Source organism: Molossus molossus, unplaced genomic scaffold, assembly GCF_014108415.1.
Source record: "Molossus molossus isolate mMolMol1 unplaced genomic scaffold, mMolMol1.p scaffold_m16_p_12, whole genome shotgun sequence".
Lineage (NCBI taxonomy): Eukaryota > Metazoa > Chordata > Mammalia > Chiroptera > Molossidae > Molossus > Molossus molossus.
In genome coordinates this window covers 70,175,073-70,235,870 of record NW_023425347.1, presented here as the reverse complement: position 1 = coordinate 70,235,870, position 60,798 = coordinate 70,175,073, and the positions used below count along the sequence as shown (strand labels likewise).

General features: G+C 44.7%; 2 protein-coding genes and 1 long non-coding RNA gene across 4 annotated transcripts; 1 reads left to right on the top strand and 2 right to left on the bottom strand.

Annotated features, from left to right (window-relative positions):
* Window positions 1-8,599: 8,599 nt before the first annotated feature.
* MOB3C (MOB kinase activator 3C) lies at window positions 8,600-17,348 on the bottom strand. Its single transcript, XM_036257476.1, has 4 exons — window positions 17,187-17,348; window positions 12,890-13,358; window positions 10,150-10,352; window positions 8,600-9,838 (listed from the first exon to the last, which is right to left on the bottom strand). Exons 2-4 carry the CDS (start codon window positions 13,305-13,307, stop codon window positions 9,809-9,811), a joined length of 651 nt encoding a protein of 216 aa, XP_036113369.1. The 5' UTR covers window positions 13,308-13,358; window positions 17,187-17,348; the 3' UTR covers window positions 8,600-9,808.
* Window positions 17,349-25,670: 8,322 nt separating this feature from the next.
* Window positions 25,671-26,965, top strand: LOC118626093. The gene is made up of 3 exons (XR_004958864.1): window positions 25,671-26,044; window positions 26,445-26,465; window positions 26,886-26,965. It is a non-coding gene; the product is annotated as an uncharacterized LOC118626093 (long non-coding RNA).
* Window positions 26,038-57,426, bottom strand: ATPAF1 (ATP synthase mitochondrial F1 complex assembly factor 1). Of its 2 annotated transcripts, XM_036255399.1 has the most exons (9): window positions 57,083-57,426; window positions 52,813-52,921; window positions 49,224-49,274; window positions 47,468-47,530; window positions 44,493-44,543; window positions 43,078-43,125; window positions 38,393-38,488; window positions 36,496-36,603; window positions 26,038-28,431 (listed from the first exon to the last, which is right to left on the bottom strand). In XM_036255399.1, exons 1-9 carry the CDS (start codon window positions 57,424-57,426, stop codon window positions 28,237-28,239), a joined length of 1,065 nt encoding a protein of 354 aa, XP_036111292.1. In that variant the 3' UTR covers window positions 26,038-28,236. The 2 variants fall into 2 exon arrangements, with proteins under 2 accessions (XP_036111292.1, XP_036111293.1); XM_036255400.1 differs by lacking the exons at window positions 36,496-36,603; window positions 38,393-38,488.
* Window positions 57,427-60,798: the final 3,372 nt, after the last annotated feature.

Here is a 60,798-nt window from a genome sequence, read left to right as displayed (position 1 = left end):
TGCTTAATATAAGTTATCTGAATCATCGTAACAACCCCATAAGATAGGTAATATTTGTATCCCCATTCTACAGATGAAGAAACTGAGACCCAGGAAGGTAAATAACTTGCCCAAGTCACATAGCTAGCAAGTGCTAGAGCCAGGACTAAAACCTAGGCAGTCTGCTCTAGAGTCTATTCACCTAACTACTGTCTCTCTATAAGAAGGATGAGAGGCTAGAATTTAAACCCTAGTCTCTCTGAATCCATGTTCATATTCTTAGCTACTTCCTTATACTGCCCAAGCCAGGAAGAGCAATGCAACACATGACATTAGCAAAAGAAGAGATCTCAGAAGTGAACCAAAATACCCCAGAAAGAAGCTGAGATTGAGGACTCATAGATAATAATGACCAGAATCAGGACTTGAATGCCAGCCCTTGACTCCAAGTGCAGTCCTCTTTCCTCCATTATAGATTCTTGTTGAATTTGAGGGTGAGAAAATGAAGGAACAGTATGTGCCAAATGGGTCCCTCCCTAGACACTTTTGTAATGAACTGTTAATCTAACCTCACATTAGAACCTATGCCTGAACTATAAGGGTGCCAGAAGTCTCTGGAAACTGATTCTAAGATCCTACTAGCTAAGGATGGCAATACACCAATTTATGGTACTAGTAGAGGAGCTGCCATAACGCTCATACATTAAACAAGTCAAGCAGCCCCAGATCAGGCATTTTCCATAGGTCAGTGGCTCACTATTTAACCCTGAACTGAACTATTCCAACAGCCTCCTCATTGATGTCCCCATTCTGGGACTTTCTTTGCTCTAGTCTAGCCTCCATTCTGCAGCCACAGTAAACAGAGCCTTAGTCATGACCTGCGGAGCCTTGCTGCTCAATGGAAGAAAGAACATGGGTCTTTGAATCTAATACTGGTAGGTATGGACCGAGCTCTTCCACTTACTAGCTACCTGACCTTGGGAAAGTCACTTTAGTCTTTCTGAGGTCTGGTTCCTTCTTCTTTAAATTGGGGATGAATATCCCTTATTACAGGATTGTGAGGATTAACTAAATTATAGTATATAAAGCATTTAGCATATTGCAAGCCACAAAGCAGAGCAAACACTCAGTAAATGTTAGTGTTCTTCTCCCCACTCCCTTCTCTATATTTTTTTGTCACAAATCACCATTTCAGCTTATTTTTACTCCTCACCAACTCCATTCTTCTCCCCCAACACACACACACACGTTCATTTACACCTCTAGGCCACTGTTCCAACTGCTCCTTCTCACAGGAATTAACTTTCTCTAAGGCCCAGCATATATTTTCCACCTTTAGGAATCCTTTTCTAGATCCCCTTTGGTCATGTTGGGATTGATTTCTCCTTCTTCCAAACTCCAACTTTGTTTATATTCTTTACTACATTTACCATAGTCAGTCTGATTTCAGTTATTTATGTACTTATCTATCTTCCCAACTACACTGGAGGGAGAAGGCTCTAAGAAGACAATTACTTACAGGAGGACAGGAAATGTGAGGTTTTCCTGTGTATATTTCTCAATACCAGGGTCTTATACATAGTAAAACCTCAATATTTATTGAGTTGAATCTTGCCACCCTTGACTGGGGATCTTTACAGAAAGATCCTGGACTGAGTTTACTCTAAAACTCTACATTTACTGACTGACTTGACAGACATGCAATTTTTAAAGTATACTAATGTTCCTAAACTAAGATCCACCAATACCCACGTCAGCTTGCTTCATTCCTTTACCATTCTTTCAATACACTTTGGACTCCTCTCAAGAATGCTAAGTGATATAAGCCAGTCAGAGAAAGACAAGTACTACATGAACAAAATAAGCTGATGATCAAAATAGATCTAGTGACATGGAAGTAGGGAACAGACTGACAAACCTCAGAGGGAAGGGGGTGGGGTAGGGTGAGAAGAGAGAAACCAATGTACAAGACAATAGTGTGGGGAAGGTAAGAGGGGGGTGAAAGTGGGGAGGAAGGGATCAAATGGGGAAAAGAAGAGGAACATCTGTAGTACTTTCAACAATAAAGATTAAAAAAAAAATCTCTCCAGGATATAGGCAGACATTGCCAGGAGGACGTTGCTCATTCACAGAGGTAGGGTGATGCGGGACAAGCTCTTTGGAGAACTGTTCCCCACAGATGGTTAGGAGATGACTGCATTAAAACCATATTAAAAACCAGAGATGTGAAATCCTAAAGTAGACCTTAATGGTTTCTACTTGCTTCAGTTTCCAAATCTATAAAATAAAGTTTTGAGATGTTACATATAGAGCAGTTAAAACAGTATCTGCCACATAGGAAGCGCTCAGTAAGTGTTAGATATATTAACAATGTAGTAGCCTGGAAAAAACAAAGAGCCAGGACTTTTTACTTCCAGTACTATTTCCACCACTGACTGATTCCTTGTGCAATCTCCAGCGAGCCCTTTCCCCTCTGGGCCTTTCCGTCTCCGTGAAAGTAAAGAGGTAGAACCAGATGGTTCCCATGTTCCTTCTACCTTCTATGAACAACAAAGAGCCTTCTGTTCCATGTGCTGAAGCTGCTGACAAGTAAAAATATGAATGCTGGTTCCCAGATGGGAGGGGCCAAGGACAGGACAATTGATTAGTAAACCACCTGTGCGCTTTCCCCTTTGTGAACTATATCATACTCAATGCAGGTCCCTGAATAGAGCACCACCTCCCTTCCCAACAAAACTCACAGCAAAGGCAAGAGAAGAGCAGCAATGAAGAATCTTTTCTTGTGCAGAATACCTGCACTTTCTTGCCTTTGATGCCTGTAATTAGGACATAATCAATCTACACCAGTGCTCTCCTTAGGCACATCTTCTCTTGAAGGAAAAACACAAAGGCCCACTCTGAACCCGAAAGCTCATAAAACAAAAACAAAAGTGAGTAAATAAAAAAAAAATTCACTGACTCATTCTACCACAAACACTGCAGAGGCCTACTATGTTCCAGGCAGATGAGGAATGAAACAGACATGGTCCCTTGCCACCAATGTACTCAGAGTACATATGAGGTGATATACCCCACGGCTGACAGTGAACTGAGCTACATTTGAGCTGTGGCCCTGCTACAGGAGATGGGAAGGGGACAACTAATCCAGCAGGGGGATCAGAGAAGCTTCTCTGGCAGATCACATGAGACATGGACCTTGAAAGATGAGAAGGAAGAAGGCAAAGGAACATGCAGGGAGTGTTTGCGTAGTTTGTTTTGTCTGGGTCACAGGGTGTAGGTTTGGGAAGGCAAAGAGAAACAGGACAGGAGAGAGGTTTGGGAACAGATTATGGAGGAACTTGCCTATGAGGCTGTGGCGTCCAAACTCTATACAGTAGGCAATAAGCCCACCAAGGTTTCCGAGCAGAGATATAAAATAACACTTTCAGCAAGATCCCATGGGCTTCTATAAAGAGGATGCAAAAGGAATCAAGTTCCTAGATTACTATGACATCACATAAGGAAATCACGTGCACTTCGGAAGCATGCACAGGAATTCATCAGCTCCTGTTCACAGAGCTTCTCTCTGCCGTGGTCATGCAATCTGACTTCAAGAGGTGCTCACTTGCCAGGCCCTCTAACCATCTAAATCTTCCAGAGCACTAGAGTAATAGGCCTCCCAAAGTCAGGAACCCAATTATCCTTCTGGATCACAGTAAGGGAAGAGCTGATGTGGAATAAGTTGGCACCAATCTTCAGCAGGCCCAGCTCCACATAAAAACCCAACCTTGAATCTCCACTTTAAATCACTTCTAGACTAGCCCTCTTTAGAGGGGCTGAAAGCACCTGGCCAATGGCTAAGGAGTAGTGAGACAATATATATGAGTTGCCCAGCATGACACTTGGCACATGGGCAAGTCCCCTTCCCATCTTGCAAGGTCAGTACCACCTGTAAATCCCACTGAGGCTTCAGGACCTAGGTCATCTCAACTCTCCCCCCAGGGCCTCTCTAACGTATCCTCATCCAAATGACCTAGTTAATATAAATCACACCCGTTTCATGACAGGTGCCATACTAGGCACCTGTCATGTGTTGAATGTGTAATCCTATTCAACTTTCACAATGACCCTATTTTGCCCTTTTTATACAGGAGAAACTAAAGCCCTGAGAGGGGAAATGACTTGCCTGAGGACACAGGTAGGAAGTGACAGAGATCTGGGGCCAGGATTGCCTCACCCAGAGCTGGCCCTGCCACTGACCTTCTGAAAGGTAACCTGGAAACTTCCTCCCTAAGGAGAGAGACTGCACCTGACACTATTCATTCTCAAGGGACAGCGACCCGCACACGTCAGGAGCTTTCAAATGAAAACAGCTAACTTTAAAATAAATAAACAAACAAACAAACAAACAAAATAAACAAACAAATAAATAAAATAATGTAGTACAAAGATTAGAAATTCCTCGCATGAAAAACTATTCATGGGGTTGGACTGCCTGAGCCTTGAACGCAGCCATATAGCCTGGCAGGGACTCAGTCTCAAATTGGCCCAGACTGAGCTCCGATCTAGGACACCTGTCACAACCCAAGCCGCGACCGGCGACACATGCTGCGCCTGGAGCTGGGCACAGTCGGAGCCCCGAGGAGACCCCAAAGACGCGTCCCCTTGACTGACACCCGCGGTTGAATCGGGTCGTGACCTCGGACCGTTCCCAAGGCCCTGATTTCTGCGTCCCGGGGCACGGACTCACTCACAGACACGCCCCCTCCCCAAATCCCATTTCACTTGCAGGGATACCTCGCTGTTCTCGTGTTTCCCTCAGCGGACTCGCCACAGCGCCGGTCGCGCTCCCCCACTGCGGATCGCTCCACTGAGAACGCGGAAGAGGCGGTACTAAACCCGAGGGGGCGGGCCCGACCGGAGCGGAGCGCGAGGGGGCGGATCTGCGCCTGCTCCCCGATGTTTACGCCCAGAGAGAGGGTACGGACGAGCTTAGTCAACTACGCAGGCGTGATGGACAGGGGCGGGGAGATTGCTGGGAAGGGGCGGGGCTTAGCTCTCGCTACTATTTTCTAAGTGAAGGTCGGGAAGCCAGGGAGCAAGCTCCAGGAGGGAGGAGGCCAGGAAGCTGCAGGAGTAATTAACATTTACCAAGAGCTTCTGCATGCCAGGAAGGAATTTTTTAAAATGTCTTTTACATATGGGGATATGCGCTAGTCTTTTATAAAATGAAAGCTAATTCTGTAAAATTTCTTACAGATTACTCTTGTAATCTCACAAGAGTTTCTCCTTGAGTAGAGCATTCACCCAGTAGTTAAAAAAAAAAGACTTAAAAGTTCATTACTTGGAGAAAACCATCTGCATACAAATTAATATTTCAACCAGCCCTGGGTCTTCTCCCAAGATGCAAGTGTGATGAGGTAATGAGAGTGCTGACTTGGGTTTGATTCAAGTCCTGACTCTGAATGTGTTTACTTCGTTGTGAAATGGAAGTAAATATCCCTTCTCTGCCTGCCTCAGGACTGTTGTGAGAATCTGGTGAGCAATGCTGGCTAAAGAGCCTCTTGGACTTTCTTCCCATCATCCATCTGAAAAACATTTGTTCCCTGTCCCTTTCTGGGCTCAATCTTCTCATCTGTATGATGGAGAGAGGTCTGGAACATCAGAGAACATTCAGGGCTTTGCTAGATTTCCCAGTATAGGTTAAGGCTGGAGAGGAGTTCTCCCAAGCATCTGTATTCAGTCACTTCCAGAATCCCTCAGTCAACCTGAAGGCCCCTGTGTGTCTTGATCTCTCCCACCTTCACCTTCTGCGCCCGTTCAAACTTCATGCCCTCACATGTCATGCTGGCCTGTTCCCCTCTGTTTCCCGAATGTCTCAATAACAAGCTGCTCCTGAGTCACTCAAGCCTATGTTCCAATCTAGGTTCTCAAAATTGCTATGTCCTCCATATGGCAACCAACTTCAGTTAACACCAGGGAGGAGGGCTCTGGAGAACTCATAACAAGAAGGGCTCAAGGAGGGCTCCCCCAAATCAGGTGCAGCTCCAGCCATGCTTGTGGCTCCCTTCACTACACACTACGTAAATACAGCTCCCAGGAGTGGAAGTGACCACAGGAAACCTCAAAGAAAAGGCTGCAGTGTTCATGAGGGCCAGGGTTGGTGGGGCAGCCTTTACTCAATAGGTGGATGCTCTGCCCCAAGGTGGGGAGAATGGCTTGCCTTCTTATTTCCTGCTCCAAATAGTGTTATGGATCCAGGAAAACAAAGCCTTCAACAGCCTGGCTGCCCAGACTGTTCCTATACCCCTAATACATTGCCTCTCCCAGGGCTCTCTCATGCCAAGTTTTGCCCTATGGATGACGTGGGACTCTGTTCTCTCTTCTGTCTCCTCCTTCCTCTCCTACCTCTGTCTAGTCTTCTCTAAGCATCCTTCTCTGAATTTCTCAAAGCAGCTTTGTAGCTTCTTGTAAGGAGCAGGCTGTGGCCACCCAGTTCTGAAATTAATCTACCCTCACTGCCATGGTGTATTTCAAAACTATGATCCCAGAACCTGAACTTTCTAAGAGTCTGAGCTATTCAGTAATTGAAAAGGTAGTGAGTGACCTGTCACAGGAAGAGTGCAAGTAGAGTATGTTTTAGAATGCTGAATGGGGTCCTCCTCTGGCAAGCCAGAAGAAGAGGCAACAGAGTGGAGGGCCTTACAGATCCTAGAGCAGTGGAAGGGGGAATACTTGGTGCCAAGAAGGGAGTTGGCAGCTAGTATATGTCAAGCATTTAGAACTGTACCTGACACATAATATTAGTTATTATTTCATTATTGTGAATGATTCACAGACTGGGAATAATGAAGCAGCTTAGAATCAATTATTCCCTCGCTCCCACTCCTGCTCATGAAATAGATGGGTTAAATTGAGGTCTGGAGGGGCCCACCATAGTCAGGGGCTGGGCTGGGACTAGAACCTAGGCCTCCACCTCCCAGGAGAGCCGCTGCACAAAGCCAGGCTGTTGCCCTTTCAGGTAGAGGGGAGAGCTCTAGGTGGGCCTTTGCTGACTCTTAGGAACCAAGCTGTGACCTGGCCAGTGTTAGAGCACCAGCCCATGCACCAAAGGGTCACAGGCTTAATTCCCAGTCACATGGTGCATACCAGGGTTGCAGATTTGATCCCTGGCTCTGGTCAGGTTCATGTGGGAGGCAACCAATCGATGTATCTCTCTCACTTCGATGTTTCTCTCTCTCTCTCCCTCCTTCCCTTCCAGTCTCTAAAAATCAGTGGAAAAAATATCCTCAGGTGAGGATTAAGAACAACAACAAAAAGAACCAAGTTTTTCAACTCATCTGGGCACTTGAGATAAGAAGCAGTGTAATGAAAGCAAGACCTGAGCTAAGAGGCTCAAGTGTTTCCTGGTGAATAAGCTCAGGAGTCAGCCCCGTATCCAGCTACATACAACAAACAGCATTTTCTTGAGAAGGGCTTCCTCTGCTATGATTAGGATTAGGACTGTGTTTCTTTCCTGTCCCTTAACCCATTAGCTCCAATAACCCACCCAGATTAAGGGGGTGAGAACAGCCAGTGCCAGGTAACCTGAGCTGAAATAAGGAAAGAATCTACCGAGAAGAGACTGAGCTCCCCAAAGGCAAGGGCCAGTCCTCCCCTCTCCTAGGGTCCTAGCCTTCCCCAGGAATTCTAGGTTCAGAATGCCCAGAGCCCTGGGAAAATGTTGGCGTCTCCACCCTGGAGAGCTGGGCCAAACATGACCATACCAGCCAGCACTCCATATGGCCTGGGACAAAAAGCCCTTCCTGCCCCATTCTGGCCCAGTTTCTCCCACAGCTTTCCCAGGAGCCATGTGGCACCCAGACCACAGCTTCCCACCAGCACTGCTTTAGTTTGCTTCCTTTATTTACCAAAAATAACAATAAAGTCTTCCCTCTGTTTCACAAAAATAGATTTCCCCCCGTCCCTCCCCACCCCACCCACCTATCTCCCCCTCCTCTGCAATCAGCACTGGCCACAGACTAGAATCCATCTTCTGATCCACAGTCCTCCCTGGGGGAATCTTTGACCCCACCCCACCCACTCCAGAGCCTTTGGCAAAGCTGCTGGGGCCAGTGGTATCCCTTGGAACTTCTCAGGAAGCAGCAGTCCCAGGGCCAGCTGGCCAGCTTCAGGAGCCCCATCTGCTTCCCCAGAGATCAGGCAGCTGCTGGGCCACCAAGAGGGGTATGATTTTGGAGGCTTGGCTCAGCAGATAGCCCTAGCAGACTGGAGGGAAAGTGGGGCACTCTGGCATCAGGCTAGAAATCCTTGCTCAAAGCAGGAACAGTTGTGTCCTGGAGAGGGACTGTCAAACCCTCTTTCCACATGCTTCTCATCTTCCTGTGTTACATTCCACAGGCCCTAGGGTGGGAGTCAGGGCCTTGGCTTTTACTCCACCTCCACAAAGCCTTGCTGTGAGGCCTAGACAGTTTCTCCCTCCCTTTCTCCTGGCTTCAGTTTCCTCTCATGTACATGGAGGATTCTGTGAGACTAGGTGATCCTCGGGTCTTTTCTGGCTCTCCATCCTGGCCTTCCAGCATGGAGGCTCTGGGAAGGGAGGGCCCTGTCCCTGCTTCAATCCCCCACCCCCCCACCCCCAATGGGTCTAGGCACAAGGCTGGGCATGGGGTGCTGAGTAATGGAGGAGTGAATGAACATCCCAGTTTCTCTTTGAATAGCTATGCTCTGAGAGTCAACCAGTTGGAATGTTTCAGGATGGTTGGGAAGGAGGCAAGTACTTATGGGTGCTCTCCAAGCCTAGAAGAGTCCATTCACTAGCCACGTGGTCCTCAATGTCCGGGGATGGGAGACAAAGTTTCCCAATTCAAGTTCCTCTAGATTCTTGGGTTGGACAATTATCCTGTGCTGGGCTTCAGATCCTGGGAACCAAGTCTATAGATTCTAGGAGCTAGATTGGAGTACGTAATTCCCAATTTAAGCCCCAGAGGACCATTTGGACATGAGGGATTACCCTCAACCCCCAGGAGGCTGTCTATAATCAGGCCTTTCTGGAGACAGAGGACTGAGGGAAATTATAGCTGATACGCATCTCTGGCTGAACAATCAGAACCTGTCTGTGATGGGCCAGGGATTTAGGTACCCAGGGCAAATCTCCCCTTCCTACCTCCCCACAGCTCTCCAGAATTCATGCTGATGGAAGAAGGTAATCTAGACGGTTCAAACATAGAACTACATCCATCTACAACCACATTTTGTACACTTACACACATCGTCGGACACATCAAGTAGGGACAGTGAACCGTCATCACTCCTACAGTGGTCATGGTCTGATGGCCCCAATCTCTCTGCCCCTCCCTCCCTTACCTCTTTGTTCCTTCCATCCATTCGTTTGCATAACATTTATGAGGTCCTACTATGTGCCAGGGCGGGTCTAAAGTGGCTAGCTCTCACAGACACACCCACGGTCAAACTCTCTTATACACACAGTGCTCACTCACACAGAGGCTGCTCCCTCTCTTGTATCTTTCTTGCCAGCACCTCAGCCACATCCACATTGCCCAGATAGGCTTGGGAACCACCATGGAAGGGTCTCCCAGACTTCATGTTGGAGGTTTAGCTTTTCCTTTCCTTCCGTTTGCCCACATTTAAATCGCCCCCTTCTCCATTCACAAGCAGTCAGGGGACATGTGGGCAGACTCCTGAGAACCAAGAAGTCCAGGGGCTTTGGGTGTGTGGAGGGGTCCCAGGGCCTTCAGGTTCATCTGCCACCAGACTCCTGAGGGTCCCTTCCCCTAGCCGCTCTATGTTCAGACGATCATCTGACCAGCAACAATGTCCAGGACTGGGCTCAGTGACAGATCCGCTCTGTCATCTCCCTCTGCAGAGACACAAAGTTGGGGTGGGGGGGGAGTCAGTCAGAGCTCAACCTTCACAAACCATAGGGCCTGGCTGCTCTTCTGCCTGAACCCAGCCACTTCCCTCCCCCCACCCCAACTCCAGGCTGCAGATCTGGGTTTGTAAACTGACCCCTAAACAAATTCTCTATTGAAGTACAGAGTCATGTTAAATGAATTGCCATCCCCTAATTTATCCTCTTGGGTATTGGATTTTCTTAAAGCAGGTAGCCTTTGGATCTGAAAACTAAGAGGCTAGCCCTAGTGGGGGAGGGGAAGGGAGCCTTGGCCTCACCAGTGGCTCCAGCTCCCGCTGGTCCACCAGGCTGAACTCCCGGATGAAGTAGTAGAAGTGCTTGTAGCAGGTGTTGACGTGCGCCTCGGCCCCCATGCTGAGGATGCTGTCGAAGTGGTGGATGTAGACATGGACAAAGACGCGAAAGAGGCGGGTCAAGATCTTGGTGCAGACCTGCTGGAAGTTCTTGGGAAAGGGAACTCCTAGGGGACAGGGACGGGCAGAAGTGGGGGAGGGGTCAGAATCCTGGTATGAAACCCCTCCCCTACCTAGCCCTGGCCTCCCACATACAGGCAGCCTTTGCCCTAGCACACTTCCCTGTAGGAGACACACAGAGATCATGATTTGCTTTCTCTCATCTTTCCCTTTTTAATGAAGCACAAATCTGACTTTGCCTCTGTTTTGCTGAAATACAGATCATCTTCCACATTTTCCCATGACTCTGAGTAAGACTCTACCACCTGGTGGGGGTCACTGACCAACCCTTCTTATCGTATGATCAAAGTAATGCCGGAACTCTCCCCAGAAATATATGCATCTGTAGGTGCTCTTCCATGACACACTTGGATACAATTCCAAGGGGAGTTCAGCAACATCTGAGGTCCAGTTTTACTTTTAAAAATATGTTTGCATTGATTTTTTTAGAAAGGGGAAGGAAGAGAGAAATAGAAACATTGGCATGAGAAACATCAATCGGCTGCCTTCTGCACACCCTCTGCTGGGGATCAAGCTGGCAACTTGGGCATGTACCCTGACTGGGAATCGAACCAGGACCTCTCAGTCCATTGGATGATGCTCAATCCATTGAGCCACACGGGCTGGACTGGGGTCCAGTTGTATTTATTTATTTATTTATTTATTCCTCACCCGAGGACATTTTTCCTTCAGATAGAGTGGGAGGGAGAGAGAGGAAGAGAGAGAGAGAGAGTAACACCCGCATGACCCAACCAGGGACAGGGACAAAATGCAACCAAGGTACATGCCCTCAGCGGGAACCGAACCCGGGTCTCTCTGGACCGCAGGCCGATGCTCTAACCGCTGAGCCAAACTGGCCAGGGCTGTGGTCCAGTTTTAAAAACATGACTGCTCAAGGTCTTTCAGTATTCTGACCTCCCTCTCCAGCCCCACCCAACTCCTTCCTCTTTGCAACAATCACAACGCAGTCCCCAGATCCCTAATCCTGAGAATTACTAAGGCTTTAAGAGCTAGTTCAGATATCTCTCAGTCCTTCAAATATTCAATAACACTTACACTTCCATCTGTGAGCCAGGCCCTGTGCTGGGCCCTTTGCACATTTCGCCTGGTATGATAATGGGTATGGTTGACATTCCAGAAGTGATCAAATAAAGGTACATAAAGATGGAGCCACTTGCCTGAGGCCACATAACTATTAATTAGTACAGACTGGAGGCAGGATTCAAACCCTCTCTGCACTGCACTAAAGCACCCCTCTGGGACAAATACCACAGACTCTGCACGTGAACAGCTCAAAGGACCTGTGAAAAGACACAGTTTTGCATAGTTCCCCCCATGCTCAGGGTGGAGATCTTGGGCCATGCCTTCTTTTCTGCCATTCCAGAGTTAAGGCACAGACATCTGGGGTCTCACCGGCCTGGGGATTAAGGCTAGGAGGGAATACCAGCCCAGACACAGTCCTACATTGGCCCACTCTGCTCCATAGATTCCTTCTTCTCCACTGGGCTCAGGAAGGATTGAGCACTGGATCCCCATGAGCCCTTCCAGGACCAGCCTAGGTCCTGCTCATCTTGACTTGTCCTGCTCATCTAGACTTGGGGCCCAAAAGACCTAAGCTGCAGTTCTGAATCCCTCCTCATTCAGTGTGCACTGTCCCTCTCTTGGCCTCAGTTTCCTCCTGTGTGAAATGAAGATACCCATTGTTGGGCATGATAGTGCAGGAAATGACAGGTCACCAGCTGGGGAGGGGCCTCGGGCATTGAATTGTGACTCAGTGCTCAGCTTCCCTCAGCTTTCAGACTTCTCCCCTCTGGGCTTGACCACCCTGCCCCACCCATCTCTCATTCCCAATGCCTTAAGAGGGATGAATATGAGGCCAGGTGGGGGTGGGGCTGCTGTGATGAACACAGTGTCATGCCAACACCCCTTCTTGATGCCCTTGGGTGGGGAAGCAGGGCCAGGGTGACATCACTCATCTCCCCTAACCACCCTCATCCGCCCAGGCTGCCCCGCTGAGATAAGAAAAGGCTCCATGGTTTGGGCCTGACAAGGAAAAATTCTGCCCTCAGAGCCCCCTGAGGTAGAAATACCATCAGGCACACACAATCCTACACCCCCCTTCCCTTTTAGGGCCAGGAGTCAGAGGGAACTCCCAGGAGGCTGCAGGTCAGATCAGCACAAGCAGAGTGACCTGCTAGGAGCACCTTGAGGCACTTCTTCTGGAAGGTTCTGAGAACCACGGTGGTCTTGCCAGGGTTATCCCTGGTGGGACACTCAAGCTTTAGACAAGAAGAGCCCCCAATTGGGAGTCAGGCAGTCTGCGCTCCAGATGTCTGATCTTGACAAGCAGACATTGAACCTCTCTGAGCCTGTTTCCTCTTCTACAAAATGGGGGTGAAGATTACACACACACACACACACACACACACACACACACTCCCTCCACAGAATTGCTGTATCAAACTAAACGCCTCATCTGTGAAATGGGCTCCGTGGTTTCCTCCCTCTCTGGCCAGGCCCGACCTGCCTGCCAGGTGGCACTCACCAACGCGAGTGGGAAAGACATCCTCATCGTTGATGAGGCCCTCGATCCAGTCCATGAGCAAGGCCATGTAGCGCGGCGCCGAGAGCTTGGCCGGCCGCCGGTACTGGCGTTCGTCCTGCCAGCGGTACTCGTAGCGGGGACCTCCGGCCATCACCGGGCAGCTGGTCTCGCTGCAGCGCTCAGCCATGGTGCCATAGATGAGGTTGATGCGGTTGAAGAAGTCCACCACGTGCACCGCGATCCAGTCGTCGATATTCTCGCCCGGCGGCAGCCTCACCACACTGCGCAGGTCCAGGCCCGACTTGAGCGATGCCTGTGCCTTCTTATACAGCTCAAAGCGCTGTGTGCCCGGCTCAAAGCGCTTCCGCGGCCGGAACGTCTTGTCCTTGGCGAACACCTGCTTCAGGCACAGTGCCATGGCGAGGCGAGGCTGAGGGATAGGTGTTTGGGAGAAGGACCTGCGAATGCCCTGCCAGAGCCATGGGCATGGAAGAACATGGTAGTCAGGTCCTTACCAAACGTGCTTTGACATCCCGACACATCATTCCCTCTCACCTCTCAGCTTTTGGCCCACCTCAGCAGCCTTTGCCCAGATTCTAAGAATTTTTTTTCTTTATTGATTTTAGTGAGAGAGGAAGGGAGAGGGAGAGAGAGATAGAAACAATGAGGATGAGAGAGAATATCAATCAGCCGCCTCCCGCATGCCCCCCACTGGGGATCTGGCCCACAACCTGGGCATGTGCCCTGACCGGAACTCCTGGTACATGAGTTAACACTCAACCACTGAGCCACACCGGCGGAGCTGCCCAGATTCTAAATCCTCCTCATCCCCTCTGTCCAGTGCCACTGCCCTATTTCCAGGCAGCCCTATCTCCCCCTGCCAAGTGTCACAGCCCTAGCATCCTATATTATTTCCTTTCACATTCATCTATATTATTTCCTTTCACATTCATTGCATCTCACAGAGGTCTGGGCCTCGGTTCCAAACAGGTGCTCCTCAGACTTGCTGTTAACCAATAGAAAGGTGGCAGAGCCTTCCTGCAGGCCCTCCAGAAGGCAGGAGCCGGGACACGATGACCTCTGCAGGGCCCACAGGCCACCTGGTGCAGCGTGGGAGAGCCTGGTTGCATTGTGCTGGGGGTAGGGGGTAGGGGGAAGGCCCCGCCTTCAGCTTCCTCTGGGATATCTTGTAGTCCATCCGGCCACCGGGGATTCCCAGGGAGCAGGAGGGACTTTTTTTTTTAACCAAAAATGTCCTTTCCTTTTATTACCCTGAAAGAGGAAAGGCCCTCATATGGCCAGCTGGGCGGCCTGTGAGTGTGGTTACAGGCACTGGAGGAGAGGGGGAGGCAGCAGGTCTAGAGGATCACCACTTCCTCCAACAGTGGCTTGAGATCCTTCCCCCCAAGCCAGCCTCCGCCAGCTGGAAACCCCAACAGGCCCCTCTTCCCACACCTGATACTCAGTAGATATTCTTTTTTTAAAAACATGTTATTTAAAAAAATTTTATTTTTCTTTATTGATTTTAGATAGAACATCAATGGAAACATCAATGAGAGAGAATATCAACTGGTTGCCTCCTGCATGCCCCCCCCCCCCACCACTGGGGATTTGGCCCATAAAATGGGCATGTGCTCTGACTGGGAATTGAACCAGCGAACTCCTGGTGCATGGGTTGACACTCAACCACTGAGCCACACCGGCTGGGCAATATTCTTAGAGCACCCACTATGTGCCTGGAACTGGGAGGTAGGAATGTAGTGGAATCCACCCAGCTGGGCCCATCTAGAATTCAGATGAATTTGCTTTGCCTTTTAGAACTGAAGAGTCCCAGACTCAGAACACACTTTGGGAACAGCAATCAGAGCCCCAAGCTTGGAGGCAGAAGTTCTGGGTTCTAGTCCTAATAGCAGGCATGGACTTGGCCCATGCAACTTCCTGGTTCACTCCAACACAGGCCAGGTTTCTGTGACTCTCAGGGTAGACTCTCATCTGTCCTGTGAGTATGTGAGCTCTTGGGAAATGCAAACCCAGGTACCTATTGAGATTAATTTAGCCACAAACTGAGCACTACCCTGACCCTAGACTGAGAACTAAGGCTGATTGTAGGCCAAGCACTGAGCTCTGGCTCCAGGTTGAACTCTGACTTGGCCTTGACACTGGTCAGTGGGGGTACTAACTCTAGCCCTAGACTGAGGCTTGAATATAGCCGCAAACAAAACCTAGCCTTGACCTCAAAGCTGACATTGGAGCATTTTCCTTTCTCATATCTCTAGTAATACTAGGACAAAATTGGGGAAGAAGGATGAGAATAAGGTAACAATTGGGTGTAACCAAAGGCACAGTAAATATGGTTTGGGGTGGTATCATGTCAGGCAATAAGTCAAACTAGTGGAGACGTTTGGAATGGGGGTTCTTTGTTGTACTCACAATAGGCAGGCAAGGAGGGGGACAGTCAAGTAAAATGAGAGGAACCTGGAGAGGAGGGGTAGGACTCCCACCAGGATCTTGTCTTGAAAAAAAGCTCCAAGATGTGGCAGGTCATCTCATCCGTCCCCTGCTCCTCACTTCTTTGGGTGAGAAGTCCCCAGTGTGGGACCTGAGCTTCCCGACCTAAGAGGAGGTGACTTCCATGCTTCACCTGCTGCTTGCATTCTAAACTCTGCTTGGGGCAGGTGCTTCCAAAACCTCTCACAATGCAATTAGGTAGGGTTCCTGGGCTCTTCACCTTCGCCCAGCCAGCCCCCTTTACTGACAGTTACCAACAGACCCTCACCCTGGCATTCAGCACATTACCCTACCTTTCCTACCCCTCCCACTTCCCCATACCAACCACCCTGGGCTTTTTGCTGACCCTCCCCCACCACCAGTCTTCTTATACTGGTGCTTTTGCCTGACTACACATGGTCAGGTTAATGTTATCTCCTCCCACAATCCCCTCTACTAAATCTAGTTCTCTTTCTCCTTAAGTAGAGGCTGCTCTTTGGCCATTGCCACCCCCTTCCCCCCCAGCCTAGGTCAGGGCCTGATACATAGTCAATGTTTACAATCAAGACTCTTAGGGTTAAAATAGCCCTGAAAAATCAACTGGCCCAACCCACTTCTTGTACAGATGGGGAGTCTGAGGCCCAGAAAAGGGATTTGAGGAGCCTGTGTTCACATAGCAAATTACAGGCAGAGGATTTCCAATGGCAGAACTGGAGACTGGGATAAGGTGGGGCTCAGACCAAGATAAGAATAAAAGACCATTTTCCTGCACTGGCTGCACTAGTTGGTCTCTGAAAAAGGAGGGGAATGGAGGGAGAGGGGAAGCATCGTCCCACCAATTAGACCAACCTAATTCCTGTCCCAACATGCTGAGCTTTTCCCACTGCCTCCACAGCAACTTGGTAGTCCTGACCAGTGAGCTAGAGTCTTACCTTCCTGCTGTAGAATTTCAAGGCCTGGGTCTTTCCCCAGGAACAGGTAAGCTTGCCGGTGGGAGGATGGTTAGGTGCCCTTCTATCCATGCCACTTGTTTCTCTTCACTTCCCACTCCCGTGCCCTTCCTGAGTTTATATCCCTCATAGAACCTCTGTTCCCTCCCTGAACCAAGGCCATTGCTCTTCTTAGCCAGTTTCCTAACTCTGGATGTCTTTTTACTCCCAAAGTGGTCAGTGACGGCTCACATCGTAGGTGGGCATCTGGGCTTCCCAAATGAAGACCACAGCGTGGCCCTTCCTGTTCCTGACACTTAGCCCGTGCCAGGGCCACATCTGCAATTCCTCAGGCTGGCCCCAGTTTGAACCTAGAATCCAGCCTAGAGCTGTGCCAATTCCTCAGGCTGGCCCCAGTTTGAACCTAGAATCCAGCCTAGAGCTGTGCGATGTGTGCGTGTGGGGGGCGGGGGGCACCCTGTAGGGTAGAGATCCAAGAGAAAAACAGAGGTGGGGATTCTGTGCTCTGCACTGAGACTGCTCCGTCCCCTCAACTCTCAGCCACCCAAGCCCACCCTTTGGTCGTCAGTCTGCCCTCACCCCTCTCCAACCCAGCGCCAGGACAGACGGGTCATAGGACCCGGAGGTGCAGGCCTGACATTTCCGCTCCCGAAGACACGCCCCCCTCTAACACTGGCACCCCCAAACCCTGACTTTCGACTTTCGCTGCTAGGACCCCAGACCGGACCCCAGACCGAGGACTGTGGCCAGCTTGCCTTCGGGCAAAGGTCGCTCCGGACGGTGCCACGCCGGAGAGCCGAAGAAATGAAAGTGGAAGCGAGCTGGGTCGCGTTCCCGCAGGAACACACAAGCTCACTCACCGGGTCCGCCTCGGCGGGTTGGTGCGAGTCCTTCTCTGGCCGCGGTCACATCCCTAAGGCTCTGGGTCTTCTCCTTTGGCCGGTCCTCCCGCTGTGCTGGTTCTCTCGCCTGTCCACCGGCCTGCCCAGCCGGCCGCGGTCGCACTATCGCCCCCGAGGCGACGCCAGCTCCGCCCTGGCCCTCCCGGCCCCGCCGCGCTGCGGCCCAGGGGCGGGGAATGGGCGGGGAGTGGGGACCCTCCCCTGCCACCCTCTAATGCTCAGACACACTCACTGTCGCCCTTCCGGGAAGTCCATATCGTGCTCCCAAGTTCCCACTGGGCAAACTCAGAGTCTGCTTGGACTTCTACCAAGGAGGCAACCTCAGTTTTCTTCCCTGTAAAATGGGGACAAGTCCAGTTTCTGGCTGGCACAGACACAAAAGCGCTACTAGATAATGGTTTTCTTGCTCTCCCAGAATCATGTGTGCCTGAACTCAGTAAGGGATCAGTTCTGCCCTTTACACTTCCAGACCCTTGGCTCTTGGCATAGTGCCTAGTACACAGCAGGCACTTAATACTCAGTTGCTGAATGAATGAATAAATGCATTGGGACTCATGAGTGTGTCCCTCACCCCAGCACTGAAAGGACTGGCCCTGAAGAGTGTTCAGATCACAGACTTTCACACGTACACACACACACACACACACACACACACACACACACCCCTGCTACAGGGCTGGGGTCCTTGCTCAGACTGAGCTGTTTCTCCTCACTCTTTACCTGAAGTCGTCCCATATCCCACTGCCAGATGTTTGTTCCAACCAAATTCAAACCCTTCAAGACCTGATCTGTTCTCCCTACTTTTCTTTTTCTTTTTTTTTAATCCTCACTTGAGGACATTTTTGCATTTATCTTCAGATAGAGTGGGAAGGAGAGAGGGAGGAAGAGAGAAAGAAACATCGATGTGAGAGAGACACATTGAGTGGTTGCCACCCACACAACCCCAACCGGGGCCAGGGACAAACTGCAACCAAGGTACGTGCCCTTAGCAGGAACAGAACCCAGAACTCTCTGGTCTGCGGGCCGACGCTCTAACCGCTGAGCCAAATCGGCCAGGGCTGTTCTCCCTACTTTTCTCTCCTCCCTACTTTTCTATCTGGGTTCCTCCCCTGAAGGCTGACAGATATTCCACACCAGCACCCAATCACTCTGTGGGCCCCAGGCCCAGGGACCAGGTAGCTGTCGGGATGGGAGGGAGGGTTGGAGACCTTCTAGAGTGGGAGGGCCAAGCAGATGAGTGGGCTGCAGAAGTCACCCTGGTGGGGTGACGAGGTGAGTAGGCAGGAGTAGGTGAGAGCTGGTGGCTGGAGGAAGGCATTTACTGTAGCACAGATGCTTACTGGGCTCCCCTGTATCTGGATCTTCTGCTTGTTCGATGGCACAAGAACACTCTGGACCCTGAAGAATCCCAACTCATAGAACTGAAGATTTTTTTTGTTGAGCACGTATTTTTGCCCAGGTTTAAAGTTAATTTGCTGTACCTCCTGCTGGGATTCCTGCTGTATGGATCCTTAACTCTACCTCAACCCCCTCTAAATATTTGCATGTTTAGTATACAGAAGAGATGCAAATCTAGTCCTTCATTTGTTTGATACCCTAATCAATCCCATTTATTAAACATGACTGTGCACTGAGAGCAGAGCACCAGGTGATGAAGCTGCCCCCGTCCCTGACCTCAGCTGACAACATGTCAGCAAGGAGGACAGCACACAGAGATAGCACAAGGTCAGAGCTCAGTCATCCAGAAGTGAGAACATGGTGACAGACAGATGAGGAGCACTTTGTGAGACTAGGTTAACTGCAGGAAACACATGGAACACCCAACTTGGGGACTTTGAGGAAAGTTTAAAGAAGGCACTATTTAGAGGTGTAGTCATGGTATAGAGAAACCACACAGATAGTATATCACCAAAGGACTAGCAAGAGCAGCCCTTCAATGTTCACTCTAGGCTGAAGCTGTCAACCCCTTGCTGAAGGGGTGCTGGGAAGGAGTGGCCAAAGTGGGAGCTACAAAGGGGAGAGCTACTGACTGGAGCTGTGGCCTAAGCTTGAGGGGCATACCCAACTCATAGCAATCATTCTGCAAAGGACTGGGGGTCTAAAGCTGACTCCCTCACCTCCCTTCCTCTGATTTATGGCCAGGTTTCCTCATTGGCCAACTCCTACTCTTGAAGCCAAGGACAGGCAACCTGTTGATTCAGCCCACAGAAGTCAGCCTCCTCAAGCCTAAAGCTGGGTAGAGGAGGATGGAGAGTGTGTCTGGTGGAGCAATGGAAGGTACTTGACACATGGGCTCAGGGACTTTGACTTACAGAGCTGTGTTTTCCTTATCATTCAGTTCTAAATATTCCATAATTTCCTTGTCATTTCCTCTTTAACTCATGGATGATTTAGAAGTGTGTTTTTTAGTTTCTCAGCCTATGGGAGGTTTATGTTTCTTGTGTTAACTTCTAATTATATTGCATTGTGGTTGGAGAGCATGGTCTGTAAGATTCTTTGGAATGTGATGTGACTCCTTCTGTGGCTTTGCACATGGTCATTTGCTGTACCTCCAGCTGGGTTTTATAGGATGGGCAGGGGTTTTCCTGGTGAAGAGTGAAAAGTACAGAATCTTACATTGTGAGAAATATCTAATCCATCTAGAAGGAACTTCAGAAGTTGCCAGCTCACCCACAGAGTCCCAGTGTCTGTACAATACTAGCTGACAGGTTAAAGGGTTGGGAGAAAACAGATTTCTTAAATCCCTGCACCCCTTCCTGTGGCTCTCAGTCTGGGCTAGAGAGACTGTGTTCTTACAGGAGGCTCTGCTGGGGCTGAGAAGAGCCAGACCTTTGAGAGTAAGCTCCTGACTTTACCACGTATTAGCTGTGTAACTTTGGGGTGCTCCTGTCCTCCCTGATGGCATGCTGTAACCCTATAGCACTACAGTCTACTCAGGATGGGCTTGTTCCCTGCCACTGTGTCAAATAAGGCCCTGTCTCTGAAGCTTGGTGGGAGCCACTGAGAACCTAGTTAAGGACGTACCCTTCTCCACTGCGCAGTCCAAGAACATGACTCCTCGATGGGAGCTCTAGTGGCAGGGGGTGGTATACAGATCTGGGCTCCTGCCCTGCTGGGTGTCTCTAGGAAAGTTTCTGCCTCTCTGTGGACCTCAACTTTCCCCATCTGCTCCACCAAAGCATCTTCCAGTCGTACCATTTCCAGTGCCTCATCAGGACCAGCTTTCTGCTCTTGCCCCTACGGGCCTGTACCCAGGGACTCCACTGATACAGAGTAGCCTCTCCCTGGGGACTTCCCAGCCCCTCATATGCCAGGAAAGTTTCCCTCTCAGAATGAGCTACAGTACCCCCAGATCACCCCACCAGGCTTCTGAAAACTCTTGAAGCTGGATGGAAACTCTTGAAGCTGGATGGGGCCCACCTTCTCCTCAATCTCCCAAGAAAAAATTCTATTTTAGCTTCTGCCTTTTCCTGCCCAGAAGGCAGTATCTTTCATCCTGGCACATTTAGGAAAAAGCAAAGAATAGCCTCATTGCAATAAGAGGAATTGAGGTTAGACTTCCTTTTGTTTGAAAGACAATATTGAAAGAATGTATATTACAATTCTGTGTGACCTTGGACAGGCATTTGTCCTCTCTGAGTCTATTTCCCCCTCTGTAAAATGGAAACACAACAATACGTGCCCCACAGAAGAGCTATGAGGATCAGCAGGACTGTGGTCAGTCTTTTTGAGGGTGCTGCCTTCAAGCACCCAGCAGGCTTTTGAGTAGAAGAGGGATGGTACTGTTCCTGTGGTCATGGAAGACAGGGGGCAGAGACCAGCACAACATGAGGGTACACTTAACACATCAGGGCTGTCCAACCGTGTAGCCTGGACGGCTGTACTCATTTCTTGGGGTGGGAGTGGGGAGAATGTGCAATCAAAGGTGGCACAGCCCACTGTAACATGGGCTTCAGAAGGTTTCAGTCCCTCTGAAGAGTAGGAGGGCCCTCTTGACACCAAGAACCTCAGACTTGAGTGTTCTGTGCTCCAAGGTCCCCCTTCCCTTCCGGCTCCCTGACTACCCCTTGAGTTGAGGGCATAGCCCTCACCTCTCCAGGTTTCAGGACTTCCATCTTGGGAAGGAAGCCTCTGGAGGCTGAGGTGAAAGCCTGGTGTGCATAAGGGCCTTAGGATAATCTCAGAGCACGCCCTCCAACCTGACCTGACTCCAGTGCCTCGGGCAGGCCTTGCCCTCTACTAGATGCGTGCCCTCCAACCACTTAGGTTAGTTCTCTGCTCAGGGCTGTTCCGGGAGTGAAGGTGATAGTTGGTGGGTGTGGGGAATAAGGTCAGTGGGGGCAGTTTTACCAGGGTCCCAGGCTCAACCTTCCATAGAACCCACCATGAAGCCTACACAGGAAGTTCTGTTCAACCCTACCTGTTCTGCCGTTGTGATACCTCACTTTCAGCCTCTGGGGCTGCCACCCTGGAGCATGACCCCAGTTCAAACCCTCCTCAAACTACCCCAGAGGCCATGGCACTTTCTTCCTCTACAGCATCCTTTCTCCCAGTGTTTTCAGTAACATCTGCCTTAGAGTCAGTGGGCATGGGGTTCCTTACAGAGGACCATCTGATTCTGACCAAGCCTGGAGATCTATCAGTTACAGGAAGGACTAGGAAGAGAGGAACAAGTGAATGACACTATGGGAATGAAATCTGCAAAATCCAGAATGACAAAAATTCTATAGGACAGATTCTTAACACATAAACATCAAGAAAACAAAAGAGAGGAGGGAAAACTGTAAGTTAAAAGTGACTTAATACGGAATACTACTCAGCAATAGCAGCAAACCAGCTATTAAGACTTGCAGCAGCCCTGGCTGGTTTGGCTCAGCGGTTAGAGCGTCGGCCTGCGGTCCGGAGGGACCCGGTTTTGGTTCCTGCTAAGGGCATGTACCTTGGTTGCAGTTTGTCCCCAGCCCTGGTTGGGTCGTGTGGGTGGCAGCCACTCGATGTATCCTTTTCACATCAATGTTTCTCTCTCTCTCTCTCTCTCTTTCTCTCTCTCTCTCTCCCTCCCACTCTATCTGAACAAAAAATGGAAAAATGTCCTCGGGTGAGGATTAAAAAAAAAAGATTTGCAGCAACTTGGATGAATTTCAAAGGCATTGTGCTGAGTGAAAAATTCAATTTTAAAGGTTACTACTATATGATTTCACCATATACATCCTCAAAATGACAAAATTATGATGATGGATAGCAGATCAGTAGTTGCCAGGAGATAGGGCTGAGGAGGAGGGTTCAACTATAAAGGTGTACATAGCACAAGGGACTTTCTTTCGGTGACAGTAGCCACAAACCTATATATGTAATAAAGTTTCATAGGACTAAAAACAAAAGGGAAAAATGAGCCTAAAATTATTTTAAAATAAAAGTTAAAAAAAATAACTTAGACATATCTAGTTGCAAGATGTGAATCTTGTTTGGATCCTGATTTGAACAAATCAACTGAAAAAAATAAGTTATGGGATAATTGGGGAAATTTGAATATGACTGAACATTTGATAATATTAAGGAATTATTGTTAATTAATTTAGAAAAAAATTTAAGGTATTTATCCTTTAGAAATATAAGCAGAGGTATGTATGAAGGAAACAATGTGATGTCTGAGATTTGGAGGGAAAGTGGGTGGGGAACCAAATGAAATCAGATTGTCATGTGTTGAAAATTCTTTGTGTTGGGTGATAAGAACTTGGTGTTCATTATACTATTAGTTTTACTTTAGTGTATGTTTGAAAAGTTCGACAGTAAGACGTTTCAAAGAGGAAACACAAAAGGCAGGGCCTCTCTTATTGAGATTTTATTTCAGTTTCTTTGGGTTGGGCACAGGAAGCTGCTGGTTAAGCAAGGTCCCCAGTGATATTTATAAACAAGACTAAGGTTTAGGAATCTTTACTGTAGACTGAATATTTGTGTCCCTCTAAATTCATATGTTGAAACCTAATCCCCTATGCAATGGTATTTGGAGGTGGGGCCTCTGGGAGGTGATGGGGTTAGTGCTCTTATAAGAGAGACCTCAGAGAGCTCCCTTCCTTTTCTATCAATGTGAGGACAGCGATAGAAGACAGCCCTCTATGGACCAGGAAGCAGGTTCTCACCAGACACTAAACCTGTAGGTACCATTGGACTTCCCAGCCTCCAGAACTGTGAAAAATTAATTTTTGTGGTTTATGTCACCCTGTCTATGGTATTCTGTTATAGCAACCCAAATAGACTAATGCAACTTCTTCCTGTTCCCAATATTACTTATGGGGTGAGGTAAAAATGGGGGACCCCCCCAGAGGGCCAGCATAATGTCTACTAATAGTAGTAGTAAATTAATATAGTTTTTAACATCTTAGAGAGACAGCATGGTGGGATGGAAACGGCACATCTATTTTTGTTTTATTAATTGATGAAAGTATTTACTGAGGACTCATTAGATGTTAGGCACTATATTTGGGCTAGATGCAGACCTGGGCTTGCTTTTTGGGTGATGACAACAGTCTCGATCTTTTGAGGAACTTTTCACAGGCCAGGATGCCCCACTTTATAGCTCCTCCGACTGAGGTTGCAGATGATCATCAAAGAGCAACAGGTCAGAGAGGGGTAGCTTTTTAAAAAATGTTTTTATTGATTTTTTTAGAGAGAGGGAGAGATAGAAACATCGATGGGAGAAACATCAATTGGCTGCCTCCTGCATGCCCCCTACTGGGGATTGAGCCTGCAACTCAGGCATGTGTCCTGACCAGGCATAGAACTGGGACCTCTCAGTCCATGGGATGATGCTCAATCCATGAGCCACACTGGCTGGGTAGAGGTGGCTTTTAAAGGGGAAGGGTCATAGCCCTGGTTGATTTGGTTCAGCAGTTAAAGCAACAGCCTGTGGATCGAAGGGTCATGGGTTTGATTCCCGGCAAGGACATGTACTTGGGTTGCAGGTTCATTCCCCAGCCCTGGTCGGGGTCACACAGGAGGCAACCAATGGATGTTTCTCTCTCCCTCCCTCCCTCCCTTCTACTATCTCTAAAAATCAATGGGAAAATATCCTTGGTGAGGATCAACAAAAAATAAAAATAAATAGCCCTGGCCAGTTTTGCTCAGAGGTTAGAGCGTCAGCCTGCGGACTAGAGTCCTGGGTTCGGTTCCCGCTAAGGGCACGTACCTCGGTTGCAGTTTGTCCCCAGCCCCAGTTGGGGTCGTGTGGGTGGCAACCACTTGATGTGTCTCTCTCACATCGATGTTTCTCTCTCTCTTCCCCCTCTCTCCTTCTGCTCTATCTGAAAATAAAAATAAAAAAACCAAAAAATAAATCAAGGGGAAGGGTCTTTGGCTGTAAGTCTAATCTCCTCAAGCATTTCACACCAGGTACTATGGTCTGGCAAAATTCACATCCCCCACAGTACCCAGTAGTGTTCTTTAACCCTCCTTGCTCCTTCTCTGAAATGGCACTGGTCAGGTATCTCATATTGTAATTATTCATGTCCGTGTCTCTCCCTTGCTCCTCAAGGGCAAGGGCTAAACTTTTAAACCTGGGCCCAGCAACAAGCATGCTGAACCTGGCCCTGCCTCAAGGCCTCAGCACATGCTGTTCTCCTTACCTGGTGCTTTTCTTCAAGTATCAGTTGTCACCTTTGCAGAGACGGTGCTCTTGACCATTAGGCTATTGCCTCCATTCCACATTCTATATTATTTTATTTTCGTAGCACTACCAGTATTTGAAATAATTTGTTATTCATTTGTCTTCTTCACAAGCATATAAACTCATGACAAGGGCCTTGTCTGTCCTGCTCATTGCCTTATTCCTTAGCTTCCTACACCTGTGCTTGACATATACTAGGTGCCCACTACATATTAATGAACGCTGAATCAGTGCTAAATCAAAGGAATGGGGAAGTGGTCATTTATACCTCTTCTCCAAGGCTGAACAAAGGTCAGTATTATGGAGACTGCAAACAAACAAACAAACAAAACAAACAAACCATGTGGCAACTGCTTCCAAACTGGTTAGAGAAGAAGGAAATAGCAGTGTAAACCTCCTGAGAACAAGACAAGGCAAACTATGACCAGGTGCTAGATATGAGGCAAAGAATCAGAGGCCAGAGAGACACAGGTGATGGCTGGAACAGAGCTTGAGAGCAGGAATGATCCTTCCCATCTTCCTGCATCAGCACCTAACGTGGCAGTGGCAGAGTAGGTATTGAATTGCACTGGGCAGAGAGCCAGCAGATTGGTGACTTACAGAGATTTTGTTATAATTTGGTAGCTTGGATTACAAATATTCCTATTCAATAAATTCTCAATCTAAGTGTGTTAAGAGATTCTCTTAAATTCAGAGTATTTAAATATAGGCGCGCACACACACAAGATGATGTTTTGGCTAAAATACGTGTCATTTATTTATTCAACAAACAACGGAGTGTCTTCTATGTTCCAGGCCATGTCCTTGGCACTGGGAATGGAGAAAAACCCTGTCCCTCAAGGAGCTCACAGTCTAGTGGGGGCAAAAGACACATAAATATATAAATATAATGCAGAATATGCAAAAGGGACCACTATGGGAGGCAAAGGACAGAGGCCTCCAATTCTATGGTTAATGTCCACAGGAAAGGAAGACCTGGCATTTTTTGTGAGGAACACATAAGGCAATGGTTTTCAAAGTGTGGCTGGTGAATCACCTGCAGCTGAATCATCTGAAGCACATCTTAAAATGCAGATTCCCAGCATTTCCTGCAAAGATTGATGCAGTAGGCTGAAGTTTGGGACTTGGGAATCTGCATTCTGAAGTGTTCAAGGTAATTCTACTTCAACTTAAAGTTCGAGAACCTGTGAGATAAGGTTTGCTTGTTCAACTGGAATGAAGAATGATATGCACATCTTAATTTGTGTTGGTCTTTAATGATAGGCGGGGAAGTAGACAAGAGGGAGGGAGTTGACATTTACTAAGCTCTACTGTATTCTAATTAATTAATGCTCACAATAATCCTATGAGGTAGATATTATTATTATTCTAATTTTACAGATGAATAAACAGAATTAGAGAGTTTAAATCATTTGTTCAATATTATAGACTAATGAATTGCAATACTGACATCTGAATCCAGATTCATTCGACTTTAAAGACTATCCACTTTCTATAACACCATGTTGCATCAGCAGATGAATTTACTGACTTATGTTACAATTTTCTTTTAGTTCTTTGCCAGATCTTGCTAGGTAAATATAAAGAACAGCCAGATGGTGCTTTGGTCATGTCCAGTGTAACTGTCCATGGATACATCCTTTCTTGGCAAGTGGGGGTTTAGGGCAAAGCTGGGAGGAACAATAAAATGAGCAGCCAGTCCCCCCCTATCATTTTCTCACCCTCTGGTGGAGGTGTTATGAAAATGTTCTATGGCTAGGAACTGAGTCCATCTGAATAGAAAAGCAAACATAGATACTTATAATAGCAACACCACCTGATGCTAAAGATTCCTGGGACTCAAAACATCAAAACTCAAGTTTCTTAAAAAATTAACTGTCAGGACCAGAGGTAGGTCCAGAATTTGCATTAGGAAACAGCTCTGTCTCCAGAGAAATTGTGAAAGGGTAGCAGCTTTTCCAGGTTAAACAAACACTACCTGTCTCTATACACAGACTCAGAGGTACAACAAAAAAGACACAGCTCAGAAAATAATGGAAGTCCAACCCCATTTAAAGAACTTGGGGACAGGCCCAACCTGTAATGAAGAAAAACATACACAGACTCTGTAAGTACTGGTTCCATTCCCATTCACCCTATTCAGTCTCGTACAACCAGATCTCGGGCAGCAGCAAAGTAGAGCGTGTCAGAGCAGGAAAAGGAAAGGCATAGCAGAGGCAGTTAACAATAATGGTGGGGGGGCTGGGACTGCAGGTTCAAAAGGCTGGTGTGTAACCACCACCCTCCTCTATCACTGAGCTTGGAGCCACCACAGTGACACTACAAACTACATGGGAGTGTCCAGCGCTGGAGATATCCTTTCTCATTTTTGGTGTTTCAACAACTACTGAGTTCAAAGGTAAGTTGTGATCAAATCAGCTCATATCACTGACACAATAGCACACAGCTTAGATTTCACTGTTGAGCGTAACAAAGATTGTAAGCCAGACTTTATTCTATTGCTATATTTTCTCCACTTCCAATCTGGGAACATTTGCTTCCACCCACTTTTTCATATAATACTAGCATGGCTTAGAGTTGTTTAAAAAAAACACCCAACATCACAAAAACATGCAAATCTGGACTGAGCCTTCCTTACAAAAAAGTTGATTTATTTACACTACACTCCAAATACACAGCTTTTAAAAGGCAGAGTTAGAGGAGCAGGTGCCACAAACCATGGTTTAAAAATATGCAGGCACTGTACCTGTGTATTTAAGTATGCCTGGAATCTACTGATGCTTCAAACCAGCTACACTAAAGGCAACTCTGGGGGCGTCTAGATGAAGTCTTACTCCTGATGGCAATGGCTGGTTGTTCCAGAGTCTAAACAGGATATTTGGGTTTTGCTTTTGGCCAACTAACTGGCACCTGAAAAGAGGACATAAAGCCCACATATAACGATAGCAGGTCTTCAAGCTTATCCTGTCACAAGTTTATAAAGATGAGGAACTACAGGCATTTGGAAAATATCCACAATGCAAAAGCCCTTGTAACAAAATGTTACACTATGTAAAATTAAGTCAACCATTCTGTGGATCCTTGGCTATCTCTGACTATGACCTCAAACACTTAAAAAGGGAACCTCAAGTATGCTGAGATAATTATCAGAATGTTTGGCTACCTTTGTTCCTGAATATTAAGTAATAGGGTTCACCTCCATGATTACTTCTTGCATAAGCATACAGGGCAACTCCTCAGAGACTGCACATTATAGATGCTGAGCTCCTGGGAGTTCAAGGGAATGGGTGAGCTCCAGACTATCCAGAGCTGAGCAGACTCTGTAAGGAGCCAACTCTTACGGCTCTAAGTCTTATCCTGGTTCTGGGCACATTTCAATTCTGCTCCAAGTCCACTTTGCTCCAATTCAGCGATGACAGACATATATTTGAACTCATTTGGTCTGAAGTTAAAGGTCTCCACTAATCCATAGGTCTCCTTCCGTTCAGTGGCATAGAAGAGCTGGACTTGGTTGGCAATGCACTGCGCCTCAGCAACGTTCTGTAAGGTAAAAAGGACTGTGAGGTCTCTCCTGGCACAGGAACACAAAGCTCTGTGTTTGAGTCCTATGGCAAGTGGACCCTCACCCAGGATCACTGCTTCAGGAAGCTTCCCCAACTTCCTGATCTTCCAAGTCTCAGTTAGGTGGCCCCTCTCTGTGTACCCAGATTACCCCATGCTTACTTCTATCACAGTATCTTTTATTAAAAAAATGTTTTTATTTTTTTCTTAGAGAAAGAAGAAGGGAGAGAAAGAGAGAGAGAAACAGCGATGTGAAAGAGAAACATCAATTGGCTGCCTCCTGCATGCCCCCTACCAGGGATAGAGCCCACAACCCAGGCATGTGCCGACTGGGAATTGAACCGGCCACAGGATGACACTCAACCAATTGAACTACATCAGTCAAGGCGATCATAGTATTTATCATACAATATTGTATTTGTCCTTTTCTTTTTTCCTTGTCTATCTTCCCTAGTATGAATTCCTCAAAGTATATGTGCTTGTTTTATAACCCTGCACAGAGTGACAGCTGGTGAATGTTTGACTAAATTATTGCATATGCTCATAATTTCCCTCTTCATTCAGTTCCTTTATAATTGCTGAGCGTCAACCCATGCACCAAGAGGTCACCGGTCAGAGCACATGCCCAGGTTGTGGGCCCAATCCCCAGTGGGGGGCATCAATGTTCTCTCTCATCGATGTTTCTACCTCTCTCTCCCTCTCCCTTCCTCTCTAAAATCAATAAAGAAAAAAATTTAATATAAAAAGAAAATAAATAAAAATAAGGGGGGGGGAGAACAATAGTTACTCAGTTCCAAGCGTTTGTTTGTGAGTACTAAGTTCTTTTTTTTAATCCTCACTTGAGGATATTTTTTTCTATTTATTTTCAGACAGAGTGGGAGGGGGAGAGGGAGAGAAAGAGAGAGAGAGAGAGAGAAACATTGACGTGACATTAGAGGGACACACTGACTGGTTGCCTCCTGCACGATCCTGACCAGGGCCAGGGATGAACTGCAACTGAGGTATGTGCCTTTGGCCGAAATCGAACCCGCGACTCATTGGTGCGCAGGCCGACGCTCTACCACTGAGCCAAACCGGCCAGGAGAAGTACTAAGTTCTTGACTAACCAGACACACTCAAATAAAACCCGTTCTTGATACAACGTTGGTCAGAAAACTAGTGCCAAAGCCGCTGTGACAGTTTCCATTTCGTCCACAAATCCTGACACTCCCCCTTGATGGAGCCTCGTTTCCCTTTCTTTGAGTACAGGCTGTACTTACTGACTTGCATCTAACAAACAGACTACAGTGGTATGACAGAGAGTGACTTCTGCCTTTAAGTCACAAAAGACATTGTAGTTTCTGTCTTGCTGTCTCTCTTGAATCACTTGCTCTGGGAAAGTCAGCTGCCATGTCACGAGGACATTTAAGTCGCCCTGCAGAGAAGCCAACATAGCAAGGAAACTTGAGGCCTCCTGCCAACAGCCATGAGAGTGGGGTCAGAGGCTGATCCTCAAGCCCAATCAACCTTCAATGGCTGTGGCCCTGGCCAACATCTTGACAGAAATTTCATGAGAGATTGAGCCAGAACCACCCAGCTATGCTGCTCTTGAATTCCTGACTCACAGAAACTATGAGGTAATACATTTTTGTTTTAAACCACTAAGTTTGGGGTAATCTGCTACGCAGCCATTTCTAACTAATGCACCAGCCTAATAGCCTCAGGGAAGGAAAGGGGCCACCTTCTGGAAAGCTAAGAGGCAGGGAAATGGTGACCAGACAGGTGGGTTCAGGACATAGGCTACATTTTTGAAATCTTATAAGAGTTACTTCAAACAACTCTTTTGCTACCTATACATTCTCTAGTTATACCTAGTTGGAGACACGTACTCATTATCATTGTGTTCATATAGCCAAAACCTAACCCCAAAGGATAATGGAAAATTGCCAGTAAAACTGACTGTTAAAAGTGTGCTATGTCTAACTAGAGAATGATGAAGACAGGTTTATAAATACCCTAGGCCGCTTTCTCTCCATTCTCTCCCAGTGGGCTTTCAGGTCATTTTCTCACAAGCAGGCACTAATCTCTGAGACTGGATCTTCAATCAAAAGCCTTTTTCCAAAATGCTGCCTATTTCAAATTAATAGAATTTCAGAGCTGGAGGGGCCTCAGAGATCACCCAGTCCTCATTTAATAAGCCAAAAAACCAAAGCAGATGAGGTCCAGGGATAGGCCCAAGGTCATGTGGCTAGCAAGTGGCAGAGACAGGCCCAGACCTCCGGACTCCCAAACTGGTACTCCCACCACTTCACCCTGTACTGTTTCTGGTGGGGCAAGACAATTAAAATCGATCAAGGTGTTAGCTCTGCTTCATCAATTTTACCTTTTTTATACTCAAACATGTCTCAAGAGCAGACTATTTCTAAAGCAAATGCATTACCATAATCTGAGGCAGATATCACCATTCTCTGAGCACCTGAACTGTAGGGCCTCTGACAATCAATGTTTATTTGAGGCTTAGGATGGTGAAAGTAGGGGTTCTCTCCGCTGTGTTCATTCTAGAACAATGCTATTCCAACAGCAGAGTCATAGGGGCTCTGTGGAGGTGCCCCAGGTCCCTTCACCTGTTTCAGCTATTCTACCCTGGAGTTGACATAGTAAGGTTTTGTTTAGATAAGGGTTCCTTCTACTGGTTTGAAGACCCCTAGCGCAGCGGGTAGGGGTGTTAGACACAGGGAGCTATCTGCATGTGCCTCTCGAGGGTAATGGAAAGCACCCAGCGCTGTATTCGCCCCCTGCCTTTTGTTCTCTTAACTCACAATATGAAACAGTAAGTAGTCTCCTCTCTTTCCAAGACCCTAGAAGATAAACATATTAACTCCCTGTGTTGCTCAATAAGGAGGTATATTAAACCCGATTTCTCCTTCTCTTTCAATTTTCATAGCTATGATCAATTTACCAAACCTGGCCCATTGTACTCACTATATATTTCTGGGGTCATTCTCTCTTCTCCAGTGACTCTTTTGTGTCTTCAAGATAAAACTAAACCTTTAAACATAACCCACTAAACCTTTTTTTATATCAGTGATACCAAACTGTTTGTAATACTGCAAGTCAGTTTACACCACATAGAACTTACTTATGCTATTTGCGCTGTGTGGAACATTCCCCTCTCCCTCTCACCTCTCTTTACCTGGCTAAACTCTGGCTCATTTTTGAAGGTCCAGCACAGGCATCATCTCTAGGAAATCTTTTTTCCTCCTTCTGGGTCAGGGAACCCCTCCCCACAGAAAGCTGTGCAGGTTTCTATTCTAGCACTTACTGCAATCCAATGAAATCATCTATTGACATAGATATGAAACCAGATAAAGTTTTCTAATATTCTACTAAATTCTCAGCATTAAAGTTAGTTAAGAAGAAACCTCTAGTTTCCATGTATTTAGATTACTGTATTTGGAAATACTATGCCTAAGTACAAATTCATGCACGAATATGCAGGTGATTATATATTCATATTACATTTCTAGGTTTCCCATCTCTGAATCACACAACTCTACAATAACTTCTAACATGTCTAATTCTGTACAGCAGTTCCTCAAATAACATCATTTCATTTAATGTTGTTTTGTTATAATACTGATGTGATGCTGTAGGAACTTAACTGTTGTGTGTATCAATTAGCCAATGGTAAAACTGGTTTTGTTATATGTCAATTTGCCGCAGTTCTAAGAACCTACCGACAACATAAAGGACTTACTGTACTACACTGGACATTCACAGTCAAGTTGACTTATACAAGGCAAATCCAGGGTGGAGCAAAGGTAGGTTTACAGTTGTGAGTATACAAAACAGAGTTTATTATTTTCCATATAAACAACTGTAAACCTATTTTTGCCCCACTCTGTGTTTGTTGTCTGGTATGCTGTTAAATGTTATTAAGGCCAGGAAGCAAATTTTAATGATAATGGGAACCGTGTACAGTTTGAGACCACCAAAGTGAGGTGGTTAAAATGCCAAAGTAGCCCTGGCTAGTGTGGCTCAGTTGGCTGGGCATTGTCCTGTACACTGAAAGGTTGCTGGTTTGATTCCCGGTCAGGGCACATGCCATGCCAGGTTGAGGGTTCGATCCCCAGTATGGGGCATGCAGGAGGCAGCTGACAGATGCTTTTTCCTCACATTAATGTTTCTCTCCCTTCCTCTCTCTCTAAAATATATAAATAAATACATTTTAAAAAGCCAGCCTGGCCAGTGTGGCTCAGTGGATTGATTGAACATCATCCCATGGACTGAGAGGTCCTGGTTCGATTCCCAGTGAGGGCACATGCCCGGGTTGCAAGCTTGATCCCTAGTAGGGGGTGTGCAGGAAGCAGCCAATAGATGGTTCTCTCACATTGCAGTTTCTATCTCCCTTTCTTTCTCTCTAACAAAATAAATCAATAAAACCATTAAAATTAAAAAGCCAAAGTAGAAGGGCTCTTCTCTGACTGCCAGAGTGCACTTTTAATATGGTTAGAGGCTGTGCTTTGCTGAAGATCACAAAATAAAGTGTAATCTTTATGTCACTCACTCCTCAGTTCAAATCTTAAACCTTGTCATTATTGGTAACTATATCTCCTCCAAATCTCAATTTGAAACGCCCCTGCTTTGTCTACTATTTTCCTATCTTTTAAGCTCACCCCCAACTTCAAAAACCTTTTAACTCCACTAGGACAGAATTGTTTCTAACCTCACTTATGTTTTCACTTCCCTCTTTATCCAGCTAGCATTCCATGGTCAACAACTATATTCACTCCTTTGCCTTTACCTCTATCTTCCTGGTTGCTGTTTTACTTCATCATATCACTTGGGTAAACCATAACCCTAGTTAAATCCAACTCTCAGCCCTCTTTCTGTGCCGGCACCCACATAGGCATTCTCTTCCATGCTCCTAGGCCACAGGCAGGCATACACTTTCTGTAAAGGGGAGACAGTTAATATTTTAGGCTCTATGGGACCTATAGTTTTTGTTGTAATTACTCAACTCTCAGTTGCAGACCTAAAACAGCCATAGATAATATGTAAATGATAATCACGGCTGTGTTCCAATAAAACTTTTTATACAGACACTGAAATTTGAATTTCATATACTTTTCACAGGTCATAAAACCTTCTTTAGGTTTGCCTCCCTTCCCCCAGCCATTTAAAGATGTAGAACACATTCTTAACTCATGGGCCTTCTAAAAACAGATAGTGGACTGGATTTGGCCCACAGGCTGTATGTAGTTTGCTGACTCCTGCCCTAGTCAACGATTTCAGACTTTCTCTTTTCCACTCTATTGTGCTACACCTATTCATTCTTCCATCCACGCTCTCAGCTTTCTTTTCACTAAGCAATCTAGAGAGAAGTTCTACCGGCTACCACCACCTCTATCCGTTTAACTGTATTTGTGTCCTTACATCCTGGCTTTTCACCTGTTTTTATATTTTCCTCATGCCCAGACTTACCCACTCAAAAATCTCTCTTCAACATTTCTTTCCTCTCTCCTCGTGATCAATATTTCCCTCTCTACTGGGTCTTTCTATCAGCATCCAAACATTATTTCTCCCATATTTAAAACAGAACAAAAAAACCTTCTCATTCACTTCTCCCCTCCAGGTATTGCCCTGCTCTTTCCTTCCCCTCTTCAGACTTGTTTATGCTTATTCTATTTTTTTTTTTTTAATCCTCACCCGAGGACATTTTTGCATTTATCTTCAGATACAGTGGGAGGGAGAACATTGATGTGAGAGAGAGGAACATCGATGTGAGAGAGAGGAACATCGATGTGAGAGAGACACATTGAGTGGTTGCCACCCACACAAACCCAACCGGGGCCAGGGACAAACTGCAACCGAGGTACGTGCTCTTAGCAGAAACTGAACCTGGGACTCTCTGGTCCGCAGGCCGATGCTCTAACCGCTAAGCAAAACTGGCCAGGGCTGTTTATGCTTACTCTAATTTCTCTTTCCATACTCTCTTTGATTGATTGATTGATTGATTGACTGATTTGTATATGCCCCTAGCGGGAACCAAACCTGGGACTCTCTGGTCCACAGGCCAATGCTCCAACCGCTGAGCCAAACCAGCCAGGACCTTTCCATACTCTCTTAAATGTACTCCAATTATGCATTTATCCTACTGCTCCTTTTGAAAAGTCCCTGATGAAGGTCCCCCATGACTTCCATGTTGTGATGTAGTAAATTCTCAGTCCTTGTCTTACTTTCCCTATTAGCAAGAGAGAATTGGCCAGTTGAGCACTCCTAATTCCTTGAAACATTTTATCTCAACTTCCAGGCATTCAACCATCTTAGTTTTCGGCCTACATCACTGACTTGTTTCTTTTAAATCTTCTTTGCTGATGCTTCCTCATCTCCACTGGGCTCAGTTCTTAGACCTCTTCTCTTTTCTATCTCCATTTACTTCCTTGATGATTTCATTCAGTCTCGCAGCTTTAAATAACAATCCATATGCTGACAACTCCTATATTTATATATCGAGCCTGGACCTCTCCTCTGAACTCCAGGCTCATATATCTAACTGCCTACTACTTGGAAATCTAATAGGCATCTCAGATTTCACATGGCCACAACTGAGCTCCTGATCTTCCTTCCAAACCTTTTTCTCCTGCAATCTTGTTTATCTCAGTTAATGGCAACTCCATTCTTCTGGATAGGATTTTGGGTAACCTGCAGCTGAGTACGATGGGTGGAAGGAAGAATAGGAGAAATGGGACTGAACAGTTTCAGGAATAACAGACAGAAAAGTAGAGTCCCAACTGTATCTAAGACTTGGGACTTACTGCTACTTACTGCTAATAGAAACTGAAATACTACCTGAGTACCATCACTTTTTCCTTCCCTGTATGCAGCAAGTAAGAGAGAGAGGAAAAATAAGTGAGAAAAATAAGTAATGAAAAATCTCAGGGAAAAGAGGCATGAAAATGGCCAGTATCTTGAGGACATCCTGAACTTAAATGCTGCCAGATAAATGACACTAAAATAAGCAAAGACTAGAGAAATAGGTTGTCCAGTCATCATCAAACTGCTCCCAGCCCTGGGTACACAGGGAGAACAAACACAATAGATATCATTACCTATGGGCATATGGTTGACGCTTTATCCAGGGAATGGGAAAGGGAGCAAGGGAAATCACACTGTATGAGGAATGTTGTACATGTGAACAGTGTGGATGATAAAAGATTGAGCACTAACTACACTAGCCTTGAACTCTTCTCTACACTTAAGAAGCCATTTACTTGTCCAGTCTCTTACCTAAAACTCCTGAGGCCTGATGTGTTTTGAAGTCAGAATTTTATTTTACTTTATTTTTTAAATATATTTTTATTGATTTTTAGAGAGAGATGAAGGGAGAGGGAGGGAGAGATAAAAACATCAATGAGCCCTGGCCGGTTTGGCTCAGTAGTTAGAGCATCGGCCTGTGGTCCAGAGAGGCCCGGGTTCGATTCCCGCTAAGGGCATGTACTTCGTTTGCAGTTTGTCCCCGGTCCTGGTTGGGTCCTGCGGGTGGCAGCCACTCGATGTGTCCCTTTCACGTCGATGTTTCTCTCTCTCTCTCTTCTTCTCTCTCCCTCCCACTCAGTCTGAATAAAGAATGGAAAAATGTCCTCATGAGGATAAAAAAAACCAAAAACACATCAATGAGACATATTGATCAGTTGCCTCTTGCACGCTCCGTACTGGGGATCGAGCCTGGGCATGTGCCCTGACTGGGAATTGAACTGGTGATCTCTTGATCCATTACCACTGAGCTACACCAGCTGGGTTGAAGTCAGAATTTTATAATTTTAGAAAGGTAATAGGTGCAGGATGTTTTCAGAGCGTTTGGACTTCAAAATTGCAAAGAAGTGATTGAGGATCTGTACTAACTTCAACTTGGAAGAACTTGAGCAAGACCTTGCTATTGTCAATTTTAAATAAGAAACAAATACACGCAGATCCCTCGAATTTTACCTCTTGAGCTTTTGCCAAAGAATAACACCTTTAAAGCTACCAGGTAAATCCAAAGAGGTAAAAGTTGATTCTTACCAGAAACGTAGAATCCATTTCTGCTGTCATCAGTACTATGCCCTTTTCTTCCTTAAGTTCAGGGTAGTGATATAAAATCAGCTGGCTGGCTGCAGCTTCCCCTCGGGTCTGTGAGGAGGAACACTTATCAAGGCTCAATAAGGTACCACCACAACAAAACTGCAATTTCAAAGCAATAGAGAGTCGGGAGGAAATTCTGGCTCTTACAGCCCCTTGGGTGTCTAGTGAGTCGGAGGACTGGTATGTGGGGGGTGGGCAGGCCTGCCAAGGTGCAGTGCAAGTGACAGTTTGCACAGTGTTATTTGTGTCTTCAATTGAAAAAGGTTTGGCTCTTTTCCCAGAAAATGTTTACAGTAGGCAGTGAATCCTTCATCATGGCCATATATTTAAAAACAAAACGGCACAAGCAGCTACCAAATCAAGTTCTAAAGAAAGCAATATGCCTGTGTAATTGCCACTTTTATGGACTAGTGCATTTCACAGCTGAAATCTACTCCCCTTGGCTGGCTCTGAAGACTGAGCTCTTTTAAGCTGTAGCAAACAGCTGGAGAGTTTGCACATGGGCCAGATTTGTAATGTGCAGTTTTAAAATACAATCTGGGTGGGAGGTAGGGGGAAAAGAAGAATGAGAACATAATTTCATGAAGAATGGACAGGGCAGTGGTTAGCAGACTTCAATCCGGACTAGGAAGAGAGGCTGGGTTCAAAGCTAAAGACCTCATGTAGTGTTGGAGGACTACACATTCAAAAAAAAGATCTCTGGGTTTCATCTCTAAACTTTCAGCAAGAGTCCTTTTAATTATCAATATCTAAGTATTGCTAGGGTACTTTTAATAGTTCAGCCTTTCAGTTCTCCTGAACATACTTCTATATTGATCATTTTTATCATAATTCTGTTCAAGGATCTTTTTCTTAAATGAGCCTCATGAAGGCAGGGACTTTGGCTCATAGTTATCTAGGTCCTAGAATAGTTTTCAACACAATAGGCTAATGGTTAAGTTCATAGACTTTGGAGTCAATAACATGGAGTCAATCTAATCCAGCTCTACCACTTAGCGGTGTGAACTAACTTCTCCAAGCCTACTTTTTCTCTATAAATAGAAATAATAATAGTGACTATCTCATGGGATATTTGTGAGGACTAAATGACAATATATAGACAAATCTGGTACATAGTAAGTATATAAAATGTTGGTTATCATAGTTTGTGCCCAATAAATGATTTTTAGAAGAATTATAAAATAACAAAGTGAAAGCTGCCCTCTCATTCTATTTTGTACTCCCTTTACCCCAACTTCAAAATCCTTATAATACATGGCTTTTTTGGTGTGTGTGTGCCAGATTTGGCCTCCAAATATAGAATATCAAACCTAGTTATGACCTGATATAAAATACTGACTTTTATTTTAAAAGCTTCAAATGCTTTGAATCAAACTTAATCTAATATTTGGGAATAAAACAAAGGAAAAGGAAAGAGGAAAGCAAACAAAAAAACATCTATGAAATGGAAACTATGTGGCTAGCACCTTGGAAAGTGCTGACTTGATTAATAAAATGCATGTAAGACATGAATCCTATCTTAAGGTTAAAAAGACAACCACTATAACTCACCCATGTTTGTTAAGTGAGGCACATGTAGTAAATGTTTCAGAGATCTGGGGAAGAGACCGGAGAGAGTCCAAGTAGTCATGTCGCAGGGTTTTTTTTGTTTTTTTTTTTTCAATTTCTAGGTATTGAATAGGGCCTAGAAAGCTAGCCCATCATACCAAGTATGACAATTCATCAATGCCAAAGCAAATACTCCTGAGGGTGAGTAGATATTGTGTCCTCAAGCCTCAGCAAGGGCTCATGGTCCCACAAAGGGGTAGGCCTCTTTCCTCTAGCATAAGCCACCTACCTGAATATTTATAAGTGCAGTGAAGTGGAGTTCAGTGCCTGACCATTGTCCTACAAAGAACTCATAGCCTTCTCTTCTTGGTAGTGCACACAGAAACTGTGGGAAACAAATATACAAGGAGGTAGATGAATTAATAAAATAATTCCCTCTATGTTCAACCACTTGTATCATTCACTCCATTTCTTCAATGTTGGATTTAAAACATTTTTTAAAATGAAATTCATACAAAAATAATGTAACAAACATACATCCTCTTGCCAACCCACCTAAGAAAGAGAGCATTAGACATCCAACTGAAACTCTCTCTGTGTAACCCATTCCAATCCTGCATTTCAGGTTTATACACTTTATACACTTTTATTTTTTTTTAATCCTCACCCAAGGATATGTATATTTTTCTATTTATCTTCAGATAAAGTGGGAGGGAGGGAGAGAGAAACATCGACTTGAAAGGATATATCGACTGGTTGACTGGTTGCCTCCCACATGACCCCAACCAGGGCCAGGGACAAACCACAACCAAGGTACGTGCTCTTGACTGGAATCGAACCCGTGACTCACTGGTCCACCGGCTGACACTCTAACCACTGAGCCAAACCAGCCAGGGCAGGCTTATATACTTTTAATGTGTATGTACATATCCATAAACAAGTAACAATACTGTTTGCATGTTTTGAAATATAAATCTTATCAAACTATATGCATACTTTTGCAACTTGCTTTTTTCACTTTACATTATACTTCTGAGATTTATCCATGTTGATAACTATAACTCTAATTTATTCATTTTCACTGTTTTGTGAAACTCTATAGAAATTTAACACAATTTATCTATTCTTCCATTGATAAACATTTGGGTCTTTTTCAATTTCTAAACTTCCTAATTCTGCTGAATTACCTTTTTGTTCCATTTACTGTAATACTTCATACTTTACCATTTGAGGCTGATACTGTAGCTCTGAACACCAAGAAATAATTAGTTTTATACTTGAAATGTTTAGAATTGGGGATGAGTGGTAGAGGAGAGAATGATAGCAAAACAAAGTATAATCAATCCAACATGCATCAATCATGAATTGTCTCCTTATTGCCAACCACTCAGGCTGTTTTATTATTAGATGAGATAACCTCAGTGCCTAATAGGTGGCCCCTTAAGAAAAAAATTTTGGAGCTTTATTGAGGTATATTTAAAGTATAATAAGTTATACATATTGAAAGTACACAATTAGATGAGTTTCAATATATGTATACTATGAAATCATTACCACAATCAACATAATGAACACCTTCTCCAAAAAGTCTTTTGTAATTCATACCTTCTCCCCAACTGTCCCTAAGCAACCAGTGATTTGGTTTCTGTCACTACCAATCAGTCTGCGTTTTATAGAATTTTGTATAAATGGAACTGCAGAACCTATAATTATTTTTGGTTTGGCTTCTTTCATTCAGCATAATTATTTTGTGATCTATCCATGTTGTTACATATATCAATAGTTCATTCCTTCTAATTCCTGAATATCATTTGATTGTATACATGTACACACATACCACAATTCTTTTATTCATTCACCTGTGATAGACTTGGATATTTTTCAGTATTTTGTTATAAGCTACTATGAACATTCGTGTACAAGTCATTGTACGTACTTGTGCTTTCAGTTCTCTTGGGGAAATATCTAGAAGTAGAATGGCTGGGTAGTATGGCAGGTATATGCTTAACTTTTAAAGAAATGGCCTCACTGTTTTCAAAGTGGTTGTACCATTTTACATTCTTATCAGTAATACATGAGAGTTCTAGTTGCTCCATATCCTCAGCAACACTTGGTATGGTCAGTCTTTTTAATTTTAGTCATACTAGTGGTATCTTACTGTGGTTTTAATTTGTAGCCCCATTATGACTAATGTCAAGCACCTTTTTAGGTGTTTACCAGCTACTCCAATGAAGTGACCTTTTTTTTGTTCCTAAGTTTTTTTTTCTTTATTGATTTCAGAGAGGGAGGGAGAGGGAGAGAGAGATGGAAAAACTGACGAGAGAACATCGACTGGCTGCCTCCTACATGCCCCGCACTGGAGATCAGACCCATAACCTGGGCATCTGCCCTGACCAGGAATCAAACTGGCGACCTCCCGGTACCTGGGCTGACGCTCAACCACTGAGCCATACTGGCCAGGCTGACAACTTGTCAATTGGATTGCCTGTCCTCTTATTATTAAGTTATAAGAGTTTTTAATATATATAAATATATATATTTTTTTAAATATGTTTTTATTGATTTTCTTAGAGAGAGGAAGGGAGAGATAGAAACATCGATGTGTGAAACATGGATCGGCTGTCTCCTGCACGCCTCCTAATGGGAATGGAGCCAGCAACCTAGGCATGTGCCCTGACCAGGAATTGAACCAGGACCTCTCAGTCCATGGGACAATGCTCAATCCACTGAGCCACACCAGCCAGGCAAGTTTTTAATATATTTTAGATATAAGTCATTTGTTAATATATGTCTTGCAAATATTTTCTCCCAGTCTGTGGCTAATCTTTTCATTTTCGTAACAATGTCTTTTGAGAAGTAGAAAATTTTAATTATTTTATTGTGGTAAAATATACATTACATATAAGTTACCATTTTAACTATTTTTAAGTGTACTATTCAGTGGCATTAAGTACATTCACAATGTTGTGCAACCATTACCACCATTCATCTCCAAAACTTTCTTCATCTTCCCAAGCTGAAACTCCATATTCATTAAAGAGTAATTCTCTATCCCCTTTCCCCCCAGGCCCTGGCAACCACCATTCTACTTTCTGTCTATAAATCTGACTACACTAAGTACCTCATACATATGTGGAATCATACAGTATTTGTCATTTTGTGACTGGCTTATTTTATTTAGCATAATGTCTTCAAGGTTCATCCATGTTGTAGCATGTGTCAGAATTTCCCTTTTTTTTTTTTATCCTCACCCGAGGACATTTTTCCATTTTTTGTACAGATAGAGTGGGAGGGAGAGAGAGGAAGGGAGAGAGAGAGAGAAACATCGACGTGAAGGGACACATCGAGTGGCTGCCACCCACATGACCAACCAGGGCCGGGGACAAACTGCAACCGAAGTACGTGCCCTTAGCGGGAACTGAACCCGGTTCTCTCCGGACCGCAGGCCGACGCTCTAACCGCTGAGCCAAACCGGCCAGGGCAGAATTTCCTTTTATAAGCTATTTATATACATACATGTGCACACATACATACACATACACACTACATTTTATATATTCATTCACCCATCACTGGACACTTGGGTTGCTTCCACCTTTTGGCTATTGCCACTAATGCTGCTATGAACATGGGTATAAAACAGAAATTTTTAATTCTGATAAAATGTAATTTATTTATATTTTTTCTTTCTTTTTTTTTTAATTGTTGTTTTTTTTATCCTCACCCAAGGACATTTTTGCATTTATCTTCAGACAGAGCAGGAGGGAGAACGGGAGGAAGAGAGAGAGAAGGAAACATCGATGTGAGAGAGACACATCGACTGGATGCCACCCACAAACCCCAACCAGGGCCAGGGACAAACTGCAACCGAGGTACGTGCCCTTAGCAGGAACCAAACCCGGGTTCCTCTGGTCCGTGGGCTGACGCTCTAACCGCTGAGCCAAACTGGCCAGGGCTAATATTTTTTCTTTTAATAGTTTGCTTTTTGTAATGTACTTAAAAAAATCTTTGCTAAATCCAAGATCACTAAGATTCTATGATCTATTCTGAGTTGTTAGACATGGTGTAAGATAAGAGCAAGATTATCCTTTTGCCCATTTAATCACCTTGGCCCCTTTGCTGAAAAACAACTGACTGCACATATGTTGGTCTATTTCTGGATTCTCTACTCTGTTCCATTGAACTATATGTCTATTTTTATGCCAATACCATATGGCCTTCATTACTATAGCTTATAATCTTAAAATGAGATAATGTAAGTCCTCTAATGTTGTTCTTTTTCAAAATTGTTTTGTTATTCTAAGTTCTTTGGATATCTAAATAAGTTTTTAAAATCAGCTTGACAACTTCTTAAAAAAAAAACAAACCTATTGGGATTTTTATTGGGATTATAGTCTAGAAACCAATTTAAGGAGAAATGACAACAATATGGAGCCACACAGTCCATGAACATGGTATATCTCTCCATTTAGGTAGAGGTTTTTTATTTTCTCTTGACAATGTTTGGAAAATTTTTTTGAGAATCCTAAAAATTATTACCAAGTCACCTGGCCCACCTCATCTATTCCCTTCCCTTAGGTCTTCTGGTAGTTCATTACTACAGCAACAATCTCATAACTTCTTTTAGGTACATATAATCAGGATAAGATGGCCAAAACTGAAAAGAAAACTGCTAATAAAACTGACACTTAAAGGAAGTTGAAAATATTATGGCTAAGGTGCTGCATCCAACATTTACTTATACTGTTGAGTGAGATCCACATCATAAATGGCTGAGATGTATCTAAAAAGCCAGAGACTTACTGGGCCAAATGCACAAGATTTCATAAAGCTAAACATTTCACTTAGTACAATCAATACATAAGCATCTTTGTTAAATAAACAGAACTATAGTGTGAGACAGCATGGAGCACGAAGAGATAGGTTAGAAAACATTCTTGTTTGGCAGCATTGATAAGCAGTCCAGAAACTTACTGTTGGACAGGACTGAGCCCGGTTCCAGATCAAATCAAACTTCTTTTCCTGTAGGTTAAAAAAGGAATAATATTCACAAACTAAAAACCATAAAAGCCTGCAATCACACTTAAATTTCACCAAGACTGAACTCTAGAACTGAAACACGACTAAAACAATCTAAGTTTCATCATTTACAAATGCCTCTTATGACAGAGAAACACCAGATGTATTCTTTGCTGTTCAGTGTCAGAATCTACTGTGAACAGTGCATACTCCAAATGCTCCAAACTCTCCAGGGGACTCTGCCAAGTGTCTGAGACATCACTAAGGTCACTAAGTCTGTTGCAGAGGCGGCTAAACAAGCCTGTTTTAAAAAATGAGCCAGGTCCAGGAGGTGCGGCTCAGTGGTTGAGCATTGACCCCATGCACCAAGAGGTTGCTGGTCCGATTCCTGGTCAGGGCACATGCCCAGGTTGTGGGCCCAATCCCTGGTGTGGGCATGCAGGAGGCAGCCAATCAATGTTCTCTCTCATCAATGTTTCTATCTCTCTCTCCCTCTCACTTCCTCTCTCTCTAAAATCAATAAAAGAAAAAAAAATTTTTTAAAAAGAGCCAGTATTAGAGATCTAAAAGATCATATAAGTGCAGATCCCTTGGCTGTTGAACTTATAAAGGGTAACTTATAAAGGGTATATAAGAGGCAGAAAAAAAAAACAGAAATACTCTCACAACCAAAAGGCCTGGCTTTATTTTTGTCTATATGTTTTTCTCTTTAATCTTACAATTACACATGTAAGCTTGGTATATATTTATGTGCTTGATATAAACTTACCCTAGGCTACTTCTCTTTCAGGGAAGAACAATAAAGAACCAGCTGATAACCCAGTACATCAAATGCTGATCTCAATGGTCAAGCAGTGGCTGGTGACTATATCCATGACAGCAATTTCAAGGAGGAAAAACGAACAAACAAAAAACAAGACCCCACAAGAAAAGGCCACTTTATAAGGGGAAATACCAGAAAAAGATTAGGAGGAGGCTCCAAGTCAGCTTATGTATAGGTCACTTATAGACAAGAAGGGAAGAAACCTATGCTAGAGGCCCTGTGTTGAATTCCAATACCTTAGAAAACACCAAAAAGAAATAAAAGACTTGGAAATTGCTCAGCAACATGAACTTACACCATGCTCCCTTGTCAGAGACTTGACTCAAAGAGACATTTCTAAACCAGAAAGAGGGAAAACAAGAGCCATAAATATACCATATGCAGCTTCCAATCTTTGGTACTCAGGGCATAATAAAAACCCTCAGAGCTATAAATGTAAGTTCTCAAGAGGCAATAAACATAGGAAAAGTAAAGGCAACTGCCTGCTAAGGTTAGAGACCTGACCTTCATGCTATAACACACTCATTTTCCCCTCCAAACTACTTACAGGAATAACTGCGTACACTGTATCTTTTGCTGCAAAATACTGCTGCCAAATCTGTACAAAAAAGAGAGTACGTCTGTGACATGTAGGCAATCTTTTCAATCTGCACCAAGAAATGATGACAGCCTTCATTACTCACAGTAACATGCGATTTGATAACAGAGAGGAAAACACAACGAAATGCTTTTATTACTAGTACATGATTACAAAAAGATTTAATACCATCTACTCTTCTAGATGATTAAACTGTAACTCTTAATAACAAATTCCTGTCAGAGAAATGGATTCTATGACCCTGTTAGTCATTCCTCTCAAGACGTGCCTTGTGTGTAATAGACAAGATCTTTTTTTCATATCTTCTTTCTTCCTTCCCCAAACCTAAATTCCCTAGCCAACTGTGGGCCTTCTCAGAGAGCAGGACATCAGTCACTCAGAACCCAGGGTCTGGAGTCAGGCAGACCTGAATACAAATCCCACTCCAATCATTTGCTATCTATGCAACTTTGGGCAAATTACTGAAAAATAAGTAAATAATATCTATATAAACATCAATAAAGTAGCAACCTCACAGGAATGTTGTGAAGATGAGTTAAAATAATGTAGGCTTGTGCTTAGCACAAGAGAATTACAATGCAAACCAGAGCCAAGGTGCTCTAAGGCCAGCAAAGAGGCTCTTAACCCAAGTTAGGGATTGAGTATCAGAGGAGGGGACACTTGAGGTGTATCTTGAAAAATGACCAGGAATTAGTCGGGTAAACAGGGAGTCTATGAAGACAAACAGGTAGGGTACAAGATAAAAGACATATTCTAAGCAGAGAATAACAATATTAGCAAAGGCACAGAAGCAGGGGAAGATATCATAGTCAAGCTGGTGTGGAAGAATGGGTCACCCTTCTTTAAAGCTGCTCTGCTTTGTTAACATTCCCATTAAAATGGGGAGCCCAACTGAAGACACTAATCAAAGTGTGATCTAGCCAACACAGAGCACAGATGGACTGTTATTTCCCAGGACTTGGGCAAATCACTCTACCAATGCAGCCTAAGGTTGTTTTGCTTTTATTTTTCATGTCAGAACCATGTCTTCTCATTTTAAGAATAGCATATCATGCTTATTTTTACTTATATTAGTAGATAGTTTATGAATCAACACTAAAATACATGAAATTGATAGATGTTCCCAACATAGTTGACCTTGGTTACTCAAAATAATTTTAATAAACACAAATTTGTATATAAAATTATAGGTCTAAATGATACTTGTCATATGATCAGGCCTCCTGGGCCTGGCTTCTCTCTCCCCTAAAGGACATGCTTGGTGTCCACTTTCCCTTGGTACTTCTTCCCAAAGGCAGTCTGAGGTCTCCATTAACAAAGGTTAAAACCCTATGCTGTCCTTAGTTTTGTGTCCGTCCTTCCACCAGGCTAAAGCTCCTTGAGAGTAGGGGATTCTCTCATTTATTTCTATGTCTGGCTCAGAGCCTGACATGTTATAGGCATTCAGTAAGTGCTTGCTGAAATGAGTGAAACAGCACCCAAAGGAAAACCATGGAAATTGGCACAACTTCCCATAAGGGAATATGATGTAGAATCAAACAGACATGGGTTTGAGTCCTAGCTCCACCACTTACTAAGTTACTTAATCTCCTTAAGTTACAGTTTCTTCAGTGATGAACTGGGAATAATAGCACCTACTTTACAAAGTGGTTATGAGACTTTAATGAAATAGTGTATATGAAGCACTAAGTACAGTATCTGACACAAAATATACTGCTTTTATTATTTTGATTCTCTCAATATACCTATAATACAATTCATGAAACTTTAAGGAATGCCAATGAATAGCATATAATCTAATTAGAGAAAAGAAACATAGACATGAACATTTAAATAGCAACGAAATGACCAAATAGGCAGGAGAGATCAAGAGTACTTTGAAGGAGATGTCCGGAAACTTCCTGCAGAAAATCCTATAATAATGGAGGACCTGAATGCCAAGCAAAGGAATATGGGAAGTCATTGAACATTTGTGAGCAGGTCACTCACATAATATTTTTATTCATTTATTTAGAAACACAAATATAAAATACCACATGATCTCACTTATTTGTGGAATATAATGAACATAACAGTCTGAGGAACAGGGTAGACCCAGAGACATGGAAGTAGGGTACAGACTGACAACCCTCAGAAGGGGGGTGGGGGGGAGATAAACCACAGAACTTATGTGTGTACACATAACCAATAGACATGGACAACAAAGCTGGGGATGGGGCGGGGAGGGATGGCAGGAGGGTGTTAATGGGGGAAAAAGGAGAAACATCTGTAACAAAATTAAATAAAAAAAATTTAAAAATAAAAACACAAATATAGCACTTACTCTGTGTCAGGAACTGTTTTAAGTGTTTTACAAATATTAACTTGTTTAAATCCCCAACTAACTCTATGAGGTAAGTACTATTATTATCTTCACTTCACACACAGGAAAACTAAGGTTCCAAGGGGTTAACTAACATATCAAGTCATTCAGCTAGTAAGTGGGCAGAGCTAGGACTTAAAATAGGCAGCTTGATTCTAGAGTCTGTGTTCTTAACCAATACATTATGCTTCTACATAATGAAAGCAGAACTTTAAAAGGATTCAACTGGTGAAGCTATGATAGGAGCAGTGGTAGAAATAAGAGCAAGGAAACCTCTTTAGAAAGGTAGTATAGTAATCCAAGTATAGAGTAGTGACAATTTTAAATAAGATGTGGACAATAGGAATGAAAACGAAAGGGGAGATGTGAGTTGATTATATAGGAGTGAGACAAGTTTTCTTATACCACTATTTTTCATGTATTCATCACTTTTGCTATCTATGGCCACTTTTCATTTTGGCTTGAAAGAGGTGTCAGGAAATGTATGCCCCTTTCTACTTTCAGATTTGGTTTACAGAGCATACATTTTCATAAAGTACATCAACCCATTTTCATTCATTACCTGCTTTATTTCTTCTGCAGTTTTGTCTTTCACCATCTCAATGTTAAAGATTGAACTGAGAGTCTGAAAGAGAAAATAAAAGGCAACTGACACGCACAATTCAAAAAATAAAACAGCCCTGGCCGGTTTGGCTCAGCGGTTAGAGTGTCGGCCTGCGGTCCTGAGAGACCCAGGTTCGGTTCCCGCTAAGGGCATGTACCTCAGTTGCAGTTTGTCCCCGGCCCTGGTCGGTTGTGCGGGTGGCAGCCACTCGATGTGTCCCTTTCACATCGATCTTTCTCTCTCTCTCTCTCTCTCTCTCTCTGTTCCTCTCTCTCCCTTCCACTCTACCTGAACAAAAAATGGAAAAATGTCCTCCGGTGAGGATAAAAACAACAACAACAACAAAAAAAAAAACAGCTTGCCCGGCCGGTGTGGCTCAGTGGACTGAACATCATCCCATAGACTGAGAGGTCCCAGTTTGATTCCCAGTCAGGGCACATGCCCAGGTTTCGGGCTCGATCCCCAGTGGGGGTCGTGCAGGAGGTAGCTGATTGATGTTTCTCCCTCACATTGATGTTTCTATTTCTCTCTCCTTTCCCTTCTCTAAAAAAAACAATAAAAACATATTAAAATAAAAATAAAACAGCTTAACTTTATCTAAGCCTAGTGCAGAGCAACATGTCAGGACAGTGCATCAGATCTCCAATAAGTAGGGAACAAGTATAAAAACGCCCATATGATCAGAGAAGTGATCCCCCAAAGCCCAGGCAGGTTTTTGCATTTCTATTTCTGAGGAGTATCTATAGGTACTTCCTAAATTCTTCACCCTCAAAATAAGCCCTGCAGCACTTTGTAACTGGTAAGAGGAGAAAATTTGGTTCTCTTCAGTTTAGCTGCTATTCAGCCAGGAGTGGCTCCTTATTTGCAAATTAAATGAGAATAAACATGTTTTTATTTGATTTTTTATTTTTTTTTATTTTTATTTTTTTTATAAATTTGTGTATTTTATTTTATTTTATTTATTTATTTTTTATCCTCACCCGAGGACACTTTTTCATTCTTTGTTCAGATAGAGCAGGAGGGAGAGAGAGAGAGAAACATCGATGTGAAAGGGACACATCGAGTGGCTGCCACCCGCACGACCAACCAGGGCCGGGGACAAACTGCAACCGAGGTACATGCCCTTAGCGGGAACCGAACCCGGGTCTCTCCGGACCGCAGGCCGACGCTCTAACCGCTGAGCCAAACCGGCCAGGGCTTTATTTGATTTTTAGAAACAAATTCCTATAGAAAAAAAGGGTATCACTATATTTCCTCTAGCATCCCCAAGACCCACACTATGTTAGGGGTCACATCAAGGACACAAAAATTCATAAAAATATTCCTCATTTCCAAGTTGGTAGATCACAAAATCACTGAACCACAGTAACTGTGTTCAAATTTGTAGTCTCTTGTTATAGATGTTTCATGTGGCTTCAAACTTGGACATTCGGTTAGAAACCTACCTTGTCCTGCCCTGGCTGGTTTGGCTCAGTGGTTAGAGGGTCGGTCTGCAGATCCAAGAGTCGCGGGTTGGATTCCAGCCAAGGGCAGGTACCTTGGTTGCAGTTCAATCCCGACCCTGGTTGTAGTAGTGCAGGAGGCTACCAGTCGATGTGTCTCTCTCACATTGATGTTTCTTTCTGTCTCTTTCTCCCTCCCTCCCTTTACTCTATTTAAAGATAAATGGAAAAAAATATCCTCAGGTGAGAATTAAAAAAAAAAAGAAACCTACCTTGTCTTTAGTGAATCCTCTGCTCATAGGCTGTTTCCCCAAAGTGTCTGCCTGAAATATATGATAGACAGGATATTAATCTATACTTTACTCAGAAGAAAAACACCAAGCTAATTGAAGTGCCCAATATCTTATTTAGTAATTTTGTACCTAAGAACTCACTTCTCTCCATTCCATATAGTAACTGTACATACTATTCTCAGAGTTGTTTGTGAGACAACTTTTCTTTGACTAAGCTTCTGAGATACAAAGATGAAAAAGGATTCCTTTGTTAATGACCAGCATCTACTAGTAATGAGAGTGCATTCTATGCCTGCCTCTATGGACATAAGAGACCCCTTCCCAGAATGAGAGCGGCTTGGGTTCTGTGCTCTACCCTCTGATCTGCTCCACAGGGAGCCACAGAGGAGGTGAGAAATGGAAAGAAGTATTTTCCAAGGCTGCTTATCTGTGATATCACTTCTAATGGCAGACATCCACAGCAGACCATAGAGATTTTTAAGTACTGGGTCTTAATATGTCTTCCATTAAATTAGACTTCCCCTCAAAAAAGGTCAAGAACAACTGAAGGTGATTATTTTCTCTCTTAATCCACTACCTCTGATAAAGGCCACAGTCAGGAAATCCTATTTTGAATCATTTCTGATAGTGGGCATGGACTGTTCTGAGTCTTCCACTCAATTTCTCAGTTCAAGACAATGCCTTTCAGAGGGAAGGAGTACACGCTACACCTATGATTCTGAAGCTGAAAAACACTTTCTGCATAAAACTCTGCCTTTTGTTACTCTGTGCTTTAATAAATCCAAACCTTTCATAATATTCCCATAGAACTCGTACTCACAAATTAGACAAAAGCCTCATGTAGGAAAACCTATTGGATATACCCCTATACACTGACAGCATCCTAATGAGTCTTTCCTTCATATGTAATCTATCCAAAAAAGAGAGAATTGATTCCATTTTCTTACCACTCACCTTTAGGTATATTGTGATAACAAAACAAACAAAACCCCCCATTTGCACAACTGCCTTCACCTTTTAATCACTAAGCCTGGTGTATTCTTTTTCCACAATGTCCCTCCAGGTCATTCCTCATTTCCATTTTCAGTTACAGAAATAAAAAATGTAAGCTTATTGCATTTTATCTAAATGGAAGACACCACTGATCTTAAGAAGCACCATTATTTTTATATCAGAAAATGCCAATTAAACAATAACAGAATACTTACATTTCATTATCAAATTTAAGACAAATTTGAAGTTAAAATGTGAACTTGAGAACCAGTGAAATAAGGTAATTAAAATTATAACTGAAACTATGTGCCCAAGTCTCAAGAGCACTTAATAAGAAATTTAAATCAGTACATTACTACTCCCTTGTGGATGCTTTTAAAATTTGTGGTCACAACTTTTTTATCACAATAATTGACTGGATGGTGACAACTGCATTTATGGGAGGGGCAGGGATGCTAAATGAGCTGCAATTTCACAGATGAGTTCTACATAATGAACTTTCCCTTATCCTGCACAACTTCTCAATGTCTAGCCAGACATCCTTGTAAGTGAAAAACCTTTTTATAATTACATGGGCCTGGAGTATAACTGTTTTGCTCACCCCCCTCTCCCTCCTTCCCTCCCTGTTGTTTCTCTATTTTTTAAAACATGGCTTTAATAAACACTGAAATTTTCAGAAATGCAACTATGTAACTTGAAAGAACACTGTATTGTGGAATCTCATGAGGGTCATTGCCTACAATACTGCTCATGATTTGGGGTTTTTATAATTACCAACACAACACCCTGGTACTAGTCAGCTTTTGCTGCTTATGTATTCATGGTGATTTCACACAGTCATGGTGAAAGCATCTGATGACTACATTAGGTCTCACAGAATAGTTGTGCCCAAGAACTCACATACTAAAATATGTATTTTATTTAAAGATATTTTCTTTTATATTACAGTTAGGGCGTTATATTGATCCCCACCCCCCCAAAATTATGTGTGCAGGTGGGTTATATTGCCTACATTTTATTTCAGGGTAGAAAAGGGAGAATTTACAAAAAATTATTGCAAAAGGGGATGTTGGGTCTCATGTGATAGGCAACAATGACTCAAAGTAAAAAAGAGGCTTTGGAAGTGGAGCCATTAGCCATTAATTAGCCTTTCTCTGTGTAGCTAGATAAGAAAGATAGGAAGTAAATATTTACCTTAAGCATTGCCATAATAGAAATGAAATCTTTACTTATTCTGTATCTTATCATAAAGATGAATTTCTAAGTCTGTCTACAAAAAAGGGCAGAGATTTCCCATATAATATTGAAAGTTTATAACACAGTAAAGAACTATTATTGGCACTATAAGTTTATTATAGGAAATTACATTTGTTAAAATATTTGTAATAGAGTTGTTTGTTCACATAAAGTTGTAAACTATGTTTGTCATAGGTGGTTGAATTTGCTCCCCAACCTTATAACTATCGACCCATTGACAATTGCACTAATTCTAACTAACCACTTCTTAAAAGACTGAGTGGATTCTCTTAAAACTTAGAATACCCAAAGCAAAAAAAAAAAAGTTATTCTCCAAGTAAAAGAAATATCTCTCACTTTAAAACACAATGTAGAATTCCAACGTCCCACTGTAACTACCTTATGTCAGATGCACACAGCCCACACCTAGACTACTGTACATTCTCCCTCGTTTTGGTCTCTGCCACTCCAACTAGTTCTGTGCATTACCCTAGATAAGTATTTTTCAAATCATAGGTTAAAATCAATTTAGTGGCCAAAGTTTTAAAAAGATAAAATCAATAATAAGAGTACACTGCAAAGTAACGAAAGCACTGTTTTGTAAAAATGTTGTTTCAGTTACAATCATATACTTATTTGTGTGCTGAATTATAATGTAAAATATATTTCTTACTGTGGGTCATGGTCAAAAAGTTTGAAAAGCAATGCATTAGTTTTTCCTATACATAGCTTTCCACGTGCTTCCCTCCAGCTTTGATGCTTATTTAGGAATAACAATAGCTATTAAGCACTTTTTTGCTCTCCGATCTCTAATAGCCCACTACCAGTGTGCTTTGCTTGGATCATTCAAGTGCACCCCTGGGAGCAGTGACTACCCTTTCTATGCCTCTATATCTCCACATGACCACAGTTAATTTGCCAAAAAGAGGATACCATTTATGGATGGAGATGAGCTGAGTAGAGAGAGGCTATGTTCCATTTATCCAGCTGACCCATTGATGAGCCCATTTCCAGGATATGGGCCAGGGCTGAGAGTGTAGAGTACTGGTGAGCCAACAACACAAAAAGGGACAGGTCTTGCCCTGGCTGGTTTGGCTCAGCGGTTAGAGCGTCGGCCTGCGGTCCGGAGAGACCCGGGTTCGGTTCCCGCTAAGGGCACTACCTCGGTTGCAGTTTGTCCCCGGCCCTGGTTGGTCGTGCGGGTGGCAGCCACTCGATGTGTCCCTTCACATCGATGTTTCTCTCTCTCTCTCTTCCTCTCTCTCCCTCTCGCTCTATCTGTACAAAATATGGAAAAATATCCTCAGGTGAGGATAAAAAAAAAAGGGACAGGTCTTACCTTCTGTTCCACACATTTGATAAAGTCACCTTGCCTGGAGTGCCCCACTGGCTGCTTCTGAAACTCACTGCGTTTCTCCAGTCGGGACTCAAAAGCAGCTGGGTCAGACCTGATCAAAGGTAAACCAAGTTAAACCACTAGGGCCATTTTGGATTTGGAAAGAACAAAGCATCATGTTCCATTTCTACAGAGAGGGGAACAGGTATTCAGAGGCTGAAGGATTTGCCTTCAGTTGGTTAGGCCTGAGTACAGGCCTACAAATCACAAAGTGAAAAAAGAAACCTAGTTATTCAACCACTGTTAATCCTCAAGAGGCCCATGTAAGCTTTTTCTCCTGCAGAATATTCCCTAGGTGATGGAGAGCTTGGTCCCTCAGGTACTTACTCTCTGGGTACTTGGAATTCAAATCCCCAAGATGGGAAGGGGACTTTGAAGTCATCTTGCTGGGTCACCTTCTCAGGCAGCAATTCAGTAGCATTCCTACTAGGTGTCAAGCTTTAACTTGAACACATTTAGTTCTTGGACATCTCCTCCCTAGGTTAAACATCTATTTATTCAGATGTAGGTGATTCAAAGGCTTCAGGCAGCCTATTTTGCAGGAGAAAATTTAGCACTTGAGTATTTCCCTGACCTTCTTCTCTCCAAAAATTATGCTCCTGTAGACAGAACATGAGAATTTTTCCTTTATGTCAAAATGGGGCTGGTCCTTCAGGCCTGAAGTCCTGGTTGGTACTGCTGTCCTTGTTAAGAATTCCTCAGGTTGTGTAGCCAAAGATGTGATATTTGGCTCCTTAGCCATGAAACCTATAATGTCACTGGTGATATCTACAAGATCCAAGCACAACTTGCTCACCTCTCTGATAGAATCCTGGCTGGTCAAGGCACTATGAGGGGGGACCCTCTTCCAATAAACTCCTTTCCAGACATGACATTAAACACCATTTCCTTCCCTGCCATGTGCACGAATGCATCTTCTTTCCCTTGGCAGTGGGCCAGCTCCAGGGTGTAGAGTGACTCCAGAGGTCCTGCTCAGTGGGGTGTGACAACTTCCCAGCCAGAACTACAAGTGCCAGAACCAGGGCTGACGCTGCCAGTGTCCACAGCCACACTTGGGCCTCCCATGATGAGTGGACAGACAGTGAAGGGTGGTTTAGGCAGTGCAGTCTGTGCAGACCTGCCTTGGATCTCTTTTATTATTAAAATGTACTGAGCCTGGCCTTGGCAGGTTTTGCTCAGTGGTTAAGAGCATTGGTCTATAGACCAAAGAGTCACAAGTTCGATTCCCAGTCAAAAGCATGTACCTCGGTTGCAGGTTCAATCCTCAGCCCTGGTTGGGGTTGTGCAGAAGTCAACCAATCAATGTTTCTCTCTCTCTCTCCCTCCTACTCTATCTAAAAATCAATGAAAATATCCTCGGGTAAGGATTAAAAATAAAATGTCCTGAGACTAATCTCTATCTTTCACCCTCAGGAATAAGAGATGTCTAATTCCTTTTATATGATTACTTGAAAATCACTATTATGCCACCCTTAAATTTCTCTTCTCTAGGTAAAAACTTGGGGGGGGGGGCAGGGGGCTTTTCATATGTGACTTGTGAATCTTTTCCTCACTGTGCACCTACTCTCTGGACATACTCGTTTGTCCACACTCTGGATGTACAGTTGTCCCTCGCCACTTCACGCTTCGACTTTCGCAGTTCTTTGAAATACTATACTACTATATTTGGGAAAAAAAACACGATAGAGTGAAGCTGCGAAAGTCCAAGCACCAAGTGGCAAGGGACGACTGTATATAAATAGAGAATCCTACTTCCTGGAAATTCACTTGTTGCGGTAGAGCCTGGAACTGATTAACCGCAATAAACAAGGGCTGACTGTAGTAGGCCGGAGCTAGGTCAAATCCTCTAAATTCACCAATGAAGAGTATGATGTAAAAACCTAGATCTGCGCTAGAATGGAGTCAGCAGGGCACACAGCCTTGTCCTGCTGTTGGCTCACATCACACCTGTAGCTGGTACTCTTAAGTGCCCAGGTTTTAGTGAGTATGCCCCAGCATTAACCAATCAGGACTGTAAATCCTTTGAAAATCTCTCATGATATCCTCCGATGTGTTTGGTCCTGGGTCCTAAGGCCAGGCCCTGTTTTGCCTCGTCCCTTAACTTGGCCCAGGACCTACTGACCTTTTTCAAGCCCTGCTTTCATATCTCCCTTTCATCTACCTCAACCTCATGCTCTTTTCCTTCTTGTATTCACACAGCTTTCCTTCCCATCTCCCTGATTTGTCTTACTCAGCTGCTTCTAGGACTTACCCATTCCTCTCTCCTTTTCATTCATTCAGCAAACTTTGTTGTTTCTTGCTTGTTGTTTACCTTGCTGGGCTCTGGGGATACAACAATAATTAGGACAGAGTCCCCATCTCAAGGAACTTACTAATCTAGTGTGAGGGACTGACGTAAATAAGTGAAATGCTATGAGTATATGATGAAAATTTGCAAAAATGTTCCCAAGTGGTTTGAGGTGTCTTCATGCTCCTGTACCTTTGCTCCCCAGTCCCATTCCTGTATTCCTTTGTGCTAGACCAAAGTGCTCAAAGGAAGTTTTGGTAATAAAGCTAGGGAGACAAAGCTCACAGCATAAGGGCCTTATGGGGAACACTAAGGAATATGGACATTATCCAGAAGTCAGTGGAAAGCTTACAGAGCAGTATGTGTAAATGTTGATGGGAATGATCTAGTGGGGAAGGAGAGTAAAACTAGTCATTCATTTATTCATGGGTAAAAATGAAGAGGAGTTGTGAAGTATTCAGAATATGAGTAGACAACTCTCCTGAGATGACTGTGAAAGGGACCCATGAGAAAAGGCTGAAGGTGAATATAGGTCAAGGAAAGGTTTTTAAGATGACAAATACGAGCCCTGGTCAGTTGGCTCAGCAGTTGGAGTGTTGCCTGCGGACCAGAGAGTCCCAGGTTTGGTTCCCGCTAGGGGCACGTACCAAAAAGAAAAAAAAAGATTGAAATTTGCCCTGGCCGGTTTGGCTCAGTGGTTAGAGCGTCGGCCTGCGGTCCAGAGAGACCTGGGTTCGATTCCCGCTAAGGGCACGTACCTCGGTTGCAGTTTGTCCCCGGCCCTGGTTGGTTGTGCGGGTGGCAGCCACTCGATATGTCCCTTTCACGTCGATGTTTCTCTCTCTCCCTCCCACTCTATCTGAACAACAACAACAAAAAGTCCTCAGGTGAGGATAAAAAAAAAAAAGATGACAAATACTTGAGTATATTTGAATGCTGTTGGAAGGAGAGCAAAAATATTCATTCATTTATTCCACCCTTCCTTCAAAAAGAGAAGAAAGGTCACTATAGTAGCAGCGAGATAGACTGGGATAGAAGGGCCCGGAATTGGAGTGGGGAAGGCTAGAGGATGACAGCAAGAGTCCAGGTGAAAATGATGGAGGAGTAAATTAAGGTCATGGAAGTAGAAATGAGACAGAACTCAAAGAAGTTACAGTACTTGGTCTTTGGTTTCCTTTCATAAGACAACTGCCTGCCCACCCTGTCAAATTTTCTCCTAAGTCCCTTTCATTTTCACCTTTGATCTCCTTCAGCTCTTTCCACTCGAACTCTTCGAACCTTTCCATGGCCCCCATACACCCACCTCAACTTCCTCTAAACTTCAAGTCCTTTCATCTGGAAGCTGAGGGGGTAGTGTTAGGAATCCTGGATTTCATGTTAGATGAATCCCAACCAGTCTTCTCGGTCAGATCTCTTACTCCCTGATCCTAGGTTTTCTCATGTTAATGAGAATTCAACTGATGATCCAATTGTGACACTACTAGTCTGGATGCCCTGCTCCCACCTCCAATCTCCTTTTGGACCCTAGCAAGAAGCTCGTGAACACCAGTTCTCGTGAACCTCAGCTGACTCAGTATGTGACCTTGAGCAAGTCAAGTCCCTTCTCTGGAAGGCTCCATTTTCCCAGTTCTGAAAGGGTAGATGCCTTGGAACTGCCTTGCTCATAAGGGCTGTTAAGTCTTTGAGAGAACTACAGCATAACGGCAGACAACGGGGGAAAAGCAGGGCTCTGCGGAGACTCCGCGCTGACACTAGCTGTGCGACATGATCTTCCCTCTCTGGGCCTAGATCCATCACCTGTGAGTGGCGGCAGTGACGGTGCCCACCTCGCAGGGCTGTTGTAAGCACTCAAAGCGTCAGACACACCAGAAACCGGCCGAGCGCCGCCCCTCCCCCCTGCCCTCCGCGGCCCTCGGGGGCCCGCACCTGCGCAGCTGCTGGATCTTGTCGCGGTAGCGGTCGTAGAAAGGGTTGGCCTCGAGCTCGGCCCCGACCCTGCTGCCGTCCGCGCCCCCCGCGGGCTGGCGAGAGGCGCAGCGCACCGGGAACACGCGCAGCTGCGCGGGTGACACGAGCCCCAGGCCCAGGGCGCGGCTGCGCACCGCGCACAGGCCCCGATAGAGGCCAGCCACCTGCAGGACCGCCGGACCCGCGCCACCCGCCGCCGCCACCACCGCGGCAGCCATAGCTGCCCCCACCTCCTCCTCCTCCTCCTCCTCCTCGTCCTCAGGCGCGATGGCCTCGGCCCGCAGCCCGCGCGCCCGCTCCATCGCGCTCCGGGTCCGCCGCGCCGGCGCTCCGGCCTCGAGGTTCCGCGCACCCAAGGTTCCGGGACCCGGGGCAGGGCGAAGGCGGGCGGGCCGGGGAGGAAGGGTCTCAGTGCTCCCGCCGAATCCGCGCGCTTTGCACTTCCTTATGCCACCGCCCGCCTCCTCCCTGGAGCCTGCCGGGATTCACGCCCGCCTCCTCCCTGGAGCCTGCCGGGATTCACGCCCGCCGGCTGTTACCAGCCGCCTCTGCTCTGCAGGTCTCCTTTTGAAAGCCGCTCGGATCAGCGGGTCCTCACCGAGCTTGCTCCCTTTTAAATTCTCTTGGCACTTGCTGTAGTAGTTGTCCTTCAGCATCGGAGGTCCTTACCTGTTTCACACCCTTTGAGGCAGGTTTACTCCTCTTTTTACAAATAAGGAAACAGGCTGAGAGTTATTAAGCGACTTGTCCAAGTTCTACTGAGTCCTGAACTTTTTTCAAGACATCAGAAACCTCCAAAGCCTTGTCTCCCCCTGACAAACTGAACAACTCTCCTCCTGACAAGTCTTTATTTAGGCCATTTTTGATCTCTGGAATGGTTTCTTCTTCCTCTGTTCACCTAATGCCACCCTCCTTTTCACCCCCCGCCCCACCTAACGTGGTGTGAGCTCCTGGGGTCAGGGACAGTGACATCAACACCTCTGTGTCTCTCCTGCTCCCAGCACAGGGCCAGGCCTGGAGTAGGCTGCCTCCGTGGAAGTCTGGGTCTTACCTGATAGAAATCCTTCCTGAATGATGGACCCCTGAGGGGCAGGATCAGAGCCTTCAACTCTGCTCAGTCCAACCTGTATTCATGGAGATTGGCTCTGGGCTGTGGACTGTGCTAGTAGTGTGGTAGACTCAGGTTAGTAAGTCCTTCAGTGCCAGCCTGTACATGCCTCGGGATCATTGTCCTGGCTGATCCCTCTACTTGGATTTGCATGTGGCTGCCTCATCATGTAGGGCTCAGTTCACAAGTCAGCACCTACCTCAAGGGGGCTTTTCCTGATGCAACCCCCTCATCCCTTATATTTTTCTCATTTCCTTATTTTTGTCTCTTCATAGCAATTATGACTGTCTGAAATTCTTAGGTACTTATTTCCTTGTTTACATTAATTCAGGGACCTTACATTCTACAGGGTGAGACACAATAAATATTTCATGTTAGGTGATGTTACATGCTATTTATTCATTAAAAATAAAGCAGACTAAGAGAATAAGAGATAAGGGATACTTGAGCAGAGACCTGACGGAAATGAGGGAATGATCTGTATGGATATCTAGGGGAAAAGCCTTCCATATAGAGGAAATGGCAAGTCCAAAGGCCCCGATGCAGGAGCATGCCTGCCCTGCTTGTGGAACACCAAGGAGGTTACTGTGTGAAGGAAGTACAGGGAAGGGTAGTTAGATTGCTCAGGGCTTTGTAGGCCTTGGTTAAGGACTTTGGTTTTAAATCTGAATGAAATGGAGAGTCATTGTAGGCTTTGAGCAGAGAAGTAACATGATCTCTTTTTTAAAGTATCATTTTGGCTGCTGGTGGAATATAGGGCATAAAGGGCAAGGATGGAAGCTCTCCTAAGGGTGACCATTTTGTCCTGGTTTCCTTGGGACTTCCCTGGTTTTAGCATTGAAAGTCCTATGTCGTGGAAACCTCCTCAGTCCCAGGCAAATTAGGATGACTGGTCACTCTTGGATGATTATGGAAACAAATAATGCAAGGGAGAGATGGTAGTGTTTAGAATAAGGTGATAATGACGGGAAAGTGGTTTTGAAAACAAAGTCTAAAGGTGTTGCTAGTGGAGTGAATTTGGGTGTGGGAGAATAAAAGGAGTCGATGACTTACGGGCTTTTGGCCTGAACAACTGGAAAGACAGAGTTGCCATTTATGGAGAAGAGGAAGGCTGGAGTAGGTTTTAGAGGGTGGATGATCAGGAGTTTTATTTTGGACATGTTAGTTTGAGATCACATAATAGACTGGCAAGTAGGGACATCAACTGGGCTTTGGGTGAATGAGTCTAAAGTTCTGAGTAGTAGTGTGGGCTGGAAATACAAAGTTGTCAGTTATTGCTGTATGTAGGTGTGTATATGATATGTAAAGCTATGAGTCTATGGGTGGGGGTGGGGGAGGTGAGGAGAGTATAGGAAGGATAAATGGTGATAGAGACTTGACTGGGGTTGGTGAATGCCCAATACAGTGTACAGATGATGTGTAGAATTGGGTACCTGAAACTTGTATAATTTTGTTAACCAGTGTCACCTTAATACATTAAATGAAAAGGAAAAAAAAAATAATGCTATGAGTCTGAATGAGATCACTGAGAATGAATGTAGATAGAGGGCTAAGGACTGAGCCCTAGGGAATGCTAACATTTACTGATCAGGGAAAAGAGAAACCAGCCAAAGACACCACAAAGCAGGAGCCAGTGAGGTAGGACAGCCCAGGGTTAAGTGGAATTTGGAGAGAAATCCATGCTAAATAGTGCCCAAGTCACATGCTGGGGGGGGGGGGGGGGGGCGCACAAAGAGGGAAGTAATTAAATGGTGCCAAGAAGCTGAGCTAGGCCCAGGGATAGTACAGGGAAACCGATTTGGGCTTAATTAGGAAAGGGCTTTCTAAACTGAGCAGCCCTGGAGGTGTAAGCAAGTAAGTCCCTGGCCCAAGCAAGTCCCAAGAGATGAGTTGCCGGGTAGGGAGATCTACCTGCAGGTCTCAAGCATCTGATGGGCTTTGTACTAGACAACCCTCAAAGTCCCTTCAAACTGGAGATGATGGAATTCTGGGAAGCCAACTGAAACAACTTTGTCACAGAATATGGGGATTGAGCTGAGCCTTGAAGGATAAGCAGGTGTTCAGTGGGGGAAAGAGATGGGGAGGGGCATTCATAGGTGGAGGCAATATGAATGAGCAAAAGCTCCAGAGATGTGAATGAGCAAGCTCTTTTAAGGGGTCTGGCTTCATCAGAAGGGAAAAGTATGTGAAGGATGGGGAGGAAGGTGAGACTGGAGAGGATGTAGGGCTAGAAAGTGGGGAGCTCCCACAGGACCCGGTGCCCAGTAAATGCCACTTGTTGAAGGAAGGTAACAAAACAAAAACGAGGTTGTAGGAGCCAAGAAAGGAGGCATTAATCACTTAGTTGCCTTGAGAAGGTTTTCTCCTGATAACGTGGTCACAGATATCTTGAGGGCAGGGCAAAGCTGTGTGTGCTCCCTGCCCCACTTCCCACTAGGAACAGGTATTCATCAACTATTCCTCAAAGTCCAGCAACATGGATAAGCCCCTGAGGGACTGGGGCCCTTTTCTGGGGCAGCTCTGGGGTTCACCATAAGAGGCAGACAATTCAGTGGCTGGGTTAGTC

Excerpts from the sequence above, each read along its gene's own strand:
- MOB3C (XM_036257476.1), bottom strand. The coding sequence starts at position 13,307 with ATGGCACTGTGCCTGAAGCAGGTGTTCGCCAAGGACAAGACGTTCCGG. Across the intron at positions 10,353-12,889 it reads TGTCTTTCCCACTCGCGTTG|GAGTTCCCTTTCCCAAGAAC; the intron begins GTGAGTGCCACC and ends CCTGTCCCCTAG. Across the intron at positions 9,839-10,149 it reads AGCGGGAGCTGGAGCCACTG|AGGGAGATGACAGAGCGGAT; the intron begins GTGAGGCCAAGG and ends GTGTCTCTGCAG.
- ATPAF1 (XM_036255399.1), bottom strand. The coding sequence starts at position 57,426 with ATGGAGCGGGCGCGCGGGCTGCGGGCCGAGGCCATCGCGCCTGAGGAC. Across the intron at positions 38,489-43,077 it reads GGGCTCAGTCCTGTCCAACA|TTTCTGTGTGCACTACCAAG; the intron begins GTAAGTTTCTGG and ends TGTTTCCCACAG. Across the intron at positions 28,432-36,495 it reads AAATGGATTCTACGTTTCTG|AACGTTGCTGAGGCGCAGTG; the intron begins GTAAGAATCAAC and ends TTTACCTTACAG.